This window comes from Pollicipes pollicipes, unplaced genomic scaffold, assembly GCF_011947565.3.
Source record: "Pollicipes pollicipes isolate AB1234 unplaced genomic scaffold, Ppol_2.1 Scaffold_4881;HRSCAF=5763_pilon_pilon_pilon, whole genome shotgun sequence".
NCBI classification, from domain to species: domain Eukaryota; kingdom Metazoa; phylum Arthropoda; class Thecostraca; order Pollicipedomorpha; family Pollicipedidae; genus Pollicipes; species Pollicipes pollicipes.
In genome coordinates this window covers 28,566,513-28,638,140 of record NW_023596576.1, presented here as the reverse complement: position 1 = coordinate 28,638,140, position 71,628 = coordinate 28,566,513, and the positions used below count along the sequence as shown (strand labels likewise).

At 53.2% G+C, this 71,628-nt stretch overlaps 3 protein-coding genes across 3 annotated transcripts in view; 2 read left to right on the top strand and 1 right to left on the bottom strand.

Annotated features, from left to right (window-relative positions):
* LOC119100216 (ralA-binding protein 1) overlaps window positions 1–2,269 on the top strand; it is a gene marked incomplete at its 3' end in the record, with an annotated part of 11,363 nt that extends 9,094 nt beyond the window's left edge. Inside the window, exons 5-7 of the mRNA XM_037223326.1 lie at window positions 629–757; window positions 1,555–1,699; window positions 2,215–2,269. Of these exons, the coding sequence (XP_037079221.1) occupies window positions 629–757; window positions 1,555–1,699; window positions 2,215–2,269 (329 nt within the window). The remainder of the gene's footprint in view (window positions 1–628; window positions 758–1,554; window positions 1,700–2,214) is intronic.
* A 1,293-nt stretch (window positions 2,270–3,562) lies between these two features.
* Window positions 3,563–10,077, top strand: LOC119100215 (ralA-binding protein 1). The gene is made up of 6 exons (XM_037223325.1): window positions 3,563–3,579; window positions 3,769–3,946; window positions 6,840–7,320; window positions 7,664–7,889; window positions 8,218–8,335; window positions 9,674–10,077. Exons 1-6 carry the CDS (start codon window positions 3,563–3,565, stop codon window positions 9,791–9,793), a joined length of 1,140 nt encoding a protein of 379 aa, XP_037079220.1. The 3' UTR covers window positions 9,794–10,077.
* A 3,513-nt stretch (window positions 10,078–13,590) lies between these two features.
* Window positions 13,591–50,501, bottom strand: LOC119100214 (endoplasmic reticulum aminopeptidase 1-like). The gene is given in 20 exon segments (XM_037223323.1): window positions 13,591–13,631; window positions 15,163–15,354; window positions 15,617–15,756; window positions 16,103–16,324; window positions 16,730–16,916; window positions 17,609–17,822; window positions 18,652–18,843; window positions 19,290–19,415; window positions 19,967–20,089; window positions 21,196–21,350; window positions 21,847–21,975; window positions 22,304–22,400; window positions 23,381–23,430; window positions 23,432–23,562; window positions 23,963–24,096; window positions 24,858–25,012; window positions 27,102–27,281; window positions 28,017–28,157; window positions 43,038–43,197; window positions 50,420–50,501. Coding segments are annotated over 20 exon segments (2,844 nt in total). The 5' UTR covers window positions 50,495–50,501.
* Between the last annotated feature and the right edge of the window lie 21,127 nt (window positions 50,502–71,628).

Sequence of the window (71,628 nt, the reverse complement as noted above, 5' to 3'; positions counted from 1 at the left end):
CCATCGGCCCTCATACCCAGTGCCTTTCCGTTTAAGGCAGGCTTGTATGACAAAATGTCCCGAAAAAGTATCTAATGCTACGACTCATGTCCGCCTGGTTAGCTCAGTTCAGGAGCTCAGTTGGGTAGAAGGCTTGCCTTCCGATTCACCCAGCCGTGACGGGATGGATTTGAGTCGCTTTAGGCACTCGCTATTTGCTCCTCCCGGGATGGTCTGCGGGCAGAAGTAGCGTACATGCCAAACGTCAGGTGACGTCAGATGGGAGGACTAACTGTACCGATCATTGTAGCACGGTAAACTTTCGCCCGCAAATTTTGCCGTTTACTCGAAATTTCGTGATTGGGTGGCAGAGTCACGGGGTCACTCAAGCAGTGCTTGGCGTGGGCGCTGGTCCTAGAAATACATCGAACCAAAAACCCAATCGACCTTAATGTTAAACACTTCCGACAGTTGAGACGTCACTTTGCATTTAACGGTTGCACTTATCGCTATGTTTGTGCACCTGCGGCCGCCCCCCTCCCCCCCCCCCCCCCCGCCCCGTGGGATCTGGTGTCACCTTTCCCCGGCGCTGGCTGAGAGGGAAGTCCGTCTGGTCTCGGTGTGACGTGCCCCGGTGGCCCGTCCCCAGTGGTGGCCGTGGAGGAGGAGCCGGTGTTCGGTGTACCGCTGGCGCTGGCGGTGGAGCGCAGCAAGTGTCACGATGGCGTACAGCTGCCGGCCATCGTCCGAGAGTGTATCGACTTCATCGAACAGAACGGTAACGGCCAGCCGGGCCCAGTGATACTCACCAGCTCCCGTGGGTGCGGAGAGGCCCCGAGTGACAGGACAATGGAGTGGTGGCGTGAGCACACACGTTATGTCCTTGGAGAGCAAAGTGGAGGCCAGCTGGGACTGCATAACGTCTCGTCCAGTTGTAAATGTTTGAGTAATTGTCACAACAGGCCGTTAATTTTATTAAAGCACGGTCTCTTGTCAGATTTCCAGATTCTCAACCTTCTTGAGCCACAGTGGCGCCTTCAAACCACGTTTTCGCGCCGATCCACGCCTATTTAAGCGCGCATCGGCTGCCTTATTTAAGCGACATTGCTGCATGGCAGTGCGTGTTCGGACGGCCGTGCTGCCACCTGTGTGCGGTGTTCCTGTCGTGGTGGGGACGCGCCCTCCCACCGATGTGCGGTGTTGCGGTCGTGGTGGGACGTGCCCTCCCACCGATGTGCGATGTTACGGTCGTGGTGGGACGTGCCCTCCCACCGGTGTACGGTATTACGATCGTGGTGGGACGTGCCCCCCCCCCCCCCCCCACCGATGTGCTGTGTTACGGTCGTGGTAGGACGTGCCCTCCCACCGGTGTGCGGTGTTACGGTCGTGGTGGGACGTGCCCTCCCACCGATGTGCGATGTTACGGTCGTGGTGGGACGTGCCCTACCATCGGTGTGCGGTGTTACGGTCGTGGTGGGGAGTGGCCGCCCACCGGTGTGCGGTGTTCCGGTCGTGGTGGGACGTGCCCTCCCACCGGTGTGCGGTGTTACGGTCGTGGTGGGACGTGCCCGCCAGGCCTGAACTGCGAGGGCATCTACCGTCTGTCCGGGGTCAAGTCCAAGGTACAGCAGCTGAAGCGCGGCTACAACTGCCGCGACGCCGTCTGCCTGTACGACCACGAGCCACACACGGTGGCCAGCCTGCTCAAGCTCTTCCTCAGGTACGCCCGCTCACATGTTCGCTGCCGCTGGTGACGGTGCATCAGCTGTAGCGCTGAAGGTGCTGAGGATCGGAGGACGCGCCCGATTAGTGTTGCGTTTGGCCTGTGGAGGCACCACTTGGGTGAATTGTAGTGTTGTGGAGGCCTGGCCAACGCCTTGGTAACGTGTAGGTTTGCTGCTGATACCCGGCCTCTGTGTTTGGCGTTAGAAAAGATCCTTGCTTTACATCTGTGCTGCTGCTGCTGCGGACCTCATGCCACTCACTTGAGCTGACCTGACCTGACCTGACCTGAGAGGGTCTGAGTGAACCGGTAGTGTTGTGATTAAACGCACGTCTCAGAAACAGGTGGTACGGGGTTTGATGACTCGCGGTACCCGCCCTTCCCGACAGGGTGCGAGTCAACTTGTCGCCATAAACATCAGCAGCTGAGTGCGCCGTAAAGCCGCTATGACGTTACGTGACGACCCGACCTGATGTCTGACCTGACGTGTGACCTGACGCCTGACCTGACAGGGAGCTGCCGGAGCCGGTGCTGACCGCGGAGCTGCTGCCGCTGTTCGACAACCGCCGCCGGCCAGAAGGACCCGGAGCGCCGAGTCAAACAGCTGAGCGTCCTGCTGGACCGGCTGCCAGCTCCCAACCGGCTGCTCGTCCAGTACATGTTCAAACACATGGAGCATATCATCAAGCGGGTGAGCTGTGACGCGGAGCCGGCGCATGGCACGTGTGTTCCTTGTTCCGTGCTGCATGAAACATAGAGTGTGGAACAACATCCGACTTGGAACACTTTGGGGGGGGGGGGGGGGCAGTTGGCCTGGAAAGTTGATGTGGAATGCTATCGATGTGCCATGTGACCTGGGACAGCCACCGGCTTGCCTGGAGTACGTGACACTGAAGAGCTGACTTGAAACTCCAGATGTGGAGCACGTGTCCAGATGGCCTGACCCGGACCTGGAAGACAAGTCCGGATTTCCTGACCTGAAACACCCAATCTGACCGCCAGACCTGGAACGTTAGATATCGAACGCCTGACGAGGAGCCCTTGACCGAGACAACAGGTGCTGACGACACCCAGCCTGAAGCGTGCATGGGCCTGACTTGCTTGTCGGCAACTCTTCCGAACTGGTGCCGACTAACCCGCCTCGACCGGTCGAACCTGCGTCTCTTGTCTTAGCGTTTTACCAATGTATTTCAAATGGGATCTCTTCCTCAATTCACTTGTAGCTTTGTTCGTTTTGGCTCTTCGACGCTTCTGCGATCATTTTCTGCGTGCTCACGTGTGGGACCTGCAGAGCGCTCGGCCTGACATGGACTGTCGGCCTGCTCCACCGCTGGGGGTTGAAGCTTGTGACAGTGGCCGGCGCGTGGCTCGCCCGGGGGGCCTGTCGGCGGGCGTGGTGTGATCGGCAGGTCGCTGGCGCTGTGGCATGGCGGTACCCAGCTGTCGTCCGCTGGTAATCGGTGGCTCCTCTTACCAATGTTGATGACGTTATCGTTTGTTTCAGGAAAAAATCAACAAGATGAACGTACAGAACGTCTCCTTGGTGCTCTCCCCGACTATGCAGATATCGCACAGGGTGTTAAACGCGTTCTTCCTGTACGGGAAGATCCTGTTCAGCGGTGTGTCGATAAAAAAGGTGAGGTGGATGTTCCCGTTATAATGAGGCAGTGGCTTTGCTGACATACTCCGTCACGGCCCTCAGCTGCCTGCCTATATCACCAAGTCTATCGTCGATAAATTGTGTGACATTCCAGCACGCTGTAAAAGGATTCCTTGGTGATGTGGTCGCTGGCAACAACTATATTAAGCGTAAATGTAAAGCTATTCAAGCTATGCCCTAGTGGCACGCTTGTCAATGCAATGGAGCGAGTGCACAGGTAACTATCCTGTGCTGCGTGGTGTTTGACGGTTGATAAGACGCAAAGGTCGCTGGGAGGACCTTGCCTCTGATCTGCCCTGCCGGGTGGTGACCTCTGCCCAGTCCTGCTGGGTCGTGACCTCTGTCCTGTCCCGGGCCGTGACCCCGGTCTTGCCGACCCCGGTGACCGCGCCCCGCCGCCGACCAGGTACGTGCCACCGATCGCTGACGGCGAGCTACCCGACTCCGCCGACGCCATCCGAGAGGAGATCGAGAAGCAGGAGTCGCTGCTGGCCCAGCTGCACCGCGAACTCAAGGCCGGCAGCATCAGCCAGCGCCGCGAGGAGCAGCTCTGGGAGGCGCAGCGTATACTGACGCAGCTCAAGGTACGCGGCGTACTGACGCAGCTCAAGGTACGTGGCATACTGACGCAGCTCAAGGTACGCGGCATACTGGCGTAACTCAAGGTGCGCGCCATATTTACGCAGCTCAAGGTACGTGACGTACTGACGCAGCTCAGGGTGCAGGCATACTGACGCAGCTCAAGGTACGCGGCATACTGACGCAGCCCAAGGTGCAGGGATACTGACGCAGCTCAAGGTACGGGGCATACTGACGTAGCTCAAGGTACGCGTCATACTGGCGTAACTCAAGGTACGCGGCATACTGGCGCAGCCCGAGGTAGGCAGGCTGCTAACGCAGTTTGGGATACGCAGGATATGCACACCGAAGCGACACAAGGAACGCTTGCGAAGGCGACCCGAGTTGCGCGGCCTACGGACGCAGTCCCATTCGTGCGCAAATAACCTGTGCTGTTGACGCGTACTTAAAATCAAACGGCCACCTACTTCTGCTTCAATCCAAGTCAATTACTACTGCCTCAGAACGTATTTAGCCGGCTAACGCACTCGAAGGTTCGCCAGCTGGTGCGGCTGAAATGTTTACGTGTATCAAGGTATACCGTATACACACGCAGCTCAAGGTTTACGGTTAAGGTATGGGCGCAGGTCAAGTTACACGGTATAGGTACGGGCGCAGCTTAAGGTACACGGTATAGGTACGGGCGCAGCTCGAGGCACACGGTATAGGTACGGGCGCAGCTCGAGGCACACGGTATAGGTGCGGGTGCAGCTCAAGGTACACGGTATAGGTGCGGGCGCAGCTCGAGGCACATGGTATAGGTGCGGGCGCAGCTCGAGGCACACGGTATAGGTGCGGGCGCAGCTCGAGGCACATGGTATAGGTGCGGGCGCAGCTCAAGGTACACGGTATAGGTACGGGCGCAGCTCAAGGTACATGGTATAGGTACGGGCGCAGCTCAAGGTACACGGTATAGGTGCGGGCGCAGCTCAAGGTACACGGTATAGGTGCGGGCGCAGCTCAAGGTACACGGTATAGGTACGGGCGCAGCTCAAGGTACACGGTATAGGTGCGGGCGCAGCTCAAGGTACGCGGTATAGGTACGGGCGCAGCTCAAGGTACACGGTATAGGTACGGGCGCAGCTCAAGGTACATGGTATAGGTACGGGCGCAGCTCAAGGTACACGGTATAGGTGCGGGCGCAGCTCAAGGTACACGGTATAGGTGCGGGCGCAGCTCAAGGTACACGGTATAGGTACGGGCGCAGCTCAAGGTACACGGTATAGGTGCGGGCGCAGCTCAAGGTACACGGTATAGGTACGGGCGCAGCTCAAGGTACACGGTATAGGTACGGGCGCAGCTCAAGGTACACGGTATAGGCACGGGCGCAGCTCAAGGTACACGGTATTGGTACGGGCGCAGCTCGAGGCACACGGTATAGGTACGGGCGCAGCTCGGGGCACACGGTGTAGGTACGGGCGCAGCTCAAGGTACACGGTATAGGTACGGGCGCAGCTCGAGGCACATGGTATAGGTGCGGGCGCAGCTCAAGGTACACGGTATAGGTACGGGCGCAGCTCAAGGTACACGGTATAGGTACGGGCGCAGCTCAAGGTACACGGTATAGGTACAGGCGCAGCTCGAGGCACACTGCATTCAGAAGCAGCCGAAGGCACGCGACAAGCTGACGTGACTCAGGGCGCGCCGCAAATAGTCGCCAGCGCCGCATGGCGTGTCTGAAGGCACGCGGCGAACTGACGCGGATTAAGGTGCGCGGCATGCTGGCAGAGCTTAAGGTACAGGTACACTACGCAGCCCGATGCGTGCATATTGACGTGGCCCGGGCTGCGCAGCATACCTGCTCGGCTCAAGCTACGGGGCGTACTGGCCTGGCTTTAGTATACGGCTTTCTGATGCGGTGCAGGAAGGAGCGTACAACGGAGATGGTTCAAAGCGTGCGGCATGCTGATGGGATCGATGTCTGATAATGATACAGTTCAGGGTACGCTTACGGACGCCGTGTTCCCGGCACGTGTGCTGACGCAGCTCCAGGAAAGCCCTCCACTCGATGCAGCACTCATCATTACGGATGCAATCAAGGTCATGATGTATCCTGGTGGACGCGTCGGACGTAGGTACGAAATTCAAAGCATACGTACCGATCGTCACCTAGATTACGCTTGTCTGGGTCCATGGTGCGCGAAATGGGGACGATGGGTTGTTCGGTCATGTCCGCTGTCTCATTGCGCGCTTTGGCGATCATGGAGTATGTTATAAGCCGCATACCGCATACTGCGGGCTGCTGCGTCGCCAAAATTATCCACTTTGCTGATAGACAGTGTGTTTCAAAACTGACTGGCTGACTGACAGGAGCGTACCTAGGATTTCACAATGGGTGGGAGGTCCAACGTATTTTTTTTTTTACTGAACACTAAGTGTAGCGTGTCGCAGTCGGTCGAAATTTCTTGGTTGGCGTAAAATGGCAACGTACGCTCTCCATGTTCTTATTTTTGCGTGTCTGCCGGATATCTTAGCGTATGAACGTTTGGTAGCGTGCATGTAAATACATGCCATGACTGTCGAGCCCGGCTGTTGTGCTGAACGTGCTTCTTACCCATCAGCTGGATCGGATTTACAGGGTGATGAATACGACACGCTATGATATAGATTACATATCAGACTTTCAAAGCCTTCATCAGACCAAAATTTCGTCAAAATACCGGTTGCTTTGCTGATGGTGCTCTGGTGACTCCCAGTTCAACATCTCATGTCTGGTGGAGATATTGTGCGTGGACATAGAGGTGTCGCATATAAACGAGGTCCCCGGTCGCTCTCGCACACTCGTCTCCACGCTTGCTTCATATCCGGCGTCGGGCAGATCTATGTCGGTAAGCAGCGCTCGTCCACCCGCCCCGGCAGAGGCGGCAGCGGTTCGTGGCCAAGCGACACGAGTCGGAGGCGTCCGGCCGGCGCGGCGACGACGAGCCGCCGCCGGCGCCGCCGCTGGAGCCGACGGCGGCCGACGGCGCCGCCGCGCACCGGCTGCAGCGCACCGTGCACATCATCAACGAGGATAACGTCACCGTCATCCAGATCGGCGAGAAGGCGGCGCCCGAGCGGGGCACGGGGGCGGCGGCCGAGCCGAGAACGGAGCTGGCGACGGAGCCGGAGCCGGAGGCGGTGACCAAGCCGAGGTCCGAGTCGGAGTCGGAGCTGGAGCCGGAGCCGGAGCCGGAGCCGCGGCCGGCGTCGCTCGCTGAGGAGCAGGCGCCGCGCTCGTCGCTGCCGCCGCCCGGTGACGAAGGCCAGGCAAGCTTCAGTGACCTGCACCGGCGGGTGGCGGCCGACCTGGCGCAGCCGGTCGAGACGCCGGCGGCCGCGGAGAAGAAGAGGGCTGACGGTGAGCGGACGGCGGCTGCAGAAGTGCGCGGTTCGTGGGAAAGGCCGGGCTTGAGCATCTGTGTTATGGCTAGCGTAGGTCGGCACAGTGTATAAATCTTTCGTGCAAAGCCAAGCCACCGAGACGCATGGCTGCAGATGCACATTTTAGCCATTAATTCAAGCCATCGCTCCGTCCGCTGAAAGTCGTATTGATGTCCGAATTGTTGGCCGATAGACTACAACATGACAGCCTTCGATGGGGCTGCAACATGGTGATCTCCGGTTGACAGCCACTAGGCGGCCTCCAGCGGCGCACGCATCGTGCCGTGAGAGACTCCAATGACGGCTATCTGCTCCGACAGAGTGGCCCACGCCCGACGTCTTCGCGGCGGCGCCGGCCGGCGCGGAGCCGGACGCCACGCGGGCCGAGACGGCCGCGCTGCTGCGCGAGGCGATCCTGCTGAAGCTGGAGGAGGACGAGCTGCAGTCGACGAGCCGGGAGCTGCGCAGCCGGCTGGCGGCAGAGCGCGGCGAGATCGGGCGGCTGCGCGACACCATCCAGGAGATGGAGACCCTCTACAAGTACAGGTGGGCGGGAGGCGCAGGCTGACGTTGACGTTGACGTTGACTTTGACGAGATGCGGGTTGATGTCGTTCAGTGTTGGCAGATGTAGGCAAACCCCCTCAGGAGACATCGCAGGATGGTCGGAAATGTTGGCAGATGTAGGCAAACTCCCTCAGGAGACATCGCAGGACGGTCGGAAATATGCAGCAGAAGTGCTGACTGGGGTTGACGATGGTGTGGAGTTCGTAAAGGCATGTTTGTGGTACCGAATGCTGGGTGGACGGAGTGACCGGGTGTGCCAGGAACGCCTGTTGGCTCGCAGTCACGTCGGCACCGTGCGTTCTGTTTCAGAACGTACTCTGTGGACAGCAGCGACGACCCATCTGGCGAGGACAGCGACGACAGCGACACAGAGGAGGACCTGGTGAAGCAGCTGCTGGAGATCGCCCGGCACAACCAGCAGTTGGAGGTCGGTCCGCGCCTTGGGATCTGTGGAACCGCTTACGGGTACCTTTTGTCACCGAACGTCACGTGTGTTCGCTCCGGATGTGAATGCGCTTGCGTGCGCCGTGGTTCTCGGCGTTACGCTTTTAGGACGCGACCGGTAGCAGACACCTCAGGTCGCTACAGTTTCAGGATGCCAGCGCTAGCGGATGCCTCAGGTCGCTACAGTTTCGGAATGCCACCGTTAGCGGATACCTCAGGTCGCTACAGTTTCAGGATGCCAGCGCTAGCGGATACCTCAGGTCGCTACAGTTTTAGGATGCCAGCGCTAGCGGATACCTCAGGTCGCTACAGTTTCAGGATGCCAGCGCTAGCGGATGCCTCAGGTCGCTACAGTTTCAGGATGCCAGCGCTAGCGGATACCTCAGGTCGCTACAGTTTCAGGATGCCAGCGCTAGCGGATACCTCAGGTCGCTACGGTTTCAGGATGCCAGCGCTAGCGGATACCTCAGGTCGCTACGGTTTCAGGATGCCAGCGCTAGCGGATACCTCAGGTCGCTACGGTTTCAGGATGCCAGCGCTAGCGGATACCTCAGGTCGCTACGGTTTCAGGATGCCAGCGCTAGCGGATACCTCAGGTCGCTACGGTTTCAGGATGCCAGCGCTAGCGGATACCTCAGGTCGCCACGCTTTCAGGATGCCAGCGCTAGCGGATACCTCAGGTCGCCACGGTTTCAGGATGCCAGCGCTAGCGGATACCTCAGGTCGCTACGGTTTCAGGATGCCAGCGCTAGCGGGTGCCTCACGTCGTCGTTGCGGTGTTGGGACGCGACCGGCAGCGGGCGCCCCAGGTCGTCACGGTTTTAGAACGCGACCGGCAGCGGGCGCCCCAGGTCGTCGCGGTTTTAGAACGCGACCGGCAGCGGGCGCCCCAGGTCGTCGCGGTTTTAGAACGCGACCGGTAGCGGGCGCCCCAGGTCGTCGCGGTTTTAGAACGCGACCGGCAGCGGGTGCCCCAGGTCGTCGCGTGTCTTTGAATAGATCTCACAAAAATAAAAAGGTTTTCGAACGAAACCGGCAGCGTCCGCATGTGAAAAACTTCTGGAAATTCCGGAAATTCCTTAGCTTTTTCCAGGTTTGCAGATCTTCTCCATCCTGGCACGAACGCTACTAGCTGATCTGTTTTTTTATTTATTATCACAGATGGCTAAGGTCTGGCGGGCTTAAGGCTCTTTCAAGAAACTAAAAGTTTGTTGATTTGCTCTGACTAGGTTAGCTTAGCATGTGGTATAGGTGCTGATTATTAACACTGTGTGCCAGCCGCGGCGCCGTGCAGTCGCGTTCAGTCGTGTCCTGTTCGCAGGCTAAGAACGCCCAGCTGGTGCGCGCCATCCACGAGGAACGGCGCTGTTGCCAGAAGCGGCGCGCCCAGATCAGGTACCTGGAGCTGCAGGCTACCGTCGGCGGCCGCGGCCCGGACTGACCCCAGGTTACGGCTGGGGTCGGCCCGGACTGACCCCAGCTCACGGCTGGGGTCGGCCCGGCCTGATCCCAGGTCACGGCTGGAGTCGGCCCAGACGGACCCCTGATCACGGCTGGAGTCGCCCCGGCCTGACCCGGCAGCGGGTCAGGTGTCCTCGACCGGGGCAGACCGGCCCGCCGGGGCAGAGTGCCGCGAGCGCATGGGCAGAGTGCCGCGAGCGTCTGGGTAAAGTGCCGCGAGTGCCGGGGCGGAGTGCCGCGTCTCGGCTGCCGCCGCCAGTCCGGCCGGCCCGAGTCACAGACTCTGAGGCGGGCGGCCGAGGCCCGCCGGATCGGCGAGATGGGGGCGGCGCTCACGGCACGCGTCGGGCCCAGCTGTACCGTGGAGGTTTAGAGTTGTGTACTCGCGCAGCCGTGTCGACCATGTAGCGTTAGTGGAGCGCAGATATATTGTTTATTTATTTTTTTTATTTTATCGCCAACAGAGTAGTACTCCAATAACAGGCGAAGTCGTTTAAATAAAACACAGTAAACACACAGCACACGGTAGTATGAACATAACGAAAGGATAACATCTCAAGGCTAAGTGAAGATGCTAGAGATTGCAACACGTCGTGTCGCCGTGTGACGTCGCTTTAGTGCGTACAAGCGTCAGATACACAGGTACGTATGCGATTCGCGACAGTGTTGTGTCGCACGTATGCTTTTCGTGGCTTGGCGGGTTCGGAGAATCCTTCCACACAACACGTAACCTGGTCGCGTTATATGCCTATATGACATGTTTCCACTGACGCGTTACATTTCGTGTTGTTTCGCCTCGGCCTGGGGCGGACGAGGTTTTCACTGCTGCGCGTGGTGTGTGACCACAGCGACATGTTTGTCCGTCTAGTCTATCCGCCAGCTCCGGTGCGGTCGGCGGGCCCGCCACCGGGCAGCGCCTGGGGGTATGAGGAGTACGCTCTCGGCGGCAGTTGTTGACGTGTACACGGTTTATATGTATGTTGGTATGGCCATATGTCGTCCTGCGTGAAGCCTCTGTCCGTTGATGCTCCCGCGGTGTGTAGGACCTGAAGAATGTACCCTCTCGAAGGAATTGGTGGTGTGAAAATGAGCGCAACAGCGGACCCGTTCTTTAGCCTCAAGCACAGAACGAACTGATGACCATCCTTGTATGCGGTCGTTGATGGCTCAATGTTCTACATTATGCGCCCAGCTATAAGATATTGTGTTGGCATGCACATATTGACCTCAGCCCTCGAAACATCCCCCCATGTCCATTCCTTGGGGACATCAACCCTCGCCTGCACAAAACGGAGCTCGGCCAAGACGGCAGCCGCCACCATCAACTGCTTCACGGAAGTGGGCGGACAGCTGGCCCGGGCTCGGCTGACGAGCCGGCGGCGCAACCGCCCCGGCGCCGCGCCGCCGCGCCGCCCGCCATGTTGGCTGGGAAACGTGCCTGGCTCATCCGTGCGCATCATCGGGAATTGGCTCACAGCGCCGTCGCAGGACGCGAACGCGGTACCAGCTCGTGGTAGCAGGTGGCGCGCCCACAGAGCCTCAGCCGATGACGTGTGGTGCGAATGCAGCTGACGGCAACGGCCTTTGCCGTAGTGAGAGTACAAGGGGCAGCTTGCTTGCCACTCTCACATCTCCGTCAAAACCGCCGGCTGTGCAAAGGCGTGATCAGTTTTGTGTTCATTTATGTGAGCGGAAGTCCGGAACGATGCGCCTGAAATCACATAGAGTAGAATGCGGCGGTTGTACACGATGCTGGCATGGCTCGCTGATGCACATATACACGTGACGGGCGTGCTGGACGCTGGCGATGCGCTGACCCCGGCTCTGGTACTGCAGGCCACGGACAGGGATTTGAAAGCGCGCTGATTTGTGACGAACTGCGTCTCAGAGCGTTATTCAGTTAACGATTGAGTTTCAACAGCGAACTGGATTTGACAGCCGGCGTCTTTTTTTTAGCAGTTGATAATATTTGACAACTGCTTTGGTTTTAGAAGTCGGACTTGCGCTGCTTGAACTGAAACGGGTGGTGATGGCCTCCCACTAAAGTGTGGATCGATCATACTGTCAATGACTATACAATCACAAGGCGCACAATGCGTTACGAGGACAATCTCTCAGCCCTACTCAGCACAGTCGCGAACATACAAAACAAACCGCCCCTGGAGCTGACGAAACCATGTGCGTATCTACTGCCTGTGTAGGACCTCGACTGGCCGCCCGCACCGCAGCCCGCAGGCAAACTGGCGCGACCGACGTGTCGCCGCTCTCCAGACACGACCGCCGGAACCCGCGAGGACACGACCGCCGGAACCCGCGAGGGCGCGGCCGCGGGAGCCCGCGAGGACACGACCGCCGGAGCCCGCGAGGACACGACCGCCGGAGCCCGCGAGGGCGCGGCCGCGGGAGCCCGCGAGGGCGCGGCCGCGGGAGCCCGCGAGGGCGCGGCCGCGGGAGCCCGCGAGGGCGCGGCCGCGGGAGCCCGCGAGGACACGACCGCCGGAGCCCGCGAGGGGCGCGGCCGCGGGAGCCCGCGAGGACACGGCCGCCGGAGCCTGCGGGGACACGGCTGTCGGAGCCCGCGAGGACACGGCCGCCGGAGCCCGCGAGGACACGGCCCCGGCCGGAGCCCGCGAGGACACGGCCGCCGAGCCCGCGAGGACACGGCCGCCGGGGCCCTCCAGGATACGGCCGTCGGAGCCCGCGAGGATACGGCCGCTGCGCCCATGTACAAAAAGTCGTGACAAACCACACGGAATGGAATGCGCCGAGGCTCCAGCCCTCTTTGCCGGCCGACACCAGGTGGGAGGACAGGCGGGCCCATAGGCGGCGTCTCCGCCGGCTGACACCAGGGACAGGGGCCAGGGCTCAGGCGGTCAGGGGCCGCGCCCTGACGCTGGTTCCACTCGTGCAGCCAGCGGTGGACGTCGGCCCGGTACCGGCGCCGCCAGCGCACGTTCAGCTCAATACTCTCGATGGCCTGCTGGAGCGAACGCTCGGCGCTGCGCAGCTCTTTGCCGGCGAAGAAGGTCCGCACCTGTCGGCACGGCACAGTCTCAGGTGACGATACTGGCTTAGGGGGAGAGGGGGGGGGGGGAGGGGAGGCTGGCGTTCTACGTGGCGACCCATCTGTTGAGTCGCTCATAATACGGTGAGCAAAACAAGCAAGTCGCCAGTCTCACTTGTGATTGCAATTTAGCAAAGCGAGGGTGTCGAATCACTCCCGTTCTGATGATGATATATATATATATTATATATATATATATATATATATATATATATATATATATGTATTGGCTGATGCCAAAAATAATTCACAAAATAAACTCCGCCGTTACACTCAAAAGACAACTCAAGACAATGCCGTAACCAAAAGTGTATTCAAGGTTTTCGAGATCATGCACCGGCAAAAGGCGTCGACTAGCTCGCTCAGGAGGACAAACAAGCGCTCCAAGGGGCCAGTCCAGAGCCTGGCCGCTGCAGCTCGGCAGACCAGCGGTCCTCGAGTCTCGACGGGTTTTCGATGGCCGCGTCGAGTGACTAACGGCCGCCAGGCGGTCAGTACAGATGCCTGCGTGGCTGATGCGACGTGGTTGGGTCCCCCCCCCCCCCCCCCCCCTCTCACTTCGTCCAGCTCCAGCTGCGTGGTGAAGCGCGACAACCATCTCCTGGATCACGTTGTCCATCATGAAGGTGGCCGACGCCGACCTTCTGCATGATCTCTGGCCAGTGGAGCCGCACAAAGCGCCAGAGTCGCAGCCGGCCCTGCCCCAAGTACAGTCAGACCAATCGGAGGTCACAGAGGACAGCCATGGCTGATCCTGGACACGCACAGGACATCAGACAGAGGACAGAGCCATAGTCGGCCCTGAACACGTGCATGGCATCAGCCAGAGGACAGAGCCATAGTCAACTCCGGACACGCATACCAGATCATTCCGTCACTACTAGGCAGGTCAGACCATGCCAGACCATTCCGTCACTTATTGGCGGCCAGATTAACTGCGGTACACAGATGGCTAAAACGGCCCTCATCTAAGTAGACCGTGCTTTAAGTTGTACAATGTTAATGTCCCTGAAAGTCAAAAGAAGCATCGCGTTCCTGTTTTCATCCAAACGCATATGAAGTTATCCATTTAAATGACACTTGGCGTAAATGGTGTACTGCGTCGCATGAATGGCCCGTCATTTGTCCCAGTGGACTCTCGGACGCACTCATCGCCGGGGTCTGGACCACTTACCGCCTCGTTAGCCGCCACCGACTCGCCGACGCTGGCGAAATCCTGCGTCCGCACCTATCACCGGCCAGACTCCGGGCCGCATGCAGACTGCCGAGTGGACGCTGCCGTGTGACACCCACTGGCGAGGGCGGGCACACGGCCTGACCCCGAGGACACCCACGCGGCGAGGGCGGCACACGGCCTGACACCGAGACACCCACGCGGGCGAGTGCGGCACACGGCCTGACACCGAGACACAACCGCGGTGAGGGCGGCACACAGGGCCTGACACCCCGCGACAACAAACCGCGGCGAGGGCGTGGACACACGGCCTGATACCGAGACACCCACGCGGCGGAGGGCAGGCACAACGGCCTCTGACACCGAAGACACCCCACCAGCGGCGAGGGCGGCACACGGCCTGACAACCGAGACACCCACGCGGCCGAGGGGGCGGCACCGGCACACGCCTGACCACCGAGACACCCACGCGGCGAGGGGGCGGCACACGGCCCCTGACACCGAGACACCCACGAGGCGAGGGCGCACACGGCCTGACACCGAGACACAGCCGCGGCGAGGGCGGCACACGGCCTGACACCGAGACACAGCCGCGGCGAGGGCGGCGTACGGCAAGGCACGCGCGTGGCGAGGACGGCGCACGGCGAGACACTGAGACACACGCGAGGCGAGGGCGGCGCACGGCAAGACAGCGGGGCGCACGTGCAAAGGTACCGACTGTGCCTGTTTGGCCGCATTACCTCAATGATCGTAGCAGTGAAAGCAAACAGCCTCATGCTGCTACCCTGCACTCAGTGATAGCATACTCTGTATTTGGTAGTGAGCCCTTTCAACGTTTTTATAACAGTCACTGATAACAGCGTATGATAAAACATTGAGCACAAACTAACGTGGGTGATGAGGACAATGGTCCCAATACCTAGTCCCCACGTACAGACACCCCGTCTCCCATAATCCGTACGACCATGCTATAAAATTGAAGCATGGGTATCCTCGATCGCTTGATCGCAGAGACCCACTGCTGAGCACCAAACAGCTCATGCTGACGACACGTTTGGGAAGGCTCACAGATAGGATAAGGATAAGACAGGAGCCCAAGTGCGGTGCGCACTCGGGCTGAGTGTGACAGTGCCGGGCAGTGGCGCAGCGCCAGGCGAGGTGGAGGGCACGTACTTCTCGATGGTGAGCGGGTCCTGAGACGCGCCGAGAGCCATCAGCAGCGCCTTCTTCTCGCTCGGGGTCGAGGCGTTCAGGTAACGGCCCCACACAAACTGCCAGTCACTCTCGTTGCCGTACTCCACCCCTGCGTGGACACCCCGCGGCGTCAGACAGACACGACGGCCGACAGCTCGCCTCTCAGCAAACGCATTAGGCTGGGCATGCATTAACTGAGGTATGTCCGCAGCTGGGAACGTATGAAATGTTTAACGACGGTCCCTCGTGTGGCCTACTGGCGGTGGGGGCTGTTGGTCCAGTCCAATTGACTGACATCAGCTGGGACCAGCAGTCACTCCACCCGTGACGTGTCAGCGCGCCGGTCCGGGCCACGTGCTGGGTCCAGTCACCTGTGGCGTAAACGAGCGCCCTGAAGTCGGGCGGCACTTGCAGGCCGGCTTTCCAGTCGTTGAACAGGGTGCGCGCGCGGGCGACCGCCTCGGGCAGGCGAACCGACACGGCCCAGGCCAAGATCAGCGTCCGCTGCTGCCTGCAAACGCCCAGCGGTAACATCAGACCCACCGGGGTCTGCCCTGAGCCGCGTTTCGTCACGGGACGGGGGTTAGACGCCCACCGTGCAACAGCCCGCAGCGGTAACATCAGGCCCACCGGGGGCTGCCCTGAGCCGCGTTTCGTCACGGGACGGGGGTTAGACGCCCACCGTGCAACAGCCTGCATAAAGCTGCAGGACCGAGGGCAGTTCTGCCATCTGCTGGCACAGCGCAGTTCAGGCGGCGATAGAATTGTAAGTGCATAAGACGCACCAATCTGTAGAACAAGCCCGGTGAGTCGCGGTTGCCATGGCCGCGGCTCGGCGCCGCCACACCGGGTCTGACCTGACCAGGTGCGAGCCCGTGTCGCTCCAGCCGAGCTCCGTGTAGCGCGGCAGCAGCAGCCGGCGCGCGAACGCCTGCAGCTGCGCGTGCGTGGTCAGGTCGAACACCAGGTGCAGCCAGTGGCGCAGGTGGCGCTCCGCCACCGACCAGGGCGCCAGGCCGCGCTCCGTCAGCAGCGAGGTACTCAGGCGCAGCGGCACCGTGCCGTTCAGCTGCGCCGCCCTGCCGCGCACGGGCGTGGCTCAGCGGGGACGAGCGGGCCACGCCACGGCAGACACCGCCGGTGACGCGGACAGAACCACAGCAGTGGGGCCATGGCCGCGGCGCAGCAAACGGGAATACATGAATGTCACATGTACAAGGCCGGGCAGGGTTGTACCAAACATTCCATGTTTTGTATGACATCCGCGACACTGATGCTTACTAAGCATGGCGTTCTTTTAATCAACAGACATATCAATGTCACTTGTCACTAAATGATGCGGGACTGCGTCGTCTGCAGCATAAGTTTATGCATATTTTACACTTATATCACATTTCTATCATGCATATGTATTTCACCGAAACAGCAGATGCGTAGTGCGTAATCTCGCCGCTGCGCCTGAACCACCTGCGCGACGCGCTCACCTGTTGAGGCTGAAGGCGTCGTCGATGAGCGCGCCGCGGTCCTCCACGCTGAGGTGGCCAGAGCCGTCGAGCAGCAGACCCTCCAGCGCCGCCCAGTTTTCGGCCGGGTACATCACCCGGTACACGCCCGTCTTGTTAACGTTGCAGTAGTACCAGGCTGGCTCCGACTGTACCTCCACCGAGACGGCTGAGGGCGACGCCGACACCAGTCAGCGAGAGGTACGCCCGGCCGGCCAGCAGTGGCCGAGGCGAGCACGGCAGCTGACAGCGCGGTCCCGCTCTGGTGCTGCCGGTCTGCCCTTGTTAACCATCCAATGCACGCCACGAAGAAGTTGAAGCGCGTGTTGAAGTTGAAGTTGAGGTCAAAGTTGAAGTGCGCGGTCAGTTCCTGGACATTACATGTAAACATATGCTGTATCGTACCATGAAACGCTCTGCGTATATCACATATAGCAAGAAATGCAGCGCGTCTAGAGTATCTGTAACTGCATTCAAAGTTTGCCCATAGAAACAAGAAAACGCATCTTGCAAAGCGTAATACAGATGACAGTGGATTGCGCTCTGGTGGCGGCCTAGGACCAGTGACGAATGGACTCTGTGTGTGGCAACATCGACATCATGACACAAACAATGCTTCCGCCCTGTTGCATCGAAGGAGGTAAGCTTGGCAACACCGACGTCATGACGCAAACAAGAGCTTCCGCCCTGTTGCGTCGAAGAAGGTAAACTTGACAACATCGACGTCATGACGCAAACAAGAGCTTCTGCCCTGTTGCGTCGAAGAAGGTAAACACGAGTTGTACCCGCACCGACTCCTACACAACAGTCCAGTGCGCCCCCCCCCCCCCCCCCCCCCCACCTCCGTCGGTCAGTACTCACACTCGACCATGTCGAGCCGGACGGACAGGACGCCGTCGAGGCGGTGGAGGCGGCAGCGGACCGGCACGTGCCAGCGAGTCGGCGCCGCGCCGGCCGACTCCGAGCCGTTGGAGAGCATCACGAACGGCGTTTGGCGCAGGGTCAGCCGGCCGTCCTCTAGCCGGGCCTGTATCAGCGGGTAGCCCTTCTGCAGCGTCCACGAGTCCATCATGGCCTGCCGGGGCGGGTGGCAGCCCCTGTCATGGTCTGCCGAGGTGGTGAAGTCTGTCATAGTCTGCCGGTGCGGCAGGGTCTGTCATGGTCTGACGAGGCGGTGAAGTCAGTCATAGTCTGCCGGTGCGGCGGCCCCTGTCATGGTCTGCCGGGGCGGCGAAGTCTGTCATAGTCTGCCGGTGCGGCAGGGTCTGTCATGGCCCGCCATGGGTTGCCGGGGCGGAAGGGTCCGTAATGGTCTGAGATGGGGCAGAGAGTTTGGGGTCTGAGGCGGGAGGGTCTTTAAAGGTTCGCCGGGCAAGAGGGTCTGTCATGACCTAACGGGTCTATGGCGGTTGTCCTGCACCAGTTAACAGTGTGGTTGTGACAAGATACTTTCCTGCAACTGAGAACGCAATGGTGACGATGCATTCCATCGACATCAGTAACGCCACTTGTTTCCCAGATCGCGTGGGCAGCACATATGTTCGCCGCAGTAATTTGTCAGTTATGACATTTATTTGTACACACAGAATAATAAAACATAAGCCTAGAGTGACAGCAATAGTCACCGGCACATTCAGCGCAAAATTTAGCGAATAGTGCCGCGCTGGAAACACGGAACATCGCCTCAAGTCATTCAAAATTATTGATGTAAGGCTATCGTGGTGAGAAAACACGACAAATTGCTTACATAACACATCATCCTTGAACCGCCAACGAAGGAGCTGAAGGACCAGGCAATTTTAAAACTAGCGCCTGCATGCGGCACCGCCCAGCACACCGGCGCACGCTCGTCGCTCCAGCTGGATCGAGCCGGCCCCAGACCGGCCTGAAACGCCGTGCCGTACCTTGATGTCAGTGACCTGGCTTCCGGCGGCCGGGTCAGAGGGGCTGATCTCCTGGCTGGCCTCCTGGATGGCCGCCCATAGGTCATCGGTCCGCGTGTTTCCGAACATGTGCCGGTTCAGGTAGCGGTGCAGGCCCGCCTTGAACACCGTCTGGCCGATCTCCTTCATCAGCATGTAGAGGAGCGCGGCGCCCTGGGCATGCCACACGGGGGGGGGGGGGGGGCTGTGACGTCATCTGATGCCGGTGGGGACGTGTGTCGGATGCCGCTCTTTGCCTTGAGGTAGTGCACTGATGCGAACTTTATTGACCTGCCCACCCGGCAAGTTATTTCTGTGTTTTTACACTTGTAAGGTGAGCGTTTGTTGCGACTCGCATGCTATACAATTACTTATGCATACTAAAGCATCACAACTGCCCACAGCTCATGGCTAGGTTGCAGATGATCTAATTTAGTCAAAGGCGTGTTATTATCAGCTGCGAGAGCTTTGAAAACGAAACGATTCCATCAATATCGATATCATTTGTCCCTTGAGTTTAATGATCTGGAACACCGGAAGAACCTTATCAGTGACATCCATGTAGGCATGTTTCACAAACGATTTTGTGCCTGTGTCTTGTGGAGCCTGCTGTATCTGACCTTGCTGTACGAGATGACATCGAAGATGGACTCGATCTCTTCGGGGTCGGTGACCGGCACTGAGATGGGGTGCGAGTTCCGCAGACTATCCAGCGTCAACGCGGTTAGGGTCGTCTTCAGGATAAACTGTCGTGAAAAAGTGCACAACCACTGACGTCACTTCCGTAGTGGGGATTTCATGGCACGCAAATGCCTCCCAACCTTGGATGGCGTAAGGAGACAACTCTTGCCAAGCACACAACCAGAATCACAAAATACCTCGAGACAGTTCTTATAGCACCGACCTGTGCCTCGACTCGTGTAGGACGAGCGACGCTGAACAACTACAGCGCCACACCGCTACCAACCAGTTGTGAATGGTGATCGCGCCTCCCATGCGTTTATCGCGTCAAAATACGTACTGTGACGTACATTATTTCAGTATAGTCTTTACTCTGAAGGTAGTCGAGCGTAAAATAAGCAGCATTTTGATTACGAAAATATAAAAAGTCGCGGAATGTCTTTCCGGTCCATATGACATATACTCTTTTGCCCACAATGGGTTGTTTACTCGAGATATATCTGCAAAGTTCGTTTTATTTGTTAACTGGTGCGCCGGCAGACGGCAGACACTGACCTGACCTGACCTATCCTGACCTAGCTTGGCCTGGCCTGACCTGACCTGACCTGACACTGACCTGCTGCGACATGTGGAAGTCGGGCTTGGCGTTCCCCGCGCCGATGTACTCCATCAGCGTGGCGAATCCCTCGTTCAGCCACAGGTCGTTCCACCACTCCATGGTCACCAGATTACCGAACCACTGCGGTGCACGTGAGCAGCTCGGTTGTCAAGCCAAAACAGCGTGGGGTACACTGGCGCCTTCTGTCGGCCGCGTTTGAGAGCTGGCAGTCATAGTGTAACATTTTAGAACGCGTGAATGATTCAGCCATTCTGAGTACTGAGCCTCTGCTCGACATGATTCCGAGTATCGCAAGGCTTAATGTTTCGAACGTCGTGTTCATAAGTTTCAGATGAAAGATATCAAACCAGGAACACAAATATCATGTAGCCATAATCTTCCCAAAGTACGAAACATTGATAGTGGAATAAAGCGGCAGCACATAGCTGATAACCTTGAAGGGCCCACTGTAACCATCGGACGTGGAGTCATCCCGAGCCATATGGGCGGCCCGCCCCCCACTCTGATTTGACCGATGCCCACCCTGTGATCTGACCGACCAGCCACGGACCACTACGTCACCCAGCGTGCCAGACCCGGGCCACCAGCGGCCTGAACCAGCTCGCGGTCCACCCTCTCAGGTGATGAGCCAGCTCGCAGCCCACCCTCTCAGGTGATGGGCCAGCTCGCACCCAACCCTCAGCTCGCGGTTCACATCTCACCTGATGCACCACCTCGGGGTTCATATCTCACCTGATGCACCAGCTCGCGGTTCACGTCTCACCTGATGTGCCAGCTCGGGGTTCACACCTCGCCTGATGCGCCAGCTCGCGGTTCACGTCTCACCTGATGCGCCAGCTCGCGGTTCACGTCTCACCTGATGTGCCAGCTCGCGGTTCACGTCTCACCTGATGCGCCAGCTCGGGGTTCACACCTCGCCTGATGCGCCAGCTCGCGGTTCACGTCTCACCTGATGCGCCAGCTCGCGGTTCACATCTCACCTGATGCGCCAGCTCGGGGTTCACACCTCGCCTGATGCGCCAGCTCGCGGTTCACGTCTCACCTGATGTGCCAACTCGGGGTTCACACCTCGCCTGATGCGCCAGCTCGCGGTTCCGTCTCCTGATGCGCCAGCTCGCGGGTTCACGTCTCGCCTGATGCGCCAGCTCGCGGTTCACGTCTCACCTGATGTGCCAGCTCGGGGTTCACACCTCGCCTGATGCGCCAGCTCGCGGTTCACGTCTCACCTGATGTGCCAGCTCGTGGGCCACCACGACCGTGACCCACTCCTTGAGGGCGCTGCTGCTCTGGGTCGAGTCGTACAGCAGGCTGGTATCGCGAAACGTGACCAGACCCCAGTTCTCCATGGCGCCGCCTCCGAAGTCAGGCACGGCAACCAGGTCTACGGCCCGCCGGGCACGCCCGGTCAGCGTCTGACCTCGGGTCAGGCCACAGCCACCCAGAGGCACACACTGAGACTCTACGGCCCGCCGGGCACGCCCGGTCAGCGTCTGACCTCGGGTCAGGCCGCAGTCACCCGGAGCCACACACTGGGACTCCACGCACCTGAACAATCATGCACGATCAGAGCCTCGCGCTTCTGCACATGCTAGCTGCTTCCTGCCAGAGATCAGGTGTTCAAGTTTGGCATAATTATTTGCATGTAGTTGTTACAGATAGCTCGAGTCAAAACTCGCCAGCATTCCAAACATCTGCCAATGGCCGGAGCTTCATAAAGCAATTGTTGGTGTGCCAACGATCGCATTTTCCGGAAGTGGGTCTCTGCTGTTGTATTGTTACGGCGATTTTTGTGATGTTGGCAAAACCTGAGGGACCGAGCGAATCAACTGAGCGTGAGAACTCTACAAAAGGCTCTAAATCCACCAACGCTGACCCACCGATCTTGGGCAGCTGGAATGGTATGCCGAAGTAGTCGCCGTAGAAGTTGAGGCAGCTGACGGCCACCTCGCGTGCGAACTGTCCCTGCTGGACCAGATGAGGCGGCGCCCACACCGACACCACCACGTCTGTCGGCACCGACGCGGTCCGCGGTGGCGGTCAGGTCAACACGAGACGCGCGGCGCGCGGCGCAGGCGCGGCACGCGGCGCAGGCACGAACCGCTCAGCTTGAGCTACTCATAGTTTTGCAATGTGACATGAACTGCGGATCGCATCAGGACCACGGGCTACGAGATGGTCCAGTTCAGGACAGACATAAGGCTGGTCTATCAGCGTTAGTTTCACATGAGATCAAATATTAACGTGAAAAGTCTCCTTTCGATGTCACGACCCAGATGAGTTACTGCAAAACAGTGCGTTCTGATGAGCGCTGAGCGCCGCCATGAAAGAGCTCACCGTTGTCGGCCGTGGCCGATATGTGGGTGTAGTCGCTGACAATGAAGGCCACCAGGTAGGTGGACATGCGCACCGACGGATAAAAGTCGTCCCTTTTCTGCAATGGTTGAACACGACAGGAGTGCACCGGAATAATACACTGCATGTTATGCGGTCCATATGCCGAATGCTTTTCTTCTGGAATGGGGAGGGAATATCCCCACCTCGAAGCACACGAAGGGATGGAAGCTATCCCGTGAAATGTTTGAGTACGATCAGCCTTGCTTTAAAAATGAATGGTGGCCTTAAACATTCGGAGGAATGTTTGTACTTTGTCGCGGATGACCCACGTTTAAGCTTGGTAAATACAACAGTAGACATATATTGACGAGGTGTTCCATTTAAGTCATACGCTTCAGTTTTTGAAGTGATGGTTATGAATGATTTTCTGGTACTGAGAAAGCCTACATGATAGAGTGAGGGCTCCTCCACCAAAGCGCGCAATGGTTATACAGCCATAGCCACACGCAGTCATGGTTCATGTAGACCAGCAAAGAGCTCCGACGACATTGACCGCATACACAAACGGCACTGACGCTCACAAGCTTCGGCAGCAAGCAGGGGACGGTTCACCCAGACACCAGCCCGTCAAAGCCGCATGAAGACTCCATGAATCGTGCACGGCTCTGGCGAGATAAGGGCTCCACACGCTTACGGACGGCAAACCTGCTAACCATCGCCATGTGGCATGCTTTTGAGTCCGTCTGACTTCAGCTGATTTCTACGGTGTTGAAGTCGGTGCCCAACTATAACACCGATGTCGTCCTCGTCTCTCCCCCAGGCGCCGGCGCAGTGTCGTCCTCGTCTCTCCCCCAGGCGCCGGCGCAGTGCGAGGGCCACGACGCTGACGAGTGCCGTAGCTCTGTCCTGTGGAAGTCCAGACCGCTCTGCCGGCCAAGTTGGTGCCCAGCTATAACGCCGATGTCGTCCTCGTCTCTCCCCAGGCGCCGGCGCAGTGCGAGGGGCACGACGCTGACGAGTGCCGTAGCTCTGTCCTGTGGAAGTCCAGACCGCTCTGCCGGCCAACGCTTGACTCACTATGCCCGCGCCCAGGTAGAAGCCGAGGTCCTCCGTGTGCCGAAGGGGTGGTGTTGAAGAGGGCAGTGTGCTCCTGGTGGCGCACCATCGACAGCCGGAAGCTGGCCTTGAGCTGCGGCTCGTCCAGGCACGGGAACGCGGCACGCGCCGCGTTCGGCTCGAACTGCGTGGTCGCCAGATATCTGCCGAACGGAACGCTCTGGGCTCGCTTAGAGGGTGACGTTACGGGTTCGAGTCATGTCGCGCCCCGGCAGGTCACATGACGCCACCGTGTCGCCGGCGTATCCGGCGAGCGAACGGCGCCGTGCAGACAGATTCAGCAACTACGGAGCTAGGGCAGGAGTAGATCCCACAGACGCTGACCGCACAGACAGGCAGCACATCTCACAGACATCACTGGCCCCGGCCACGTACTCTGCCGTTATGGCAGTGCAGTGAAGCATTAGAATATTTCATATATTCTGACTGAACAGGCTTTTCACTGCATGATGAACGGAATTTAGACGCCGAGGCGGATTATTTGCGCAAAAAGCCGGGAATGCACTATCATTTTGTCAAAAGCGATAACATTTACCAGCTTACCTTTTGGCACCACTGGGAGTGACGTAGTGGCTGAGATAAAACCCTTCCAAGGTCTCCTTCAACGTATAGGAAAATTTCAAGAAAAGAGAGTAGTTCTGCCCTTGGACGAGAGGCTCATTGACTTCCAGGTACATCTGGAAAAAGATGAATTTGTTTATGTTAAAAGCATAAAACGGTACTCATTCATTACGATGGGGTAAAGAGCTGCCAATTTCCGTAAATGATCCACCGAATATCACGCGGACAGCGGGATACCTGTCACAACGCCGCTGCATGCCATTAACATTCACCTGGCGGCGTTCATTTGGGTTCTATAGTGCCGGCTGCCACCAGCCTGCTTCGCGTTCCATTCAGGGTCGCTGGTGCGTGGGTCACCGCAGCCCCACGCCACGTCAGCTGACCTTCAACCGCCCGTAGCGTGTGACGACCGCCGACTTTCATGGCGTCACCGCTGGCAGCTGAAGGCGGGGGGGATGATACCGCAGCATACCTAGTGGTGCCGCGCGTACCTGGTGGTACCGCAGCGTGCCCGGTGGCACCGCGGCGTACCCGGTGGTACAGCGGCGTACCCGGTGGTACTGCGGCGTACCTAGTGTTACCGCGACGTACTTGGTGTTGACGCCACCGCTGAATACATGGTGATGGCGACACAGCGGCCTACCTGGTGGTAGTGAGGCCGTGGCATACCTGGTGGCGATAATGCCGCCGCGTACCTGGTGTTATCGCATCCGCCACGTACGTGGTGATGGCGTGGTCGCCCTGAAGGCGGCGGCTGGGTCGCCTTGACGTACCTGGTGGTGGTGTGGTCGCTCTGAAGGCGGCGGTTGTGTCGCCTTTACGTGCCAGGTGGTGGTGTGGTCGCTCTGAAGGCGGTGGTTGTGCCGCCTTGACGTACCTGGTCTCTCCGGGGATACAGCAGCAGCTTAGACAGGGATATGTTGGCCGAGTCGTCCACCTTGCGGAGGGATTTCTCCGTGATTGACATGTTGCGGGAGTGAAGGACGATGAAGCTTGTTTCCTTGACGGCCGTGAAATCTATGTGGACCAGACCTGAGACGCGGGGAAGAGGGGCCAACAGGTGAGGTTTGGATGGTACAGTGCTGGGTTGTTATTAACACAATACAGCGAGCACGAACCTTAAATGACTGCGGGGAGTGCTGCGTAGCAAGACTTGAACTTAATCATCCTATTTTATCGTAAGGAGGTACTTGTGTTTTAAGATAGCTAGTTTCTGAGCCAAAGCCATTTACAGCTGTATGGAACTAAGATGACACCGAAGTCCGAGACCACAACAATCTTAATGCCTCATCACGATATGTATCTGGGTCTTCCAATTTGTCAGCGACTGGATCAAATATGAAAATATGAAAAGATTTGGCGGGCATCTAGGTGCGCTTGAAGATCTCTGGCTGGAAAATTGCACAATCGGAACAAAACAAAAATGCCGCGCACCATGTGTGAGGCTCTCAAAAGGCATGCTGGCACGTCTCGTAGGTGAAGAAACGGTGGAGCGCGAGAGGATCACGCCCTCTCCCATAAGCCTCAGCGCAGAGGCCAATACTGCACATATCGCCCATCTTGCTCGCCTAGGTTTCGAGAACCTGCATCAACATACCTGGCGATAAATTACAAAACAGTGACATCCATGGATACACGTTTGATGTTTCTGTGTTCGCCAGCATGGTGAAATGGATTATATTATATTATAATATATCGCTTATATTATATTATATTATATCGCTTCCACCCAACATGTTTCAAGCTGGCAGGTTGACCCTCGGGGGAGGGGTTCCTCCAGACTCCGATGCCTCGGATTGCGATGCGCCGCCGACCGGCAGCGCTGAGCAGAAGCGGCGCGGATTAGCCCTATGAGTGGACAGTTTTACAGCGGGGCCCTCTGAAGAACAATTACGCGCTGCCGCAATAAAGCCCGGCGAACAGGGACGCACCACCTATATAGCCTCCCGCGGTAAGGAGCTCTCTCGGTCCCGTGGTGAGGTCTCTCGGTCCCGTGGTGAGGTCTCTCGGTCCCGTGGTGAGGTCTCTTGGTCCCGCGATGCGGAGACCTCTCGGTCCCGTGGTGCGGAGGTCTCTCGGTCCCGAGGTGAGGAGGCCTCTCGGTCCCACGGTGCGGAGGCCTCTCGGCCCAGTACAATGTCACATGAGCACGCAGCAGGCAGGCTGGCCTCGTGAGGTACTCGATCTCCTGATTGGTTACACGCGTGTGGCTGGACTTGAATTTCGCCGTGAATGTATTTCTGTACTGTTTACAAGACATCACATTTCAACAAGACTTAGGTCCATCTCTGGCTTGTTGTTCGTCGCACCTGGCTTAGGTGTTGACTGATTCTGCTTCCTAAATGTACCAACTTAATTCCCTGAGCTAAAAATCCCATTCTGAAGAGATCTGGGAAAGCCTTTCGAATTTGCGGCAAACTATGCGCCGCTAACGATCAGCAGCTGCTTTTCTAATGTCTCGGGATTGCCAGTGCCGACGATAGAGGGAAACTGGTCGGCATTGTAACCAGAGCATTTTGGCCTGAGGTGACCCTTAGAGTTGCCAGGTAAGCGGTACAAACAAAGCTCAGGGATATTGGACTCAAGAGGGACACGTTTCAGCGTACCTTGGTAGGACCATCAATGCGAAGAGGCGACGGAAAAGGCCTCAAATGTGAAGAGGCGGTCAAAGACCGGCGGTTCTCACTACGTGTCCAATGTCGCCATCTAGTCAAAATTGACTCATGGCTGTCAGTGGCAATGCCAACCATGACAATGGTTTCATGAAAGCCTTATGTTACCTCATTGTGGCGCATGGAAAGAGGTAATTAGGAAATGGGTTACTCCCCCCCCCCCCCACCATCGCCACCCCTGCACACACACACACATTTTAGGACGCCCCTTAATCTTGACCGGTCCGGTTCTTAAGCCCTGAGCCTCTACAAGTCTTTATACACAGCCTGGATCCGGACCGCTCATTAATCAGCCCGCACCTGACCCCTGCACCTGAACCTAGCGCCCCGATCCAGAGCGAGTCCCGGTGACAGGCACCGGCGCCGACGCTGCCGTCGTGTTCCAGCCATGTCCGCCGGTGCCGCGCCGGAGCGCCACGTGTCGCACAGCGCGCCTGGCGACGACTCACCGACCACGCCACGTGTCGTGAGGTTCGGGTGCAGCAGCAGCCTGTAGTCGTACGGCGCCACCGTGTCCGGAAGGCGCACGCTGTCCCAGGGGAACCGCTCGCCGTCCGGCGTGGTTGGCGGCGTGACCACGGGCGGCGCTACTGTCGTGGGGCCGATCACCCCAGCACCAGGCAAACAGGCTGGGGACGCACGTGGCACGCAACTCAGGTGATACCACTCAGCGAGTGAACTAGCTTCGGACACTTCCAAGAGCTAAAAGGAGGCGCGGGTGGCAAAAACGGCATGCATGTGATTTGTCGGAAACGCCGCCGCACACTGTCCGGTAAATCTAAGAATAAGATCAGGCAAGCGGCTACGGACATTCGTTGGTTGCCTGCATTGACCCAATATGGACAGAGCTGAGCCACTTAACACGAGCAGAGCATCTATGGATATATGCAATCAAATTATACCCACGTTTGAACACCAATGGCCCCTTTGTGTCCTGACTTTTCCCAGCGCAGTGAGTCATAAGCCCGTCTTGAAGATTCTTCAGTGATATGCTCATTGGAGCGAACATAACGCTGAAAGAATGCGCATAAGCCTACAGGCAAAGTCGGAACAGTTGCGCCAGCTGGATGTGCATGGCTACCTAACAGCATGAGCTGCCGCAATATGTAGAGACTGGGGGCATGGCGGTGCCAGCAGGGCTGCTCCCACACTCCTAGGTCTCTACTTACGAGCACGTGTCGTGCCAAACAGGATGCCCGCACCCATCCCATCTGTCCTAGTGTCACAGTGGAGCCTATGGGTTCATTCAGCGCTATCGACCAGAACCCGGCTCTGCGCCATTTACTTCAGCATTCATCGACCTATGCGCGTACTGAAACAAAGAGCGGGCTGAGGGTGGGGGTGGGGGGGTTGGGAGAGCTGACCTGGCCTGGCAAAGGAGGCGATGAGCGCGATCGCCAGGATGCTGACGAATACCAGACACATGATGCAGATGGCCTTCTTCTGGGAGCAGACGATCACGTTCTTGCCCTCGTACTCCTCCTTGTTGTACGGCGCCCTCTCGCCTGCGGACCGACACGGATGGACCAAATCATCAGCACGATCTTGCTCGGGCGGCGGTGGACAGTTACAACGCCTGTCATCTTACATATAACTCAAGTAAGAGGGATTGGGGGAGAGGAAGGGGTTCATTGTTGCACTTCAGATCATAATAAATAGGGATAAGAAGGCGACAAAGGTGAAATAACGCTGGCCTGTAAAATTGGGGATGTCCGCTCAGACAATACCGATCAATTAAGCAGTGTTGCAATATTCGGGCAAACCGTGAATGAATGACAGAATTGATGATTGTCGAGCTGAACTGACAACAGCGGTGAATGATACGGCCGTGACGCGGGCACCTCATACAGTATGCTTCCGCTGCAGATGGCGGGCGACATTGTGGGCTTTCCCGCCACCTCATTTGTGCTGGTCGGGAGTGCTCCATCTTATCTGAGCCGGTGCGAGTGGCCCTCCGAAAGAGTTGCGCCATTCCCGCGGGCTAGTTTCATCACAGTTGACACGTTCATATTGTGATTCGCTCCGAATACACGCTGGAGTCGTCACCGCCGCTGTGCGCGTGGCGACCGGCACGAGTGCGGAGAGCCCTCCGCTCCGCGCCCTCCTCTCGCCCCCAAACACACGACCGAGCAACGCGCAGCGCGACGTCAGTCCGCGCCGCCACCGACCGGTGAGGAAGGCGACGTCGTCCACGTCGTGCATGTTGTCGGCGTGGCTGGCGCGCCGGCCGCGACTGAAGAGCACCGCGTCCGCCTTCCAGGCGCCGGCCCCGCCCGCGCCGCGCGCCTCCAGGCCGCCGGGCACCGCTATGATGACAGCGGCGCGCCGCCCCTGCACCGGGCGGCGCCTTCACCGACTGGGAGCGAGCGGGCCTGCGCGGCTGCTGCTGCTGCCCGATCGATCAGTGGGCAGGGGCGGCGCGGGCCGCCGGCGGCCGGGGCTGACCCGCCGCTGTCATCGCAGCACCGCCGGCCACCAAAGGTCACCGCCGGCCGGGTCAGGCGCAGCCCCTGCGACGTCGACGCCTGACCCCGGTAGCCCAGCTGGCGCACACCAGCGCCTCGCTGGTGCGCTGTGACAGCAGACCAGCGATGACGGCGCGCCAAATGTTCTCAGAGGAAGTGGCGGCTGGGCGAGCACGCCCCTGCCTTATCCGGTATCCAACACGCTGGGTGCCGGCGCTGGACAGCCAGGCGGGCGGCGACGCTGGTGGCTGGCCTTGTCCTGGTGTCTTACCCCACAGTGTACTATACAAAGCCATCCGGTGAAAAGTCCGTTCCTCCAGCCTGAGTGTACATCTAGTTCATTCACGAAGCGGCTGATGCACGTCCGCATTGGCGGAATGGGCGCCATTGACCTAGTACGTGACCCGGTCATACTGCCATCAACGCATTAAATCAGGTCCTGTGCGCACTGCTAAGCATGGAAGCGCAAGGTCTGAATACCAGAGGAATTCAATGTTTTTTTTGTTGTTGAGGAATTCAATGAATTTCCCAAGTCATTCCATACATTTCCCTTTCAGTAGTAATGCTTACAGGCTGGTGGGTATAACTGGAAGCATGCATCTCGTTGAAGAACATGCCTCGCTGCCAAGGCGTTTAATGGGTCGACAAGACAGCGAACAATAAATTATCACATACTATATTTACATAGTTGTACAACTCACATAACTGAAAATGCATTCAGCAGAAGCCTTAAATTCTCACTCTCCCATAGCAAGTGCAACGCGACGAACGAACCCTCCAGGTCAACGAAGCGGGCCTCAGGCCCCTCACCTGGACGGACGTCAAATGGCGTGTTGTTCCACGATATGCTGCTTCGAGTGGTACCTGTCAGCCAGTAAGCACTAAGACTGAGCATAAGAGAAATGTCCGGAGCGACTGGGACAATTTTTTTAAAATTCCTCTAGGATTTCGATTTTCCACTTTCATGTTTGGCAGGACGCACAAGAGCTGATTTTATGAGCCCCAGACCCCCCCCCCCTATATATATATATATATATATATATATATATATATATATATATAGCGTTGGCATGTGAAAATGCAGCTCAAAATCTAATTTAGTAGCCATGGCAGGCATAATGGAGGCAGTATTTCCATTATTGATGTCTCATTGTGGCAATAATTTTTTAGACCCAATGCACCTGTTGAATAATGTGACTAACCTATGGGTACGAGCTGAAGAATTAAGAGTTCAGTGTCATGATTCGGTGACACTCGATTACGAGTAAACTATTTTTCAGCCCGACAACGGAACCGGAGTTGACTGGAGCTGTGACGAGCAAACATAATTGATGTACAACGTTTATAATGCTTCCAAATACAAGGCAAGCGTGCAGTTTACCTGTATAAACGTCTGAAATGTATAAATATCGATTTACCAACTATTCAGTACTTATGCTTCACACACCAGTGTGCGGGGTTTCAGAGACGCTCTGTGATCGAGACAGCAACATTGCACGTCTGTCACTTGGTCACTCCTTTCGAGGTCCCCAATTATGTCAGGTTTCCGAAACACATGCTGAAACCTTAACAATTATAGTGTTACGTCAGTTTGAACGATAATATAAATGTTTAAACTGATTGAATTGCTAAGCTGATGAACCTGCCAGTCCTTCTACAGGCTTCCAAAATAATGATATTTTCGGCCAAATAAGGCTTGACCGGTAGAAGTTTGTACTAAAGTCAGGACTTACAGGATACACAAACTATATCCAGGGATCATGGGCGAATAAGATCCGTTCTAAAATGATAATAGTGTAACTCATTCCCATGTAATTTACGCACTATTACAATTCAGTCTAAAACCACCCAACGAAAATATCGTGTAGTCATCAATGCGGTTATATTTGCGATCCTGTTAAGATCTGGCGAGGCGGAGCTAAAGAAAGGATCCGATGCGTTTACCACACCTTCTGGTACATGGATGTTGAAGTACGATCCAAGGGCGGGGGGTAGATGTGCGTTTGCATTCTATGACAGCACGGGGTCTGAAAAACTATGTCGTATTTTTTCATAGTGCTCCCTCAGCTCGCCAGTTTGTATCTTCACCTGCTGGAGCATGCCTCCCACATCGGGCTGGCGAAAATCTTGAAATATCTACGTGCGTGCGTGTATTTTGATACCAAAATTGGCCCGAAAATCTAAAGCCAACCAAATTTCACACCTGGTCACTCTCCGCGATACATTTGTTCGTGCAAAAATGTACATTGAAAGCTGTTTTCATAACGATCCCAGTCCGAAAATGGATGTGTATCCATAATATTTTGCATTCAGTCCATGTTACAAGTGATTACAAATTCATGTTTAGTTTTAAAGTAATGGGAATCCGTGGCTTTATCGTCCTGCAATAGAACCCTCAGCACCCTCCGGACGGAAAAGTTCAGCCATATATTTTGTGGAGAAGAATACACGAATACCGATAGTAAGGGACACTTAAACTTCATTTCTTTAACCTGTATTTTGTAATCACAGGAACAAGGCTGCATCAGTTGCAATGCCACCGCAGCAACGATGCCTGACGATACAGAATGTGCATAGAAAAATCCCATTCCGAAATTGTCTGAAGAAACTTATGGTGCAGTCTTGGTTGTGAAAGTTAAATACATCAAGCGCCGTGTTTATGGCCATGTTTTTACACCAGGTTTGGATGGGCATTTAATAAACAGAAGAGCTACGATGCCAACAAAGACCATGGTACCAACAAACTACGGCTGCCATTTTATGACAACCATAACTCTCGTCTGATTGCTACTGTGCATTGTTAGTTATAGTTAGCTGTTTATACTGGATCATTTCGTTTTCATTTAAGTTCTATTACAAAATACCACTTGTGGTTTTACAACTCAATGAATTTCTACAATGAGACGAGCGAGATTTTCTAGACGAGTTTTCAACGCAACAACAAATGCAAAACAAACGCAAATATGGGCAATTGCTCAATAATGGCTGCGGCTACGGGGCGTCACGCTCTGACGTAAGAACTGCGCCTCGATGCTAACACGCCAGTAACACACGGCGGCTACGGCCCCGCTCGGGCAGCTGCTGACGGCAGCATCGCGATACTGGGCCTCAATGCTGACACGTCAATAACACACAGCGGCTGCGGCCCCGCGCGGGCAGCTGCTGACGGCAGCATTGCGATACTGCGCCTCAATGCTGACACGCCAACAACACACGGCGGCTGCGGCCCCGCGCGGGCAGCTGCTGACGGCAGCATCGCGATACTGGGCCTCAATGCTGACACGCCAATAACACACAGCGGCTGCGGGCCCCGCGCGGGCAGCTGCTGACAGCAGCATCGCACACAAACTGCGCCGTAAAAAGCAAAGGGTTAAGGAAGAGGAGCGTACAAATACAGCAGAAGACGCCGCAGATTTCTTGACATGCAATAACAAGAAATGGTTCCGGCAAGCGGCCGTATTGTTCAGGAAAAATAAACGTTTCTACGGATGATTAATTCCATAGGGCCGACACAGTTGAGCCATACAATTTCAGCTGTCGCTATGCATAGACGTCATTGCTACGCAGTTTTGTCATAATCCCTAGCTCAAGTTTTTACTTGAGAGCATCTGCTGTATTCTCAAATCAATATCCACGAGATGCTAGGATCGACGCTCCAGTCTAAAATCCATACATGCTCATCATTCACTGCACAGGCACACGAACACCCACCACGGTCGCAAACAATCCTCCACAAACACCACACACCAACACGACGACTGAGGTGGTCATGACGCAATAGCTCCGTCATTGGAACGCCAGATCGTCACGCAACGTCCAACCAGTGGCGAGTGTGACCGGAGCACCCGTGGCGTGTTGACCTGAGTGCGGCGCGCGAGCGCAGGTCCCGGTCTTCGCTCACCCTCGGTCCGAGTTCACAGACACACCACCACCGTGGTGAGTGTGACCGGAGCACCCCTGGCGTGTTGACCTGAGTGCGGCGCGAGCGCTGACGGCGAGCGCTGGTCCCGGTCTCCACACGGACCGTGGCGAGTGTGACCCGAGCGCCCGTGGCGTGCTTACCTGCGAGCGGCGTGCGAGCGCGGACGGCGAGCGCTGGTCCCGGTTTCCACACGGAGCGTGGCGGGTGTGACCCGAGCGCCCGTGGCGTGCTTACCTGCGAGCGGCGCGCGAGCGCTGACGGCGAGCGCAGGTCCTGGTCTCCGCTCACCGCCGGCGGCCTGAGCTCACGGACACGCTATCACTGTGGCGAGTGTGACGGCCGACAGCTGTGGCCGGCGCACCTGCGCAGCGTCCGTGCCCCAGCTGCGACCACGTCTTCATAGCAGGCGATTGGCATCCCTAGATGACGTTAGACCGCGCGTCACCTCAACCCTGTCCCATATACTTCGCTGTGTTTACTAGTACGGCCTGTGGAAACATTACATTCTCGTTGTCTGATTTCAAAAATACGTTTAATAGGCACTGACTAACCTTTTAAATGCAATGTTTTCTAGCAGCACATTAAGCAGTACTCTACAAAGGTCGTTGCGGCTGATTGAATGCATCCGGTGGTACTGCTCACGCCACTTGTGTTGTCTTGACGGCTGTCCTTGGTTAGTGTTGAGAGTGACATCCACAGGGAGCAGCGTGTCAGTGTGCTGCCCAAGTGGCCAGCGATCTCGAGTTTGCCCTTGCACTCGCATGCTGTACTCTGCGAACTCGAAAAGAGGCAAGGTCCGCGCAGACAGCTGGCATGATCATCGTTGAAAACGCTGGACAGACGTGGCTGTTGCCGGCGTTAAAGTGTCCAGCTTGTCTTCCAAGGTCAATCTGGGCAAAAGCTATTTTGATTGGGTGTTTTGATGCTGATAAAATGACTGTGATAGTCTTTACACCCTTAACCCAACACACGAATGGCCTCACGACTTGGATGAATTATACATGACAGTTTGAACGCGCAACTTCTATGGCATAACGCTTTGACGTGCACTGTCAACAGAAATAAGCCAAGGCATGCTGAACTATGCAGCCTGACAGTTGCATATGATTTCTCCAAAATAGTCCAACTTTGACGCAGGTAAAATCGCATGCGTAAGCGAGGATTGACTGATGTCCAATTGAGCTGAAGCAACCATGAATTAATCTGCGTAATTATGCTTTTAGAAAATATTACGTCACTGATTCAAGTTTCCACGAACGCAATATTCCTCCTGTATCCACTATTACTCGTTAGAAAATCACAAGCATTTCCATCCGGCGGAATGGTTGGAAAATTCGTAAGCTGATTTCTGAAGGATATTATTGTCTGTTCCACGACACAGAAACCTCGGAAAGTTGGGACTGTTTCTAGGCTTCGCAGTTACTTTGATAATAATTATTGCAATAATAGCAAAATGACGGTTTCTTGTCAGATGTTTCATTTTAAGCCGAACATTGACCTGTGGTAACACATTTTCTGGGCATTGAATATCACATCACAGTTGCATTATTGGCAGTTTATTAAGACCAAAACACAATTGGCGCTTGAAGTAAGCAGAAAAGACAGAGATGCTTCATTTTATTACCGTGGTTTGAAGGTTATGCTGACAGTAATCGACCTTTAGAATATAACAAGGTATTGGTGGACAAGGTAGCGACGCTACAAGCGAGCGTTGTGGTTATATTGACAAAACGCATCGTTTTAAAGGGGATCTTCCACATTTGAAGGCATTGATGCAAGCATGATGAAATAAGTCTACTTATAGCTATTGGTATTCCTTTAAGTGGAAAATGCTACGATAGACAACACAACTTCTCCATTTAGTAAATGTGCTGCTTCATACGTCATTGTTTGATTGCTTCCAGGAAAGCTTGCATGCCGTTGAGGTGCTGCCAAAGAAGCCGTGCGAAATTGCTGACTTAATACTCACATTTAGTTCTTCAGTTCGCCGGAAGAAGGAAGTGGCGGTGCTGGAAGCGTTCACTGAGCCAAATATCACGGGCTTGTGTTTTGGCCCCTTCTCCTTGTGTTCTTGCATATTCATCCGTGAGTTTGAGATGCTTAGTTGCATTCACATAAGCGCTTATGACGCCATTTTTAAATTATTCCGTTACAAGTATAATTGCCGGCATGACTAGCAAGCATGTCTAACTTCTTTTACTATGTTGCACAAAACGCAATTCGTGGTTGAAGATCAGACCGTCTTATTCTCTTTCTTGCTGCATTCTACATCCTCGGACGTTTCGCTTGCCAGGGGCACGCTACATGCGCCAGCCACGTGTGGGCTGAAAGGCCAAAGCCAATACTTGGCACACCCTGCTTGGCACACCATTCTTGGCACACCCTGCTTGGCAGACCCTGCTTGGGGCTTAAGCTTGGCACACCCTACTTGGTGCTAAAGCTTGGCGGTTGCCTCCCCCCCCAGCCCCGTTTAGCCCTACCCCACAGTTATCCAGTCTCCTTCATCCCATATCCCTGAAATGATCATTACTGGTCGAGGGGATAAATATCCAAATAACCAAATACCCAAATTGTGATTGAAAATTGCACAGCCTGCTCAACATTGGTTGAGAGCCCATCGACGTCCACCATATTTGGAGATCGTGTTCACGGACGCCAGATCTGAACGACTCGACAATAATATTCTTCTCGGCGTTGATCACCGCATGGCCTATGGGGGGGGGGGGGGGGGGGTAGGGGAGGGGGGTAATATTTGAATGACGTTGCTGTGGCGTCATGCATGTCTGAATGGTCACGTACTAATTTGCTCGAAATAGTCTACACACCTATACGAACGTGCAGATCTTAGGTCTTAAGAAGGGCAGGTTTGTGAACCGTACCGAATGATTTTTAAAACGGTTGTTTCAGTTGTAAAACTCATGCAAATGTGGAACAGGACCTTTAATACGCGTTCATGGTCACGCCCATCCAGTCCGCTTCGTACTGTGACTGTCAAGTATCAACATTGTCCACGCATACTATGCAGCACTCAGTGTGCCCAGGCCTGTGGTAAGTGCAACAATGTGGCCCCATTAAATGAAAGACTGTTATAAAAGGGATGCTGCCACCTTTGAACCCATGCATGGCACTAACCACACATGATAACCAAGGCAGTTCACAAGTGTTAGCGACTGAAGCTATTGTGCCATGACTACGCATCACCATATGCTTTCTGGACGATATTCAAGATGTGTTGTATGCTGCATACACAAGTTAATCATTAGTGTTGCTGTGAAGCATTCAAACGCATTGCAATAGCATTGCAACTATTCACCCCCACTCAGTGCATGACAATAATGCTATGTTGAATACGGTAACAATGAGACAGAGCTGTTGTACTTATGCTGCTTAAGTCCAAGTTGGAGGAAATATTTTGGATATAATGCATATGATAGTGTGAGTATAATAATGCACTAAACGATAAAACTGCATCAAAGAGCTTCCACATTATCCGCCTGCTGCTGACATGCCTCGTGGGTCAAGGGATTTATTGTAGTCGATTTTAGTCGATTTAAGATGTGCGACACACCAAGTTTCATTACCCTTGTCATGTTAGCATTTTAACTTCTTTTGGTCAGCGATAGACGCTTCGTCTAGGTTTCGGCAGCAATGATTCAGTTCCGACGAATCTTTTTTCAACAAAACTCCATTCGTGTTTCCATGCTGATACTGTCACGCAAAAAGTCCGCAGCAGAAACAAGACACACTTAAGCAAGTGATCAGGACAGTCATGCACGGAATACCGTCGGACACCTGTGCTAGCGTAGCCAAGGAGGTCCAGTGGCGTGCTTTTATGTGTGCTGAGCGGAAAGGACGGTTTTTGGAGCACGTGCCCTCGTGAGCGCAAAATGCTCTTACTTTGCATTTAATCTGAATCTTTCGAGTGGATGGATTTCCTGAATCAGTGCCCACGCTGAGCAGCATAGCGTGGGCCGTTAGCTCTGACCCTGCCACCCGATCGTAAAATTCCGGGTCGACTACAAATTTTGGGGCGAAAGCTTAACGTGCTGCAAAGTTCGGTGCGGCATGTGGTGCCCTCGATTTCTACCGAACCTTAGCTGGGCCGGTGTCTCCGGCCGCGGGCCATTCCAGCCAAGGACAAACGGCGATGCCTAGAGCGACCTGAACCTACCCCGTCATAGTTGGGTGAATCGGAAGGTGGTCACTCTAACCACCTGAGCTGCCATGGCGGGTAATCCATGATGGTGCGCAGAAGCGCAGCCAGGGGGCACAGGGGGCACGTGCCCCTCCTTAGGTTCCGATTTGAGGGCACGAAGGGCCCGAAAAGCTAGCCAGAGGTCTCATTCAGGGGACCCGGCCCGCATGGCCGGGCACTCAAATGCCAGCCAGAGGGCCCTGTGCGCTGATCAGGGACCCACTGAAGCGACAAGGGCCTATATTTTGGTCAGACAGCACCAATAACGCACAGTCGGCGCCGTGGCGGCATGGGCCTGAGGGCCCCATTTCTCAAGCAGGGACGAAGCCGAAGCTAACGATTTACATTGCTCGGGGCCCACATCACCCAACAGGGACCCTGTGTTGTCAAGGGGCCCGAGTCGCCAGAGGCAGTGTTCGAGGAGGCCCAAAGAGCCTAGAGGGCCCACGGGTCAAACGATCAAGGGCCCGATTGGAGGGTCTAAGGGTATAAGGAGCTGATCGGAATCTTATTCAGGGGCCCAGACATGCGAAGACGGACATTCAGACAACGGTCTGAGGCCCGTTTGCGGCGATCGGGGACCCTCTTAGTCGATATGTGCCCATATGTCAGTCAGGTACCACTGTACCACATAGTCGGCTCCGGTCGGTATGGGCCTGAAGACCCACTGCCCAATCAGCTATAAAGCCGGGGCTGGCGATTTACACTGGTCGGGGGCCTTGTATATGTCAGGGTTCCACAGCGCATAACAGAGGGTCCTGTGCTCACAAGGGCCCAAAGCCGACCAAGGGAAGTGTTCGATGAGGACCGAAGAGGGGCCCGGGCGGCCTACCGGAACCGACTATCAAAAGCCCGGTTGGAGGGCATAAGGGCCTGAAGGACTGGCTGTAGGTCACATAAAATCGCGGTCGTGACCTGAAATATCAGTCAGAGGTCTTCTTGCACCGTTTTAGGAACCCCTAAGGCAATGCGGGTGTCTAAGTCGGTCAGGGACTACGAACATCGAACAGTCGGCTCCATGTCCCTCTGAGCCCTTGAGACCCATTTGCCAAGCAGAAACGAGGCCGGGGACTGCGATGTGCAATGTTTGGCATCCTTGACATAATAAGGGGCTCCTGTGTCAGATAGGCGCCACAGCGCCCAACAGGAGCCCTGTGGCGGTACGCGGTCCCTAGTCGGAGCGGTGTTTGAGGGGGCCCGAAGAGGAGCCGAAGGGTCTCTCGAGACCGCAGGTCAAGAGCCCGATTGGATTGGTGAAGGCCCGAAGGGCCGGCTTTAGGTCACATTAAGGGCGCCCGTCCATAGGGCCGTGATCCCAATTGTCAGTAAGATGATCTCTTGCACCAATGGGAACCCCTGGGACAGAGCGTTTCTCTATTTCGCCCAGAGATCGCGAACAGCGAATAGCCAGCTCCCTGCTGACCTGAGCTCTGGGGGCCCATTTTCCAAGCAGGGACAAGGCCAGGCCCGCGATCTACATTGGTCGGGCTCGTGTATCGTTCAGGTGCCCACAAAGTCTAACAGGGCATTTTGTGTCAATAAGGGACCTCGAGTCGGTCAAGGGAAGATTTGTTCGACAGCGGCGAGGACGAGAACCCGAATGGCATAGGGTTTCCTTCGTTGGCTGGGGCCGTCTGACAGTTGAAGGAAACAAGAACTTATGAGTGCTCACCTTGGGGTAATAGAAGAGTCCTGTGCCAGTCAGGGCGTTCAGTACCGAACGGTGGGCCCTCCATCCCTGTTCTAACAAGGGCCCGTTAAGCCCAGCTGGAGTTTATGTGCCGATCATCTGACCGCCTACTAATTATAATACTAAGATCGACAAAATAATATTTATAATACCTAAATCGAATAAAATCGACTACAAAAATTTCCTCGACCCACGAGGCATGTCGGCAGCGGGCAGATAATGTGGAAGCTCAAATGACCGGGACTGGCAGGGATGCTGTTGCGTTAATGGCGGTTCATGCGTCGATCCGGGTTAATTGCGCGGGTCAAAGGGCCTCCCGCATCAATGAGATATGAGGCATCCCTCTAAGGGTCTCCGGATCGGCCAGGGATGCCGCCCCGTGTCGCCAGAATGGCGGCTGGAAAACACACCGCGGTGGAACAGAAAGGTTCTTCAGCCCTTGACCGGAAACAACAATGTGCTCCGTAGTGTTGTTCTTCAGAGGAACCCTTTACCGGAGAGAAATAAGGGGTCTCATTAGTGTTGAATGGAGAGGGTCGAAATAGATCAAAACGCACAAGACCATCCCATGCTTTCCCGAGGACGTTTAACATTTTGCAGAATCGACTAGTGAAACAAACACCATCAAAATCTTTGAGCCTGTGCGCCGGGTTGATTGTGAAGTGGTTAACGCGCCTGCATTAACCACTGCGCGTCTGGGAACCCAGACGTACGGGGCTCAATTCCCCAGCGTGGCCGCCCTTCCCGTCAGAATGAGAGGCTGGCGGCGCCATATAACCCCGGCAACTGAGCGCGAATCTCGGGGAGCAAGGGTGGCGAAGACTTGTGTCGCAGTTTTCATAAAACCGAACCTCATTGGCCACTGCAAATAACGCCAGGGGGCGGGCGCCGAGCGCGCAGCAATGACCATAGTGAAATAATGCTTCTGAATGGCTCCAGAGATTTATGCATACAGTTCAAAGATAACACACAGCGAATCTTTTTTACAAATTTGAGGTTGTCCTCTGAACAGACTTATGGTTGCAGCAGCATGTCACGTAGAAATTTTACCTCATCTTTGCTGAAATATAGCTTTAGAAATTTTACCTGCCTTTACTCTTCCAGTTCCACAACCAGATTCCAGCACCACTTCGCGGTGCTGTACAGGTCAATACGTTATTGTTATCAGTCTAAAGGCCAGCCACGTGAAAATACGCCCAGAATATCTCTAAATGTACGATTTGGTGTCAAAGAATGTGCAAAGGTATTTCTTTCAGATGCGTCCCTAATTCCGTCCGTCTGTTGACCACGACCTAATATCAGCCGCGGGGCCGACGCTGCGCGAGCAATGGAGACTGCAACGCCTGGCGTCGCGTTTTCGTTTTCTGGGTATGCCTGCGCGCATGCTGAAAACCACGTTACATAATTTGTACCACTTATCAATTCTGACTGCATGTTGAAGACATCCAGACAAACATGGCCAGGTCATGTTAATACCAATCGTTGATTCATTTTAATCTTCCGTCTACATTCGCGGAGTCCTTGCTATTTCTGTACAACTCAGATGAAAATTCTGATAAAGTTTCTGAGTTCCATCGGTTTAGAAAGAGCCCACTAGGCCATGGTAAAATGGGGAGCGCCGGCGATCTATTTAATGCAGTCATTTAACGCAGGATTTCTTTCAGTTTATGAGCGATATATTAAGGCAGAATTGATCTCGCGGCAGTGTCTGGCCTCTGGCTGCGCCCATCTATCTCTCACGGTCAATTGGTTGGATTGAATCATAAATGAGGTCAAACTACTTCTTGCCGTAACTCGGTAGCTTGCATAGGTCCGAAAAGTCAAGCTAATTCAAACCAAGCTATTTCACCAGTTGCTTCAAAGGAGCAACGAGAGGTCACCTGAACTCAGTACATGACCTTCCATGAGCTTGGCTCTGGGAGACCCCACATTTATGATTTTAATGTACGATGACCTGGTTTCTCGGTACCAGATCTGCAGCATTCCGAGGAGTTTTCAAGGCTTTATGTCAACTGGGGTGACCCTGGCACCATTTTTAGCACACCTCAGCTCTTTCACTTAACAATGTGGCGAATTGGTGGCGCATTTCACATAGTTTTCTAAACTGGATTTGATGATCCCATGGAAACTCAAAAGACGTCAGACGAGAAGAGACAAGGACCTAAAGGAGAGTCAGTTGATGGCGTGTTTTAGAATGAATATTTACGCATCCCTTCAATGCGTTTATATACATGCTTTATAAACACCGGAAAAGGTAACAATGGAGAAGAAAAGCCAGTGAAAAACCTGATAGGACGGAATCCGCCTCCGCCCATAAAGGATTGAATTCATTGGCAAAAGCTCCGGAAAAGGAAAAATCCAACCTTCTGAAATGTACGTGGAAAACTGAGCGCACATCTTAGTTCCCTGTTACGCATATCGCAGTAAAGGCCGGCGGGAGAATCTCACGGGCACCTGTGTTTGACATGTATGAAAAAACATAGATGAAACTATTTGGCATTTACTCACTTTATGTTAAACGTTGAAGTTCACTTTCATTACCATATTTTTGAAAGCTGGGACGAGGTGAAAACGATAAAAGGTGCCCACATGGTAACGCTACTGCTTTTCTCATCTTATTTCGGTTACCGCCTCTACAATGTCAGGATCAGTGCCACATATCGCAAATAAAGCTATCCGGTCTGCAGATGCGGTCCCTTCACAGTGACAGTAGAAGTAAATAAAACCTGTAAGGAACAAAAAAAAGAGCCAGTGAATAACGCTAACTGATCTCGAACATGAATCATTTCGCAGTTTGTGTGGCCTTTCGATGACCGTTCAGATGTGTTCTGCTCTGACATCCGCATACGCATGACGTCACATGTTAGGACCGAATTTCCCCTGTACGCGCCGGCACACGGGTGACAGGTATCTGGCCAGTATCCCGACATCTGAATCCGCTGCTGAACCCCAGCTCCTTCTAACACATCACAGACAGGAAACAAACAGCGGCCCGTGACGCCTCGTGCAGTTCCAATGCAGTTATTGATAAAAAGTCCAGAAAATGGCACGGGGTGTTTTAGAAATAAGGGAATGCATTAGGAACAGCCATGGGCTAGACTCGACCATAAGTAGAGTGGGCTGCAGGATAAGCCCAATTTGACTGGACTCAGCGCTGGCACTACTCGCCCTTCTCTGCTGAAAGCTTGTAGATCAGTTTTCATTTGTCAATGCCAGAATAAGCACGAGCCTAATACAACCACTATGCATCATGCGCAAGGCTTTGTATTTTTGCTGGATGACGCCCCACCACCCAGGGTATCTTGATGACCCGACTCAAAACAGTGGCCCGAGCAGAACGTCGTCATGTATGGTAACCTGACCGACCTAACTCAGAGCGCAGTGACTCAGACAGCGTGGAGCCACCCGTGGTGACTTGACTGACCTGACGTGGATCGCAGTGACCCGAACAATGTGCCGCCACCCGTGGTGACCTGACTGACCTGACGTGGATCGCAGTGACCCGAACAATGTGCCGCCACCCGTGGTGACCTGACTGACCTGACGTGGATCGCAGTGACCGGACAATGTGCCGCCACCAGTGGTGACCTGACTGACCTGACGTGGATCGCAGTGACCCGAACAATGTGCCGCCACCCGTGGTGACCTGACTGACCTGACGTGGATCGCAGTGACCGGACAATGTGCCGCCACCCGTGGTGACCTTACTGACCTGACGTGGATCGCAGTGACCCGAACAATGTGCCGCCACCCGTGGTGACCTGACTGACCTGACGTGGATCGCAGTGACCGGACAATGTGCCGCCACCAGTGATGACCTGACTGACCTGACGTGGATCGCAGTGACCGGACAATGTGCCGCCACCCGTGGTGACCTGACTGACCTGACGTGGATCGCAGTGACCGGACAATGTGCCGCCACCCGTGGTGACCTTACTGACCTGACGTGGATCGCAGTGACCCGAACAATGTGCCGCCACCCGTGGTGACCTGACTGACCTGACGTGGATCGCAGTGACCGGACAATGTGCCGCCACCAGTGATGACCTGACTGACCTGACGTGGATCGCAGTGACCGGACAATGTGCCGCCACCCGTGGTGACCTGACTGACCTGACGTGGATCGCAGTGACCCGTCCAGGGTGCCGCCGCTCATGGTCCCGCTGGAGACGGAGGGCCGCGGGTGACCGAACGGCCGGTATGTGCCTGAGGTGCCGTACTGGCCGGCCACGGTCGGGTCCCCCAGTGGCGCCGCCCGCGTCAGGCCGCGGATCTGTAACAGCGGCACTGATCTGCACCCCACCGAGACGGCCAGTGACACCGAGTAGGTCGTCCAGTGGTTTGCCTGAGCGGCCGTGATTATCATAGCCAGGATCAATGCGTCGACCTGACTTCCATGTTCAGCAATTTCTGGCTCGAAGGGAAAACGAGCCCGAAACCTTCAAGACGCCAAAACAGATGGGGTGCGTAATGGCAAACGGCGGTACTTTGGGTTCAACTGCAATTCTTAGTTGGGATATTAGTGACAGGCGCTGGCACAGAATGACATCACTGCCTAAGCAGGTAACGTTTCGGAGCCGATGTGACGTTTGGACAGCAAGCGGCGTGATAATGCGACTATTTACGTTTAAGTACGCGTTTCGAATACGGTAGGAGATCATCCATTGATCTTTCGAACATACTACACAGTTTTGCAGTTATCGTCTTGGGACCAGCCCTCTGGCCAGGCATGGCCTTCTGTGAAACCATGAATTACAACCGCACCCTGAGAACAGCCGCATTGAATCGACCGATGCGTGGCAAAACATTTCAACACGGCGAGGAATGCTGTCTGAAACCAGAAACAGACCCTTCTGCCTAGTGATTTGGCCTGGCTCTCTTGGCCAGCTGCCAACTGGTTGTCAATGACGATCCACATACAGGTGAGCTCAGGACGCCACCCTCTTGTTTACCGCATGTTATTAGGATGTCCGACGCGCCAACAAATGGGCTACTGGGGTGGCCAGGCATGGCGCCTAAATCAGCCCAGACGCCAGGGTAATTTCCATGGAGGCCCTAGCTTGCTAGCTGTGCGATCGGCAGCAGGGGCTGGGGGATTAAATTGCAAGGGTGCATGACTGCTCAATGGGACATGAGCCTTGTCATTCTACCTACATCAGGCACCCGTACACCACATTCTCACCCACCCAGTGATACGTCAAAGCCACATGATTTTCATGAGGGTAACACAATTGTGATAGCCTTTTTTGCAATACCTACAAACTTCTTCATTCTGGCGCTGCAGCTATCGTGATCATAGGCTGGCCGCAGCAGCCTCTTCCGTTCTTTCCTCCGGTACTCCTTTTGTGCTCTCTTTTTCCTGTCCGCCCAGAATTGCGTTAATTTCGCGTAGAATGTCTTGCGTTTGCGCCTGGAGACCGGGGAACCCGTTGTGCTTCGGCTGACCCCTGAACCAGTGCCGCTGGAGACCGATGAGTCTGCTATGCTTCGGCTAACGTCCGAACCACTGTCGCTGAAGGACCTGGACCGTGTGGAGCGAGACGACGCTCTGCCCCGCTCACCACGCCGTCGGTCCAAGGGACTGTGCCGCCCGGACACGGCCAGCGGCTTATGTTCGGATGTTTCAGTCGATGCTGTGACAGAGGCAGAATGGGACGAACCCTGGCCCTTGCGAGATCGGTTCGAACCACTTTGGCCTGGGCTTCGGCTACTCAGCGTTGAGAAGCTCTCACTGGTGGAGGTCTCCGAGACTAACGGGCGGTTAACAGCTTTGGTAGCGTTTCGTTTTGTTGCGTTCGAATGCTGTCTCTCAAGGCGCACCCTCTGTACCCTCGATGGGTTTTTACCGGATGCATTGGCTTTCCAACTTGATGCAGTGGCCTTCGTTGGCATGAGCTGCGACATGCTCCTCTCCAAACTTTTTTCTCGACCGTCCAGCGAGTGGCCTCTGCTCTGTTCATTATATGTGGCATCCATGCTAATTCCTCGGAAATAGTTCCCAGCAAAGTTTTGCGTCTTGGATACGCGAGTGGTACCGTCCTCCACCCGCCAGCCGTCGCGCATCGGGCCGTTATCACCGCACGCACTGTCGTGCCCATATCCACCGCTCTGCTCGTACGCGAACACGGGGTCATATCCACGGATGGCCCGCTGGAAGACGCCGACCTTGTTCATACTCGAAGCGCTCAGGTCAGAGTCATCGGTCACGTGGGTCAGACCTCCATCGGAGGTCGACGCCGCAGAGCGGAGGCTGCGCCGGGACCGATCAGTGAGAGGCATGATGAGTTCAGCAGCACACGGCGCCGGGGCCAGTGCTCATGGCGTTATGGAATGGAGGCTGGCGGAAGCCTCGCCAAGCTTTGTTCTGAGACAAGCATGCCCACTTTGGCTAGTTCAAGAGCTCAGTTCTTAAGCACACATAATTCCGCATAGCACGCTTATTTTAGGCTTCCTGAAACCACATCAGTACTTTATGAGGCACTGAAATACGCCGAGCACGTGGCACAGAATAATAAAACTACGCGCTCAATGTTCTCAACTAATCATGTTATCTCGTTTCAGCGAACTTGTTGTTCTATCTTGAAGAACTATTGCCCATTTAAACGCACTGACACTCATGCGAGCACTGGCATGATATCTGATGCTGTCTTCCGACCGCTTGATTTTTGTACCAATAAATCACATTTCACGTGGCTCACCGCTCAGACACCACTAGTAAAATGCAAATGAGCATGGCGCATCCAGGCTGGAATGCAGCTTTTACTTACCGGCATCGGTATCATAGCAGCGCGATGAGGTGCAAGATCACTCCCAACGTGGTGCCACCTGGTTTGACCCCTCCTGTCTAGAGTGACTCCTTTCCCGTAGCGCGAGATTCGAGGCGTAGTTCCGCCCTCACGCCCGCCACCCTACCTCGGGCCGACGCAGTCGACGCCGGTCGGCTGCGCGGCACCCACCCACACGGCACACACCCTGCACGGCACACGCGCGCACGCACGCACTTGCATCGACACTGCAAGCAACACCTGTTCGCAAATAATCGTATCGCCCCCGAGAGGAAACATTCACGGAGCGAGAGCTGCCACGGCCGGTTCTTCGGCCCCCTCGGTCTGCGGGCAAGTGCGGCCCGACGTACCGCGTGGAAGGTGAGTTGTCGCCCAGAGCGATGATTTCCACCTGCACACGGAGTGTGTCTGACGTCTGCAGAGTGGCGCGCGCTGGCGGCCTTTGCTCATATCTGTACAGCGCGCACCTGTGGAGGCCTTCGGAGCCAGACCCTCCGCGCGGCGTCTCCACCCGCATTGACACAGGCACATGCGGGACCTCTCCCTCCCCTCCCGCCGTCACCACTGCGCCACCAGCTGCGAGCGTAAGCTGACGGAGCGCAGAAACGCGCCGACGATTTGGGGACCACCGAGCTGAGCTTGTAGCAGTCAAGGCGCACGACGAAAACGAGGAGCCCCGCCTTTGCCCTGGATGTGAGCAACTGATACCAACTGTTGGTACCGAGCGCATGACAATAATTGCTTGCCAGTTTATGAGCATAGACCACCAGCAACAATTTACAAAACGGTAGAGCTGCTCGTGTTTTTTTTTTTTTGGTAACGCCATCTTCGTGGGCATGGAACTTCACAGAGCATCATCCATAACTACTCTTTACTATAGGCTTCAGAACATGAAGACGTCGTGCAGTTACACTGTTCGCACCAGGTGAGCGTAGTCAACTGGTGTGAACAGGTCTTATGCCAACTGGTCATGACAAATGTAAAGACCATGCTATAAATAACATAATGATATAAAGCCCACTTTGTCCAGGACTTAAACACTTATTGTAGTTGTGATTATACTAGTACGGCAAAGTGCAACGGCTACGCAAAGTCTTGATGCTTCAGGAAAGCGTTCGAGGCGTAATACTTGGTGGTCAAAATTATCATGCGTATTGAACACAAATGTTGCCATCTGCGGTGAAGGTTCTCTTACATGTTCACTAGCGGGGCTCTTTGTCAAATGTCAATAGCTGGTCGCAGTTCAACATTTCTAATAGCACATTTGGGTCTCCTTAAACCAATTGTGTGAAACCTGTCAGACGCATTCCGATATTTGTGGCACTAACGGCGAACACTTACAGAATAATTTCTGCATACTAGGCCTTCAAATGCAATTAATGATTTACTGCATACCATCAAGTCATCATGTTAATATAGACAATACGCTGTTTGCTCCCAGGACACAACTATCCCTGAAATACATCACGAGCTATATACCATTGGTTTACAACAGCTCCCATGATGCTCTCATGTGCCGAAGAGTCGCGCAAGAACGCAAATAATGCAAACAGATCATATATTGTGAAGACCGCAAGGGAGCGAAAGTGTAAAGGTTTGGCCTTATTAGGGCCGGATCCAGGAAGGATGGGATGCTCGGGGTCATGCCCACTTTGGCTCTGAAGAGGCCCATGAGCTCCGAAGGGGCCCTATAACCGGTCGAACAGATCTGGTTTTTTACACAAAATGCAGCAAAACTGGACGTCTTTGGGTTTCCATGCAACCAAAAACAGTCACAAGTAAAAGTGGAGGACCCACCGGTAGACAAAAATATTTTTCACTGATCGAGGGGGTGATGATTGGAATATTTTAAGACTCATTTCACTATCCAGAGGCCTCATACTGTGTCCGGGGATCTATATGTCCATTTGCATGGAAAATCCTTTCATTAAGAAGCTTTCCACATTACCCTTGATTTTTGTGCATTTGTTCGGAGGGCCGTGCACTGCTGCGGGGCCTTTCCTGCTGGCGTGCCGGGCACTCCTGTCAACCAGGAGCCTTCTACAAATCCTTCACATTCGCCCGAAAGGCTCGGTACGCTATAGCCGATGGCCCATATGCTAACCTGCCGGTTGCTTAGGAGCACTCCACGTTGGTCTCGATTAACCTACCGAAACACTTGCTGATATAATGGTGGACCCTCTTCATTAACCTAGGGCCCTTCCATTATCTGTCACCTGCTTAGGGTGCTACACTCTTGTCGGGGCGTTCAGCGTACTCCAAATTGGGTCTTGGGTACATTCTATTTGAATGAAGAGCACTACACACCTGTTGGGCCTTCCATCTGTTCATCTGCTCGGGCACACTGGATTGTTTGGGAGCCGCACACGTCGGACATTTGAATGAAAGGCCTCACGCTCATGTCGGAGGCCATCTGACATCCTGCTTGGGTACACTCGATCTTTTGGGGGTCCTCCACGCTGGGTCTTGGGTATTTCTCATTTGAGTGTAGGGCCCTGTGCTCCTGTCGGGGGTCATTTGATGACCTGCTCGGGCACACTCGACCTTCCAGGGGCCGTCTGCACTCAGTCTCGGGTATTTCTTATTTGAATGGAGTGCCCTACGCTCTTGTCGGGGGCCCTATCTGTTAACCCGCTCGGGTGCACTCGATCGTTCGAGAGCCCTCCACTTTGAGTCGTCGGTACTACTTAATTAAGCGGAGGGTCCTAACCTTTTGTTGGGGCCTCCATCTGACAACCTGTTTGGGCACTCTTGAGCATTCCGGACCGTCTATTTGTGCCGTAAGTACTTCTAATTTGAGGGGATGACCCTATATTCTTGGTCGGGACCCGACTATTTAGCTGCCAGGGCCGGTGGCAGATACACAGTGGGGGTGGGGCACGAAACTATGCCAAGCCCCCCTTCTTGTACCCCGAGAGGGCCCATAGGCTCCGAAAAAGCTCATAATCGGCCGAACGGACGCAGTTCTCTGACACAAAACTTAACAAAATTGAACGTCTTTGAAGTTCACAGACGACCAGGAACAGTCGCAAGCAAAAATGAAGAGCCCACGAGCAGACAAAGTTAATTCTTTGCAGATTGAGGGGCGGTGACTGGGGGAAATTTAGGCCCTCATTACGCTGTTTAGAGGCCTTACGCTGTTTCCGGGACTTGTTATGTGTACTTGCCGGGACAGCACGATCGCAAAGGAGCCTTCCACGTTACATTTCATCTCTTTGCATTTCCTCATAGAGCCCTACGCTGCTGTTGGAGCATTATCTGCTTACATGCCTGGGCACTCTTAACCGATCCGATTTTCTTCCACGGGTTCTTCCCATTTCCCCGAAAGGCTCTATACGCTTTTTCTGAGTCCCATATGCCAGGGCACACCGAGCTGCTCAGGGGCTCTTCATATTGGTTTCGGGTTCTTTCCACTTGCTCGGAGGGCCTTGTGCTGTTGCTGGGGTTCCATATAAAGTAAGGCACCGAGCCATTCGATGCTCAGGAGCGCTCCACATTGATTTAGGGCTCTTCCCTTTGATCTCGTTTGCAGAGGACCCTTCATCCCTATCAGGACCCTGTCTGTTAACCTGCCTGGGCACTCTTGATCGAACAGGGCCATTAATTCATGCATACTGATCTTGAGTAATTTTTCCTTGCTCAGAGAGCCCTGTGCTGTGGCCGGGTCCTGTATGTCAGCCTGCCGGGGCGCCACCGATCGTCCAGCGGCCCACTACATTGGTCTTGGGTTCTTCTCTCTTGCCCTGACGACCCCACACTCGTCGACGGAAGCCTCTTTGGTGGCCTGCCACGGCACCTCCGGTCGCTTAGGTTCCGTCTCTATTGGCTTTGGTGCCGTAACCTTAGCGCAGCAGTTATTTATGCGTCGATGAATCTTTACGCACAACCGTCGAACGTAATTTACACGCTCGCAGCGTCCATGTGTCATTTCTGTCGGCTAATGAATTTGTGACACCTTTATGCGTATGCACCACGTTCTTAATACATTTTGAATGCTGGCATATATAATACTCCTTTATAGCAAAGGAAAAACTCTGCATTGGTCGGCAGCCTTCAGCTGATGACATCGACCAGCCGGCTAGCCCTAAATAAACTAGGTATTAAAATCGTACTTGAATTCAATGATATTAGCATCCACCTTTAGCTTATTTGGCTATGGTTTTTTCTCAAATAATAAGCCTCAAAATAACAGGAGTTACCATAACCTGGAAAAATTGATAAGCCCCATGTGTTAGGGCTGCACACAATAAGATGGGTTTCGGTATAAAAAGCAGCATACTTTTTATGAATGCTTGAAACAATTCTGGATCCGCCCTGGGCCTTATATCTAAACCACCGAAAACATCTCCAAAAGCTGGAGAAAGCTTTCGCTGTACTGTGCGCTGCTTGTTGTCACTGACCGATTTTACTTGGCGAAGTCTTACCTCGGACGGCCACCTCAGCAACTTGCGCTGAGAAGCACTCGTCGCTACGCACAGCAGTGTTCAGCGCTACGCACAGCCAACACCACGCACAGCAGCAGGATAGGCTTCACACTGCAACGGTGGCGGCTCTACGCAGCACCGCTGAGAGGCCCCACACAGTGACGTCAGGGAAATGATACACGCAGCAGTGATGAGAGCCACACGCACAGCAGCTCGGACGCGTGGCCGTGCCAGGCGTGCTCTCGCGAGCGGCGCGTCCGCCGGCCGGCCGGCACCGCCTACTCACGTGCGGGTTGCGGGCGCTGGTGCGGCTACATGACGCACGCGTTGATAAATCCCACTCGCCGTAATTGAGCCTCATTGTTGTCCGGTCGGGGGCGCCGGGCTCGGTGTCTGCAGTGCCGTCAGCTCCAGCGCCGGGCTTGGAGCACTCAGAAGGGCGCGCAGATGATGTGCGACAGAGGATTATGTCACGTGCCGATTGTGCGCGATGGAGAACGACGACATGAGCGGACTGTGCGCGGCGCTAGTAACCGTGCCAGTCTTGCATGGTCTCTGTGAGGTCGGAAGGGTGTGCTGCACGTTCCCGAGTCACCCAGACTGACACTCTTTTGTCGCCGGGCAACATGGCATTTCAAAGACGTCCTGTGAAGTATTAAGCCGCTGGATCTCGCGACACCCAGTTACGAATGCATCGTGAGCATGGAGGGGAGGAGGGGGGGGGGGGGGGGGGGCTCGTATGGTGCGTCCTGTGACGCACCGCACCGCTTTCAGTCTGAAGATCCCGCGCCTGAACTCGCGGCGTTCAATCTGCGCCTGCCGTATCTGTTGTTCGGCCCGTTTGAGCACCCAACACCATTCAATTGTGGACTTGCAGTGCGCCCAGTTGCGTCCGCTGCTGCGATCGCCGCGGTCTTGACGTGAGAGGATGGCGCTGCGGATGGCGCTTGACGTGAGAGGATGGCGCTGCGGATGGCGCTTGACGTGAGAGGATGGCGCACAAGTTAGTGCGGTGATGCGGTCATGTCGTCGACGGCTCCAGAACTTGTGAGGCGAGCGTGCTGAGGCTCAAACGTATGGACTACAAACATCTACTCGCTTGCTTTCACAGGGACACCGATACAGTCGTTGTCCAGTAGTTGCATCACACGTCATGGTCCATGTTAGGTACCAGGCCACGCGCACAACCAACCACAGGGCTTCAGCAGCCTGTCCTGAACGAACTTCGACTGCTGCGGCTGTCCGCGGGGCAGCGCGGCTCTCCCAGCCCTCGGCTCGCTGTCACTTCCACCAGCTGCGGCACGGGAGACCTGGACCGTCTCAGCGTCCGACCTGAGCACACCACACCTGTAGCACGCACGAACCCGGTGTGCCGCCAACTGGTGCGTCCCGGGCTGGGCGCCGCGCCCCGCCCTTCCCCGGTGAGACGGGGACCGGCCCAGAGCGGCGGCGCTCCGGCCAGACCGTTGAATACGCCCCGGCGGAACCGGAGCAGCGGCATTGTGCTGCATCCGCCCGCCCGAATGTTGCGATGCGGGCCCCCTACACTGCTGCATGAGGCGAGGTTACAGCTGGCTCGGATGAGCCCCCTACACTGCTGCATGAGGCGAGGTTACAGCTGGCCCGGATGAGCCCCCTACACTGCTGCATGAGGCGAGGTTACAGCTGGCCCGGATAAGCCCCCTACACTGCTGCATGAGGCGAGGTTACAGCTGGCTCGGATGAGCCCCCTACACTGCTGCATGAGGCGAGGTTACAGCTGGCTCGGATGCTATTCAGTGATTTATAGCCACTGACTCGATAGCAAGAGGACCAGCGGCTATGCACTGTGCTCCATCTTAAAACGCGCATGTTCGCAAACTTCCCTCTTGAACTTGTAGTTCTCATCTGCAAATAAATGCTTACTCTCCTGCGCACTCGCCCCTCCGTTTGACAAGGCTGCCGGGTTTAACGCGTCGAACAGTACTACGACACGGCCGTCCTGGAGCAGGCTGGCCCTCCTGCCTCGGCCCGCTGGCCTTGCCATACTGGTTGGACCAAACCAGTGCTGCTGTTCTGTGGCTGACGACCAGCGTTACTGGATGACGAGCCCGCCGTATTTCCGCTGAGCGCGGAGGGACGTCTCTGGCGTGGGTCAGGCTGCGCGCTGTGCTGCCTGAGTTCCGGGCCTCGGCTTTCACTATCGTATGATGCAGTCGCCGCTACGCGTGATGGAAAATGTGTGTGCTGTTAGGAGGAGTATATAGTTTTTCATTTATTGCCAGATCAGACGAGTACGATGCTGCAAGAGATATATCATTGGACGCCATGCTGACCACTATGAAAGTAATATAGTTCACTTGCCTTGCTTTTCCGATGTGTTTATTCTGTAATGTTTGCAACACACTGATATGTCAAAATGATTGTGTAATAAATGCTACGAAAGCTTGAAACACTGTATTGACAACAAGGTAAGCGAACATGAATATGTTATCCCGAGAATTCGACTAAACACTATACTATCGCTTTGATTTTTCCCCTATGACGCTTACCACAGTGGCTCTTTTCGAGGCGCACTTTGACTTTCGGAATGTCAGCATCACATGATCCCTTTGACGCACTGGTTCAAACTTCAACCGATGCACTTTTCGGTGACAGGCCTTTGCCACCCGCTGGGCCAATCCCGAGCGTTCTTTTATTCGCATCAGTAGGTTTGTCACAGCGGTTGCCATGACATTTACAGCCTGCCTTCACATTACAGCCTGCCTTCACACTTCACAGCCTGCCCGATTATAAAATGACAATATTGTATTCCTTGGAGACCCTCACTTAACACCAGCGAGTGCAATACGCATGAAAATGCTTTGGCAAGACAAATGTCGTCGTTTTGGTGAGAACTCACGCCGAAGCGGAACGTCATTTTTATAGAATTGACGTTCCACTGCGGTATGGCTTCATAAATCCAGTTGTTAGCTCAGACCAGGCAGGTGACATCCAGTGGTCTGTTCCCTCTAAGTTCACCGCTGCAGTAGCCAGGTGCACATCACTCATTGGTTGTTTTGTTTTACAACGATTTGAGATATGTTCGCTGAATTGGTAATGTGTCTGTCCTACAAACCTGACTCGCGCTGGATGATTTCACCCGCGGAATAGCTCTCAGTGCGACTCAGGGCGCGGTCGCCGAGGAGCTTCGCAGCGCTCGGCCACACCACACGGACGAGTTTGGGCTCAGCCGATCGCGGGTTGAGGCGAAGACGGTATACGACACCTGAAGTCACGGATGATCAGAATGATGAGGCCAACGAGCGCAATATTTGACAGGGACGGGTGTTCACATTTGAGCCACATGCAAACACTATATGCTTATTCTAATTGGCTTGATCCGGTCTTTCGTGGTAAAATACCTTAAATATAGCAAATATTGGCCTTATGCCAGCCAAAAAGGGACAATAATCCAGATAAGAGTGTGCTTCAGCCTCACGTGATAAGCTAACCCCCCGCCCCCGCCCCAATATGCAAATATCCCAACAAGGTATCCTGGTTTGGTTGCTCGGTTCCTTGGATTAGGGCTCTTTCAACCAAAAATGATCATTTCGGGGCGATGGGATGGAGATCAATGGTTAACAGTGCGGCAGGCCTCCACGCGCCTGGGGACTAACCGCCGAGCCTTATGCCGCGCATGTGCGCTGGGTACCCGGTTAGAGGCCCCCTTCCCGCAGGGGCTCTCGACACATTCGTGGACACGTGCAGCCTGCCCTGGACGGGCGGGGTATCGCGATGATGCAGAATGAAACAGGACGGAGGATAACCAGGACGGATATTCTGAACTTCTACCATATCACCTCACCGCATCATTTCTACGTCAGCTCACCGTTGGAGCAGTCGGCAGCAACAGGCGGTTAGCTAAGCAATTGGCATCCTCAAATCGTCCAGAAAAACCGTAGCATATTACCTACCCTTCAGAAGCTACCAGCGGCCTTCCAGTACAGCAATATCCGTTGTGACCCAGGGAGGATTTTGCGCGAGGGTGATAATTTAACCCGCCGTGTTTGCCCTATGTCTACTGATCGTTAACTCAGTTGTACTTTCCGACTACTAGATGGCATTAGTACACGAAACTTTGCCATCACGTTTCCTCTGAAGTTGGCACAACCCAGTAAGTTCACTGTTTCCTGTCATGTTAGCAATTAATACCAGCTTTTGTCCTGCTGTTCTGTCCATGACGAAAAGCGTGGTTTAAGCATTCTGGTCGATGCCAGTGTGAAAAGCCGCGCAAAGGCGACTAAGCTTATCGGACATCATAACATAAAGGCGGTCCTCTCGTACAGTAGCATCCGCCCTATTTTCCCCGTTTCTTCTTGATCCTGCATCCTCGCGACAACCTGTTTATCCGGGACAGGCGATGTGCGACAGCCATGAGTGGACCCAAGTGGGCCTTGGCGCGGGTCCCGTCCGAGCACCGAGCACAAGCCCCGAAGAGGGGTCCTGTGCCGGCGAAGTCTCGACGGATGGACCCCAGGTGCTTGTAGTTCCGCCTCACCGTTGTCCATTCCTCCTCATTCGATATCACTGAAATGGCCATAACTGGCTAGTAGGACTCTAGTCAAGCAACTAAGCCAGCCGCACTGCAGCACTCACCGACATGTGGCATCGGCCGTTTAACTGCTCAGGTCCATGTGAATCTCGGCAATGCTGGCTGACGCGCTCGAGTCCTCCGCAGCAGAGTTTTCCATTCCTTCCCCTGATGGATTCTTAATATAGCATATTCTGTATCAGTGTAGTTACCCAAGGCTTCAGGCGAAGAGTGGAAGCTACCAAAGCGTGGAGGAGGGACAGGAGCGCGTTTAAAGTAGTTTTGCACCAATGTCTTACCCTGAAGCGCAATAAACGTACTGTTGATTCGTCTCGGGAATGGTCAGCTCTCTCACCACGCCTCGGAATGCCTCTGACCTGGACTGGAAGAAGGAATATGCGGTGCATTAGCCAGGTGGGCAGTTCATATCAACTTTACACAATCACAGCATCAGGCAAATCTCTACTGACGGGTACATGTGTATTTTCTCGGAAGGCTGTTAATGCTGTTATGCAATGCTCATACCAGACACTGTCAAATAGAGCTGACACACCAATATGTATCATTACTTTTATACACAAGTCCAGAAGCCCGCAGCAACATTGCTTTGCCAGCTACGTTCTGAAACATTCTATGGCATAGTTATAAGCAAAATTTTGTCATGATGCAGGTCTGTCAACACGCGCTCGGGTGAGGCGGGGGGGGGGGGTAAATTGACACCCCGAAGGTTTTTCCGGAATGGTTTCCGAAAGGTGCGGCGTAGCCGCGCCAAAGTTTGCATAGCTGTAGGCTATTGAATAGCGGATCGTTTGGCATCCAACGTTTGGATGTACCTTGTAAGGTCGCTGATCTCTGGCAGGTCAAGGTCAGGTCATGGTTTCAGCGAAGCTCAATCTGACCCAACAACGGAGCGTTAGACGAAGCCACACATCTCTGAGATACTTTCTTAGGCAACGCAACAACTGAATGAACAAACTGCATTAACCTAGAGTCAGGTATGACGGTCAGACCAAGGTCAAAACCAACCTGTGTTATTGCTCAAGGGCCTGCTGTGTAGGGTAGCTTCTGGCACCCATTATAATTGCTCGATAACAGGAACCGCCTTATTCACCTACCATGAACTTTATAGAGGTCAGGATAGGTCACTGACCTAAAAAACCCAGGTCAACATTTTGTTTGTAGAAACATACCGCCTAACGTAATCTTTGTGGCTCATTCAAATGCTGACCTGAAAGCAGCCTTGTATGACTTTGTTTTTCATGTTTCCTTGCATTTTGTTTACCTTTTTATCTCCAAAAGGTCAAAAAAGATCACTGACCTTAAATGAGCACGTGAAATGTTTGCTTGGAGCAATTATCTGGGTCCTAGGCACTTTTTGGAGATCAACCTTGAGTTTGACCTTGTTTGACCTTATTTGACCCAAAGATGATTTGACCTAGGAACCTAAAACTCTGACCTAAGTGAGCTTACATACCGATCAACACATCCTGTGAATTTAGCGTCTCTAGCTCTCTTAGTTTCTGAGATCTCAGGGGGAGGGGAGTAAAGTGACCCCTGCACCAGAGCGAAGGGTATCCAACCGGCCACCCGGGCGTGTGTTAAGACAGCCCATGGCCATCCCCTGCAAGACAATTATTCAAGATCCCCCCAAGCAAAAACTTGTTATCATGCACTTGTTACTAGATAGAAACTACATGGAAACTTGTGTTAATATTGAAAGTGTAAAAGTACGTCCCTATAGATGAAGACCAACGACAAAAAAGAACAAACAAATGCTTCCAACGATGGTTGCAAGACATGTTAAACACCTCACCATTTATGCAGCTGCTTAAAAACCATCCGTTCCTGATTTAAAGGGTGACTTTGATAAAAGGGTTTACAAGCATCGCAACAACACGGCTATGAAGCGTGTTGGATATCATTATAAATGCTTTTCGGCATTATGAATCCTTACAATGGAAATGTGCGTTTTTCAAAATGCCGGGAGGTGGTGTGAGGTGGTGGAGCGAGGTGGTAAAAGGTGGTGGGACGAAGTGGAAGGACGACATCAAGCAAGCGTTAAGATGTACTATGATGATGAAGCCCGTTTCAACGTAGTGCTGGTGACCAGACATGCGACGAATATACTGATGATCATGAACGTGCGTTGGAACGAAATCACTTCACGCAGCTTGTTGGTATAGTCCGATCTATTTGTCTAGAATCCGATCCGCCTGCCTCGGATCCGCCTGCCGCCTCCGCATTTCGCCTCGGCGTCACGGCGGAGCCAACCCGCCGACCGGCCTCAGAGCGCGCCTGCTGGAGTGCTTCAGTCGCTGCGGCGAGCAGCGGGCACCGCAGGGGCCCTTCACCTCCACGAGGCGCCGTCGGCGGCCGTCCACCTGCTCCAGTCGTCACCCCGAGCTACCGCCTGGGGCGCCGACCTCACCCCCGCCCCGGGTCGGAGGAGGAGGCACACCCGGCGCCGGCTGGCGCCGCACCGGTACAAAAAGCTGGGCGGCGCGGCTACGCCCGACTACGACCGGCGACACCCGAGCCGCGCCGGTTCCGGGTGTGTCGACGCCGGCGCGCGGCTATTTCCGTGCGCCGGCCGGCGTGCGGCGAGCATTGTGCCGCGCCGGCGGTGCCGCGAGGAGCCGGCGCCGCGCCGGCCGGGCCTCCCCGGCGAGCGGGGGGTGGCGGCCGGCTGGCGGTCTGCTCGGCACCCGTAGCGGGTTGTGGCAGGCTGATGGCGCGGATGCCGCCCATGTCAGCCGCCCGCGCCAAGATCGCGGTCGGGGCGTGACAAGTGGTGGGTGTCAGCTGATGGCCGTTTGACCGGTCGGGAGGACCGCCGTGCCAGTCAGCCGGGCTGTCAGCTGATTGGGTGGGGACAGACGCTCAAGTGGGAAACTGACGCGCGTGACCTCAAAAATGGACCGTGGCGTCGTGACGGACCGTCACGACGGCGGGGCAATGGTGTCGTTAATGGAAACTAAACCTGTTGCAGCGGCGCTAATGGGATTCAACGCACCATTTACGAGTCCAGTGCGTTTAACGGCCTGTCTTCGCGCTTAATCATTCCGGATGCAGCTGCATTAGGTATCCGAAATATCCAGGGCCCTCAACAGGCAAGTGAGATGCCCTGCTTCAACAAATTAGGACTTGCATTATCCTAATCCAGGTCAAAGTGGCATGGCAGAATTAATGGCGATAGTGTAAAGAGCCTTTCAGGTGTACTTTTTTAGAAATGCTCATTTGGGAACAGTTTTCCTTAGAGTTATGATCTGTGTTGTGACCGCGAGGTGGTTTGGTTGGCAGGTCGGGTCATCTTAGTCAGGTTCCCGATTATTCGTAAGCCAACATCTGGTAGAACAATGCGGATTTCTAGTTTGTTCTGTGATCTCCACACTGTTTAAAGGTTTCAGTTTGTTGCGAACAATGTGTGTCACGATCTCGCCGGTAGTAGGGTTGCCCATGAGCTGGGATTATAGTCGTATAAACAAAACACAGCAGATGTGTCTGTCAACCGCTCGGTGATTTGGACCCACGAAACATGTGCTGTGCTCTCGCGGATGAAAAAAATACATCTTGTTCCTCGATCCACTATGCTTTTAGTTATATATGGATATCCAAAAAATATTGTTCGTAGATGGCTCATTTGGTTTGTAGATATCATGCATTGCTTTACTCGCTTTTTACGGTATCAGTGTCAACATTTTGAATCCCACGCAGGTGCCCGAGAAAAGAAGCGTGATAATATGGCAATATGGCCGATTTGAAATCGCACTAGACGCATAAAACCCGCAATAGAAGTTTAGTGCAGCACGAAAATCAAGCTAAACTGATTTAGCTCAATTTTCTGACATCAACGCGACGACTAAGTATTCGATTTAGCGCAAGGACACCTTTCCAAAGTCTAAGGGCGTCGTCTAAAGTATCTCTTAAATCAGCCTGATCGGTCCATTAGTTGTGGTACATTCAGAGCGTGTTGCAAGACTGGTCCCAGTAACAGACTCGTGTTCAACTCGAGCCGAATCGTGGATCAGCTGATAAGTCAATCGTTTTGGGTTTAGTCGTGATCAGTGCTCAGTGCAGTGCAGTGCAGTCTGCCCACTAGGAAAAAATCCGCTTTGACTCATGAGCTGAATAGCGTTCTTTGTAAATTTCATGAGGTGAATTGTGAGCCGGTAATATCAAGCAATGTCGTATCAGTGACTCATATAGCTCAAGGGACAATGCCAACATAAAAACCACAGCACGCCACAAGGAAATTAACGGGCCATTTCAGAGTGTTAAAATAAGCCGCTTAAATCAGCGTAAATGATCAGTCCTTATTCTTCGCGACTTTTGCCTTAGCGCCAAAATAGCTTCGCCTGTATTTGCAGCGTACCAAGAATGTTGTATTCCACGTAACGTCACGCAGAATCCTTGCTAAGCACGTTCGCAGCTCGATTCGTTTTTTATGCCTTCGCAACTATCGTGACAATAACTGCGCGCGCAAGATACAACGTTTTTGTTTATAAGTAATTTGACTGCTCCTAAGAGTAGAAATACAAGTTGTGCTCTTTGTAAGCGTAAAATGCCTTTTCGTCTCTCCTGGTCGGTCCTGAGCACGCACATTGGGCAATTCATCATTGAACTGTTGCGCGCGCCATTTCTGTCTCGCTCCAATCGATTCGCAAGAAAAAACTATGCGCTCCCGCCAAAATTTCTACATGACGTCACATACACTCTTTTTTGTCCGGGTCGCTACGAGCACGAACGGCGTGGACTCTATGGGATATGACGTCATGAGTGGCTTCGTCAGCATAGATTCTGCGCCGTCGGGGTCGCTGTGAATGCACCCTTCGTCTTTCTTGTGGAAGTATGCGCGGGCCGCCGACGCGCGGAAGGAGGCGAAGTACTGAGTGTGTGGGTTGCCGTGCCCCGTGTAAGTGCTTTCGTTTTCGCATCCCTCGTCATTTTTCCATTGCCATGAGGCCTGCAGCTGCCATCATTGAGTTTAGCTCCGTACATTGTACCTTAGTACCTAGTACGTACTTACGTACTTTACGCGCTTAGGTACCCTGTCAACCTTGGCGCCACCAATTTGTTGATGCTTGGGTTTTCGCACTTGAGATTAGAATGCCGCCGCCAGCATCCAGAGCCGATACCTTGAACTTATTATCATGAGTGAGTCTAAGGTAACCTGGCGGAAACGACAGTCGGTGCCTTCGTTAGCTTATCTCTAGTTCAGATGTTCAGTCCAATTCAGAGTGGAGCGGGATTTTTCTGGGCTTGTATGTGAGAAATCCAATCGTAATTCATGATGCTTCCTGCTGAAGGAAGGTAAGTTTCTAACATGTTTGTGACTTATCCCAGCTAATCGCTATTGCGAGAACTGCAATCCGATGTTGAATTGTTGGCATGCCATTGCTGACGGAATAGCTAGGATCGGTTCGTGGAAATGCGGTTACTTACGTGTGAATGCACTTGGCTAGCACTTGGCAGGTGCAGACTGCCAACTGTCAGGTTTAGCGCAGTCTAGTCTGGGTCTGGTGTAGGTGTCAGGTATAATGTGCTAGCCTAGGGCTGAGAATTGAGAGAGTTGGTTGGCAATAGGTCATAGGAAAGGTATTGTTTGTTGCACTATGTTTGCTTGGCTCAAACTGCAACTGCTTTGGAGCTCAAACTGCTTTGGAGTACTTGTACCTAGTTTCCGATCTATGTTGTATATATATATATATATATATATATATATATATATATATATATATATGTGTGTGTGTGTATGCATCACTTGCGACGCGTTTCACAGAAAATACGCTTGCATCATAAAGCAAAAAAAGCACACGCGTTCAGTGTGAACCATTATCGTTGAAACACGCACGGACAAACTGAAAATGACACACATGCACATAATGATATGCACATGTGTGGTTCTTTTAGTTTGTGCGTGCTTTGAACCGCAATAGCTTACACTGAACGTGCGGGTTCTTTTGCCTGGGGATGAAGTCGTTTTCTGTGAAACGCGGTGCAAGTAATATAGGATTCATAAGTTGATTAACACGCGCTCGGGTGGGGGTCAAATTGATCCTCTCCGAAGGTTTTTCCAGAATGGCTTCCGAACGGCGCGGCGTAGCCGCGCCAAATTTTGCATAGCTGCAGACAATTGAATAGCGGATCGTTTGTCATAACATTTAGATGTACCTTGTAAGGCCGCTGGCCTATGGCAGGTGAAAGTCAGGCCATGGTTTCAGCGAAGGCAATTTCTTGGGAATCGTTCAATCTGATATGACAGTGGAGTGTTTGACGGAGCCATACATCTCTGAGATGCTTTCTTAGGCACCACAAATATTGAATGAGCGAAGTACATTGACCTAAGGGCAGGTATGAAGGTCAGACCAAGGTCAAAACCAACCTGATTTATTATTCTGGGGCTTGCTGTATGGGATAGTTTCTGGTGCTCATTTCGAATTTATTGACAGCAGTAACCGCATTATACATCTTCCATTGACTTCTTGGAGGTCAGAACAGCTCATTGACCTAAAATGACCCGGGTCGACACTTTGTTTTAGGGACGTACTGGCTAGTGCAATCTTTGTCGCTTATTCAAATGCAAGACTCAAAACAGTCTTGTATGGTTTTGGTGATCAAGACCCTCAAAAGGTCAAACAAGGTCACTGACCTCAAATGGGCTTGTGACCTTTTGCTTAGGAACAGTTGCCTAGTTTCTGGGGGCAATTTGGAGACCAACCTGGAATTTGACCTTGTTTGACCTTTTTTGACCTGAAGATCATGGCCTAGGAAGCTCAAACTTTTACCTAAGTGATTTCACGTACAGGTCAAGACATCCTGTAACTTTGGTGTCTGTAGCTTTCTTAGTTGCCGAGATCTCAGAGGGGGGTCAAATTGACCCCCCACCCGAGCGAAGGGTATCTGGCCGGCCACCCGGCGCGTGTTGGCGGATGTTGATATAAGTCACCCTACCGTGAGTCATGAGCTTAATAAGATCTTAAAATCTGTGAGCCGGTCCTGAGCCGGCTCAAAAAATTGAGGCAAGCACAAGTCTGACCAGTCGATAGAAGAAGTGAAATGTGCCGGGATATGCCGAAATAGCACACGTTTAACTGCACGCAAGGACACAAGTGGTTGACAGAAACGGTGGTGGCGGCTTCACGTTCATATGTGACTGCTCGGGCAGTCCGGGATGTGATAACACAGCTGTCATCGCATCTGTCTTACAGCTTTGTCAGATGAGCGATGGAAGACAAATGCCCTCGAAATTGGCACTTGCTCTAATTTGTTGGAACAGGCCCGGCAAATTATACAATTATTTGTGACTGGAGTCACCGTGTTTGGGAAGCTATCATCGACAGATTTTACTGATTTATCAATGTCAGTGAACATAAGTGTATTTAGCATACGGTCCTTTGGCGTCCAACGAAAAACGCTATTTGACAGTGATTATGGTATATTCTCAGTCTTCAACGACCAGCAATACCACGCAATGTCCCATCATTACAGGATCGTTTCAGTATTCACAACTTTCACTGAATACTCCGCTGAATTTCACTAACCATTGCCATTGTTAACAAAGACGGCATTTACAGAGGATGCAGTTTGTGTCCCATTTTTCTGACCTTTGGGCTCTTTTTGAACAAAAAGGCATGCAGGAAAACTTGCATTGCATCTTTGTATTTTTTCGGTCATTCAAGTCATTTTTCGTCATTGGATTTCGTGCGAAGGCCCATGTTTTTCGTTCAGAAGAATACAGAAGGCAAAATGAATATGCAGAAAAAACTCTAGGTTTGGTCGTTTTGCGCGCAAATAATCGCACCGGTTGCAAATGATCACCACCCATCAAGGGGCCGTTCAGCCGTTCTTCTGGCTGCAATGTTTCGGACGTTCGCATCTTAGCAAAACAGACAAGCTGCCTCGCTCTTTGTGAGTCTGCTCGACATAGCTTTAAGTGCCAACCCTTAAATCATCCATGCTGCGTAACGCTGTAAAAACCGGTGCATAGTAAAACATGATATATAATATGATACACAGATGGTGCAGCTCAACGGCTCCTAAATCACATGCTAAGCGCTTATTATGGTGTGATGTTTTTGAAATCTTTTGAATATACACGGACACGACGCATTCCACTACGTGAAGAGTCCTACGACCTGTCAACTTTTAACCCGCGCCCGGCTGGGGGGGGGGGAGGGGCAGTGGGGGAAGTTGATTCCCCCCGTACGGTTTTTCGAGCACGAATCAAAACGAACGCTCGCAGCAACCCAAAATTTTCAGCACCTGTTCATTTATCATTTTTACATTCTGTCTGCAAGTTGAAGTTCTGATCTACTAATACCAGCGGCCTAAGTCAGATAAAAAGGCCAGCCTCTAAACGGTTTTGGCCACAAAACTTTTGAATAGGTCATTTCCTATTGTCAGGACTTGTTTTAGTAATATGTCACGATAGTCCCACAGATCGCCTTTCAGATTTTTCGGAAAGCGGGGTCGGTACCCGTCGACGTCAGGATAGTTTTTGCCATTTTTTGAGATCAAAGCAAATTTGCACGCATTTTGTGAGTTTTGGTGTTTGTTTATGATAAAAAGGAGGTGCTAAATTACATGTAACCACCGTAATATGATCATAGAGCACATGGCGTTGGGCTCAGGTTATGACCTACCTCTTTGGTACCGTGTTGGAAACACGTGCAAAGCTCAAAAATGGGCAGTTTCGGTACACAATTTTGGACACAGAAATTCAAATAAGCCCTGAGAACATGCTCTGACAACATTATATTGCACAAAAAGTTCGCAAATGGGTCACTGATGACATACAGATTTATATAGTCCATTTAACGGCTAATTACTTATGTTGGCAGTAGCGGAGCGCCTAGATGAACGATGGCGATGCATGTAACCACCAACTATACCAAGTTTGAAGGCTGATGACGCATTATTTTCATCCACCAACTGACCTGTTCTCAGTTTGTTGTAATGCATTGTCAAGACGCCGAAAGGGACCAGGCATATTATTGACAATAGCTATGCGATCTTGAGCACTTGCACAATACACTTCCCGACCACAGAAAAAAACGGTGTGCTGGTGACAAATACTCGGTGAGCACTTGAAATTTTAATTTTGATGGGTTATAGCTTTAACTTAAGTTGACCTCAGATGGCCTTTAGGTCACCCTTGAGTGTTTTTGTGTCTGGAATACTTTTTCCTACAGTTGCACCCAATAAAATAAACTAAGTCAGAAGCACATTTTGAAGAAAAGCATCGTTTTTGTAGGCCGCTTCTAGACCAATTTTGAACGGTGACCGGATCTGACCTAACTCGTGTGAGAGAACGTAGATGGTTAGAATTGACTTCCCATAGTCCTAACGCTTTTTTCGTGCCTTCAATATCGGTCTTGAAGTGTTAATATTAAATGTAACTGAATCTATCGAAACGACCTTTTTTACCTTCGTGACCTCTGGTGACCTTAAATTTGACATAAGGCAAAAATTTTGCGTGCATTCTTCGCGATTTGATGAGACATTCACAGCGGTATCTTTTTCTCATACGGCGGCTGAAAGTTGGAGATCCCAGAGGGAAATCAACTTCCCCCAGCCTGCAAGGTTATCTCAGCCCCCCCCCCCCCCGGCCGGGCGCGGGTTAAGTATTAAGAAGATAATATTGGCCGTATCATGCTTATGCCCAAAACTGACATAAATTGGAAGTAAGAGCCGTATGCAAAACCAAGTCAATCCAAATATACCTGTGGATCCCCGCTCACTGGTTCACGGATCATCGCTCACTGCTGCGTGGATCGACGCCCACTGCACTGAGTCAATGTTCACTGCTGCATAAATCGATCCTCAATGCTGCGTGGATCAACTATCACTGCTGCGTGGATCGACGCCCACTGCAACATGGATCGATGCTCACTGCTGCGTGGATCGACGCGCTGCGTGGCTGATTATAATGTGATGCGGTCTCACACGTGCTATCCGATGCTGCCCTCCGTTCAGACCCAGCAGTTTTCGAGATAGAGTGCCACGTCGTCCCGCGAAGATGGGAGGAACATCTATTCAACGGGGGCCAATACCTTGTATGCGATGCTTTGTAGCATCGCGTCATGATCACACTCGGAGACCGAATACCCAGCCCTACTGCACCACAAGCGCGATTACTTTTGTGGGTCAACTACAGATCTTAGATGCGGCAAGTCGCTGGTGTTGTGTTTACGGAACCCCCTCTTGGAGGCCGTCTATAATTATGTTACACATTTTTGGTCATTTTCAACATCCCTTTCCCTGGTTGTGCAACGGCTACGCTGAGCCAAACCTCCCTTCCTCATGCTTATGCTGTGTTAAGCATCCCAAATGGTAACTTCCGCTTGGCCCCCAATTGACCAAGAGATACGAAACAGAAAATAAACGGTGTGACAACTACCATGTAAAGAAACCAAAAACATCCGGCTTCAAGGTGTCAGCTTTTTTAATTGAAGTTTAAACGTATTGCTATCAAGCCTCGAGACAGTGTTACGCTGTCCAAATCCCACTCCCCTTGTTACACTTTGGCTACGATCCACCAAAACTTCATCCCCCTCTACGCGTAGCATAAGTTACGGACGGCCCCCTATGTTTGTCTGGGCCCGTTCGAAGCTGCTCTGGGCTTCCTAGTCGCTACCTGGCACCGGCTCTCGGATAAGATTAGATGTTCAAGGTCAACGTTCTTTGGCCTCTGTGCCAGATCGAAAATATCCAGAAGCAATAGTTCCCGACGGGCTAGTGCCAGCTGGCACCGAAAGGTGCTTAAATATTTTACGTGTCCGTGATGTTTAAACGAAATGCTTACAGGAGAAAAGATGACTCGTGCATGAAACGGGCGTGTCTGAACTAGCACTTCCCACGCGTGCTCTTTGCAAAGAAATTGTCGCTACACGTTGAATACACGTCACGCTCGTCATTTTCAGAGAGGCGTGCCGACGACATGGCTGTCTGGTATTGAGAAATCCAGATATATACCCCCGGGCCATAGGCTGTGTCTTTGTCTTCTTATTGGGTATGTTGCTTTGCACACGTGCATTTTCATCACCTCCAGCTGTATGGAACAGAATATGTGAAGCCCACAGTCAGCTGTGCTGAGCTCATGTTTTTGGATCCATTCATCCTATTACGATCGCCAGCTAAATTCAAAGAACATATATGTGAGGCTGATGCTTGTTATGAACATAGTTGATCAACGACAAAGAACCGATTTAGAATGACCGAGAAGAGTGGTGAGGTTCCTTTAATTTCGTTTTCACTGGTTACGAAAAAGCTGTTTTCAGAATGTCAACATTTTGAGGGAATGCTACGTACATATCCTCCAGCAGCAAAGCCGCATGACTTGCACGGCCTCATTTTTCTCATTTTAGGCCCAAACATGTTTGCTCAAACGGCGCTTGTGCTTTTAAACGGTGTTGTATGCTATTAAAAGGCATATATACATATATACACACACACACATATATATATATATATATATATATATATATATATGTGTGTGTGTGTGTGTGTTGTGTGTGTGTGTGTGTGTGTGTGTGTGTGTGTGTGTGTGTGTGTGTGTGTGTGTGTGTGTGTGTGTGGTGTGTGTGTGTGTGTGTGTGTGTGTGGTGTGTGTGTGTGTGTGTGTGTGTGTGTGTGTGTGTGTGTGTGTGTGTGTGTGTGTGTGTGTGTGTGTGTGTGTGTGTGTGTGTGTGTGGGTGTGTGTGTGTGTGTGTGTGTGTGTGTGTGTGTGTGTGGTGTGTGTGTGTGTGTTTGTGTGTGTGTGTGTGTGGTGTGTGTGTGTGTGTGTGTGTGTGTGTGTGTGTGTGTGTGTGTGTGTGTGTGTGTGTGTGTGTGTGGTGTGTGTGTGTGTGTGTGTGTGTTACTACCGGCTTGTACCGCGAGATTCAAGACATCCGAATTGCACCAATCTGGTTTCTTTCATTACACTTAGATGCATAATAATCGATAAGTGTTTCGTTTATAGTTTGTCCTAAAACATGAAACCTTGAGTATATCTCGCAACCTGAAGGGTTCTGTGAGTGCCATCGGTTATGTCTCGCAACTTAGTACCACGATTATTATACAGATAGTCTGATCTGGTCAACAAGCGTGGGACCCTGATTCATACATGTTTACACACAATATTATGCATCATCTTTTATGGTTTGCTTTCCTTGGCATGACAGGAAGCCTTTATATGCCCAACTCACTGAATCTGTGATTTACGGGTTCAGTCAGATTATGCCCAGCATAACTTCAGGAGTTGGTTCTCAGGAAGCTTTAATGTAGCTAAATGTGTCTAAAGTCCCCAATCAAAACCGAACAGATGGGACACGAGGGACCAGTGAAGTGATGAGCAGGGAACGCAAGTTCCTTTACATGTAGTAACTGCTTATCTGAATACATGGAACCAACAACCTGTAATTTGGTCATTGCAATATAGTTTACAGTACTGTGCTTGCATACAGGGTGTTCATACACCATCAGGCCAAGAAATTGCACCACAGTCTTTCTCTCCAGTGCACTGCAATCCACTTCATTGCTTAGTTTAGCAAGCACCGATCGTCTTCGGTTTAAGTGGAATGACATTTTGACGCAGTCTGTTGCAAAAAGCAAAGCTTGATCCGTACTCGGTTGAACGCAAAGCAAAGCTTGATCTGCACTCGGTTGAACGCAAAGCAAAGCTTGATCTGTACCCGGTTGAACGCAAAGCAAAGCTTGATCTGTACTCGGTTGAACGCAAAGCTGAGGCTTTTAACATCACGACTGAAGAGGGAGCAATAATCAAAGTATCGTGGTATATATGAAAATGGAAAAAAAAACAGGACAAACACTTCACCGTTACAGCTTTCTCAGTGGCAGCTTTTCAAAATAAAACATTCCACCAACTTCCAAGGTAATAAACCACGTGTTTTTCACGTCCAGGACAACTTCATTGGAAAAAAGCTTCACTCCGAACAATGTTCGCCTACTCTGGACAATTTCATTGGAAAGAAGTTTCACTCTGAACAATGGTTACCTACTTCGGACAATCTCAACGGAGGAGAAGTTTCACTCTGAACAATGCTTACCTACTCTGCAGAAACGACGCACGAATGGTGACATGACAAGTGATGAGTACACAGACTATATACATGCCTCATTAGACGAATGTAGCCCACAGCATGAACACACTAGTTTGGGGGGGGTGGGCATAGTCTGTAAAGATGAAACGCATGTTTAATCTTACGCAAGCGTTACACACATGTTTATCAGCTTGATCTTCATGTTCTGAGAGTTTAGTATAGTCACTAAATTGCGCATCACATTGGCGTCATCTGAGATGATATAAGGATTTCGTTGATCCTTCATGCTATATGCCTGTAATATACATTGCAGGGGCATTGGCTGGTCGCAGTCCAAAATAATCATGCACAAACATGACAAAGTCAACTGCAAGAAAAAAATCGTTTTCAATATGTGCTTGACTGACGTCATTTTCCACGTGCCAAAGATGGCATGGACTTCACTTGGACCAAAGTGAGCTGATCAAACAATGCCCTTACGTGTCAGTAAAGATAAGCCACAAGAATATAAGGTATGAATTTTTGCAAGTCCACACGCCAAAGTGCAAGTTACACTACGTGACACGCTGCTGCTGCGTTGTCACGCTGCTGTTAATAAAATATGTAAACAGACATGTAGAAAATGCATGAATGCTAGAATGAAACGGCGACAGTGGGGAATGAGTTGAGCAAACACTGCTCCACAGCATGAGCACTGTCCTTGTATTGCTGCTCTTTGCTGCTTGTTTAATCAGATCATTCGACTAAAATATCACGGCCACACTGGCATAGCTCCACATGCTATTCCAGTCCACAGTTTGCCCGATCGCGCCATATCGTATCATGTGATATTCAGTAATCCAGGACAAACATTCTGTAATCATCAGGCCGGTCATTGCGGGCGCGATTACGAGGCCAGTCATTGCACACAAGCATAGGGCGCGCCACAAGGCGATTTGCTTGGCTTACTCACTCGGCTCACATTCTGAGGAGGATCGATGACCCTGTCCTGGCGCCTGCTAGGGGTCGACAACCCTGCCCCGCGGCGATAAAAACGACCGACGCGTGACGTCGATGACCCGTCTTTCGGTCAGCGGTAGTCAGAACGGGAGTTCTCCGTTCTCTTCGGGGCAGGAATCTCACCCCCGGGCCTGCCCAGGCCACGCGACAGCAGCTTTGGGCGGCCGCACCCCATGGACTTCCAATCGAGGTGACGCCGAAATTTGAAGGGAGTGTTTAACATTTTAGTTTTTTAATTGAAATGGACAAATTGATCACTCCGTGCAGTGCACAGTCATGCCCTTCTCAAGACACAAGCCCCTCTAGTTTCTGAGCTACATGCCCGCGAAGATGTGCAGACTTTTTCGGGAAGACTGTTTCAAGGTCAACCCAGGCATCCATGACGCCATAATTACATCGCTTAAATCCTGTCATTCAATTGGCCATGCGGCCATCAAGGCCGCCAAAAATACGTTCTGTCGAATTGTTCAAATCTGACATTCCACGAGTACCATTTTCAGAATAATGGTCGTCAATTGGGTCCATTGCTGTGCAAGGTAGGATGACGCAATCAAACAATGACGCAGTGAGTAGCATATTTACTAAACAGAAAAAAAGGTGTTGTCCAGAACAGTCTTTTCCACTTAAAATATTCCAGTAAGTGGGATTATTTCATTACATCTGATCCTTGCAACAGTATATTCAAATATGAAGCATTTGTTAGTGTGAAATGAAATATGCATGACAAAGCTGCTCAGTGCATTTGGGGATATTACATGCGGAAATGGTGTGGAAACGTGCAATGATATTTGCCACATTTGGAACAAATATATTTCACTGCAAGAGCGGGTATTTGCAGCCAACACCATTACGGGTGCATTGAATGAGGTGAGCTCAAAAGGGCGATAGAGTGAGGAGGTGAGTTTACATAGGTAATGCATCGTGGCCTTTTTTGGTTCGCAAGATGCAAGGTATGATCTACAACATACGGGGCTAGATGCCTATTCCTATTTCTGTGGAACATACAACCGATATCCTTTAAATTATGACTTCCGCGCGTGCAAAATAAAGTACTTTTAAGCACAGGGTGGTGTTCATGGCCAGGTGAGTTTCATTTGAATGTTTTTTAAAGCTGTGATTACCAATGTCCGTTAGAATGTGAGTCAACATAAAATAGGTACTGAGCTTCCTTTGCATGAATTGTTCAGTGGCTGCTGGCATGGTGCCCGTCATTCAGCATTTTGACGCAGGCAACTTTTTTAGAAACGACCCATGCGCGTCTGACATTATCTAAGGTCGCATTCAAACCCGATGACGCTATGTGGTGTCAAATTAGTGTAAGCGCGAGGCCGAAACGGAAAAACAAAATTGTACGAGTGAGATGCACGCGACGTTCGAGCAGCCGTCGAGGCATCCATACTGTGCCACGTATTCAACGTATGTCTGCCGAACGGGAGACATCAGGTTATGCCGTTTCCGGCTGGCGACCCAGGTCGACGCAGCCGTCGAGGCGTCATACTGTGCCACGTATTCAACGTATGTCTGCCGACGGGGAGACATCCGGTATGCCATTTCCGGCTGGCGACCCAGGTCGAGCAGCCGTCGAGGCGCCATACTGTGCCACGTATTCAACGTATATCTGCCGACGGGAGACATCCGGTTATTGCCATTTCCGGCTGGCGACCCAGTCGCGCGCCCGTACCCCCTCCCCCGGCGCCTCGCCTCAGGCGGGCTTGGCGGCGTGCCAGGCGGTCTCCGGCAGCCGCCGGCAGGCCGCACCTCCAAGGCTGGCGCGCGGCCCCCGGACCCGCCTACTGCCAGCCAGCTCTGTGGAAACGGGTGGCCACGGACCGGCAGTTTCAAGAGATGTTTCTTTATTGTGGGACGTCATTGGATATTCCATTATATATATATATATATATATATATATATATATATATATATATATATATGCGTGATGCGTGTACTTCGGGAGCGGGGTCCTCTTTACCGCAAAAGTCATTGTAATGGCAGCAAATTTGTTGTGCAATAGCTTTTCAAACTCTCCATGCTTCAAACACATTTCCTCTTAGATGAGTTGATGAGATGTATTAAATTTCCACTTAGTTGTAACGCTTCGTCCGGCATAAAACATCATCAGGTAATTACGAGGGGCACAATATTCAAAAACACTATTATACTTTGATCTATATAGCACTCAGTAAAACACAATAAGACATTAAATTGGTAAAGGTCGATCGCAGAGAAAATCAGAAGGAGTCGATCACGCTGGTTTTGGACAGAAAGCATGGTGAACTCGCTCAAAAGTCCCAAGAACCCATCAGCAGGGAAAATCACCCCATTCGCGCAGCAGGTGGCGGACCGTGAAACAAGCTGAGCGTGCCCCTTCTTACGCTGGACCTGGCGGTTGATCACTGGGTGGTTGTCGCGGATGGATGCTGCTGCCAGCACTTGAAGCTTCCGCCTGGCAGACCAATGGACGCGAGGAAGGTGATGCCGCTAATTATGAGGTGGCTGCTCAGTTGGCTACTGTGGACCCTCCTTGAGATGGCGATTAGGGCCTCCGTCTTGCAGGGGCATCGTCATGCGCCTACCGAGGGTGGGGTCGTGTGGCCTATGCAAGTATTATTAGTACGGCGCGCACACCCACCGGTAGCGCAGCGAAGCTGGTACACGCTTTGGTCATCTTTACCACGGACGGATCTTGGGATAGGATCTTTCATGACCAGGCTTTAATGACTTTACGGCTCCCGTCGAGGGTGGCGAGCTTAACATGCGCTCGGATGGAGTGTCTAATTGACCCCCCCCCCGCCGAAGGTTTTTCCAGAATGGTTTCCGAACGGCGCGGCGTAGCCGCGCCAAATTTTGCATGGCTCTAGAAAATTGAATAGCAAATCGTTTGGCACCAAAAATTTAGATGTA

Excerpts from the sequence above, each read along its gene's own strand:
- LOC119100215 (XM_037223325.1), top strand. Across the intron at positions 3,947-6,839 it reads GTATACTGACGCAGCTCAAG|AGGCGGCAGCGGTTCGTGGC; the intron begins GTACGCGGCGTA and ends CCGCCCCGGCAG. Across the intron at positions 7,321-7,663 it reads GGAGAAGAAGAGGGCTGACG|AGTGGCCCACGCCCGACGTC; the intron begins GTGAGCGGACGG and ends CTGCTCCGACAG.